General features: G+C 42.9%; 2 protein-coding genes and 1 non-coding gene across 9 annotated transcripts in view; 1 reads left to right on the plus strand and 2 right to left on the minus strand.

Moving 5' to 3' along the window:
• Nucleotides 1-3,130: 3,130 nt before the first annotated feature.
• MORF4L1 (mortality factor 4 like 1) lies at nt 3,131-28,509 on the minus strand. 6 transcript variants are annotated; one of them, XM_075858368.1, is made up of 12 exons: nt 28,352-28,477; nt 18,350-18,396; nt 14,969-15,036; nt 12,702-12,788; nt 12,010-12,090; nt 10,653-10,678; nt 10,475-10,563; nt 9,515-9,616; nt 7,839-7,927; nt 6,281-6,453; nt 5,707-5,791; nt 3,131-4,563 (listed from the first exon to the last, which is right to left on the minus strand). In XM_075858368.1, the coding sequence occupies exons 1-12, from the start codon at nt 28,389-28,391 to the stop codon at nt 4,479-4,481; spliced, it is 972 nt and encodes a 323-aa protein (XP_075714483.1). In that variant the 5' UTR covers nt 28,392-28,477; the 3' UTR covers nt 3,131-4,478. The 6 variants fall into 6 exon arrangements, with proteins under 6 accessions (XP_075714483.1, XP_075714484.1, XP_075714481.1 ...); XM_075858369.1 differs by having other exon boundaries at nt 12,702-12,784; nt 14,968-15,036; XM_075858366.1 differs by lacking the exon at nt 18,350-18,396 and having other exon boundaries at nt 28,352-28,509.
• A 378-nt stretch (nt 28,510-28,887) lies between these two features.
• Nucleotides 28,888-28,960, minus strand: TRNAK-CUU (transfer RNA lysine (anticodon CUU)). Its single transcript has one exon. It is a non-coding gene; the product is annotated as a tRNA-Lys (tRNA).
• A 19,359-nt stretch (nt 28,961-48,319) lies between these two features.
• Nucleotides 48,320-72,089, plus strand: part of ADAMTS7 (ADAM metallopeptidase with thrombospondin type 1 motif 7) — a 79,825-nt gene continuing 56,055 nt past the window's right edge. Inside the window, exons 1-8 of one of the 2 annotated variants that reach the window (XM_075858372.1) lie at nt 48,320-48,702; nt 66,167-66,522; nt 67,201-67,351; nt 67,869-68,074; nt 68,218-68,301; nt 68,595-68,719; nt 69,375-69,524; nt 69,698-69,841. In XM_075858372.1, coding sequence (XP_075714487.1) covers nt 48,612-48,702; nt 66,167-66,522; nt 67,201-67,351; nt 67,869-68,074; nt 68,218-68,301; nt 68,595-68,719; nt 69,375-69,524; nt 69,698-69,841 — 1,307 coding nt within the window. In that variant the 5' untranslated portion in view covers nt 48,320-48,611. Of the gene's footprint in view, nt 48,703-66,166; nt 66,523-67,200; nt 67,352-67,868; nt 68,075-68,217; nt 68,371-68,594; nt 68,720-69,374; nt 69,525-69,697; nt 69,842-72,089 lie in introns of those variants that run through there. The other variant, XM_075858374.1, reaches the window with a different exon arrangement.

The following is a 72,089-nucleotide window of genomic DNA, read 5'->3' on the forward strand; positions in this document are numbered from 1 at the left end:
CCAGTCACCGGCATTGCTTTGGCACCACTAGGCCTCTTCAAACCTGACAGTGCCTAAAATATATTCTAAAAACAGGAGTCCCCAAAATCCACTGGGTGCTCCTTTGCTTCCGAGGCCAGTGTTTCAGTTCGTTCGCAGACTAGGGCCACATGTGGGATATTTCTAAAAACTGCAGAATCTGTGCAATAAATATTGAGTTGCGTTTCTCTGGTAAAACCTTCTGTCTTATGGGAAAAAAAATTACAAATGAATTTCAGCAAAAAAAAAATTCAAACATTTCACCTCTACATTGATTTAATTCCTGTGAAACGCCTAAAGGGTTAAGACTTTGCGAATGCTGTTTTGAATACTTTGAGTGCAGTTTTTAAAATAGGGTGATTTATGGGGACTTTAAGATACAAGGCCCTCAAAGCCACTTCCGAACTGAACTGGTCCATGTAAAAATAGCCTTTCGTAATTTTCTTGAAAATGTGAGGAATTGCTGCCAGAGTTCTGATCGTTGTAACGTCGGGGGGAGGCAGTTGTCTGTTTGACGATGTCCGTTGCTAAAGCAGGATTTAGTGTTAGCCAGTAAAAAGCTGTATCGTACCCGGCTCTTCCAGATACCACTGGTGGCAGCAGGTACCGCTATAATAATGGGAGTTAGCTTTTTTTTTTTTACTGGCTAACATTAAGCCCAGCCTTAGTAATGGATGTCGTCAAACAGACAACTGCCTTTACTAAAGGTGGTAATAAAGGATTAAAAAAAAAAACGCATGCTTCAGTGTGGTATCAGTTTTTTTTATTCATATATATTTTTTTTTACGGATAGCACACTGACCTGTTCATTTCTATGGGGCCATGCACAATTCTTTTATTTGCGGGTGTGTCTTTTGCAGTTTTTTGGGCGAGTAGTTAGGACTTCCTCTGACTCTGGGAACATTTGGCGCATTTTATGCACCAAAGAATTGACCCAACGCTTTTTTACGCAACACTTTAAAAAAAAAAAAAAAACACGTTAAAAAACAAACAACTTAACAGCTCGCTTTCCCATTGATTTAAATGGGAAGCCTAGTCAAGCGTTTGACGCTTTTTTTCACGTGCTTTTTGGCACATAATTAGGACTCCCATTGACTATGGGAACATTTGGCACGTTTTACATGCAAAGGAATTGACTCGACACTTCATTTACACAACGTGGTTTTTCTAAAAACACGTGTGAAGAAAAGCGCATTGTATGTACTAACAGCGCATACCAATTCTGTAAATGAAAAGCGTAATAGTGTTTTTTTTATGTGGTTTTTGGCATGTAAAATGTGCCAAAAAACCACGACAAATACACACCGTGTGAACCTATCAGGGTATGTGCACACACACTAATTACGTCCGTAATTGACGGACGTATTTCGGCCGCAAGTAGTGGACCGAACACAGTGCAGGGAGCCGGGCTCCTAGCATCATACTTATGTACGATGCTAGGAGTCCTTGCCTCTCCGTGGAACTACTGTCCTGTACTGAAAACATGATTACAGTACGGGACAGTTGTCCTGCAGCGAGGCAGGGACTCCTAGCATCGTACGTAAGTATGATGCTAGGAGCCCGGCTCCCTGCACTGTGTTCGGTCCGGTACTTGCGGCCGAAATACGTCCGTCATTTACGGACGTAATTAGTGTGTGTGCACATACCCTCAATTGAAAAGTCATTCATTTCACTTTGATCATTCATAGCCATTTGGTGAGTCCTATAGCTTCTACCAGCTGCATTGTAAAAGTTCTCTGAAAATGGGAGCTGGAAAATGCTTAGCAAATTGAAGACACTTTTTCCTGGCTTGTAGCCAAAAATAAGGAAGGGGGGGGGGGGGTGAGGTTCCATTCCACATTTACAGCAGCTGTGAGTCAGGTTCCCTTTTTCATCTTGCTGTAATTCTGGGAAGTGCTCCCTCTGGTGGCCAACATAGGAAAATTATTTAATTTTTAATACTTCCCACCATGTGGAAAAATAAATAAATACAGCAAGTAAAAAAAAAAAAAACCATAATAAAAATAAGTAACTTGTTTTAATTCGCAACACATTCCCTTAACATTTTGTGCATTTTTCTAAGTCATTCATTTGTAAACTTGCCTGAAGGGGCCGGTGTGCTCTGAAAGCTTGCATATATAATTTTTATGGTTAGCCAATAAAGGTCTCATACTTAAATACTTTTGTGTCAAAGACAAAAATAGAGTAACATTGCAGATGGTCATCCAGGGAAGCCGGACTAGAGAAACAGGGAACTCTGGGTAAGTATTATTTTTTTTCTTACTTGGGATTTTTGTGGCGGAATCACTGCGATTCTGCCGCAAATATGGCAACACACCACTTTGTTGCGGGTTTACGAACCCCATTGAATTCAATAGGAAACCCGCAACAGAAGAGCTGCAAATCCACAGCGTTAATTGACATGCTGCGGTTGAAAAAGCTGCACTGCAGGTCAATTTGTGCGTTTTTTTCGGCTGCATTTTCCGCAATGTGTGGACGAGATTTGTTGAAATCTCACCCACACTGCTACCGTATTACACTTCGGATTTTCGTCAATTAATCCTTTGCAGAAAATGCACAGTGTTTACATGGTGTTCCTACCCTAAAGCCACGTTCCTCACTGCTAAACCAAACCCCTTTTGAGTCAGAATGTTGGCGCATTTTAAAATAGTCAATCTGCCCCATTTTGGTCACCAATACAAGAGGGGAAGATGATTGGACCGATGGGAGGATTTGAAAGGAAATCTTACAGCAGCACATTGCAGGGTATTTTATTATTGACTTACAATAAAGACTTGCTGTGTAGTTAATACGGACATTGTGCAGCATATCTGCTTGTTTTAGTGCCCAATGTTTGAGGACTTTACTATTCCCATCTTAAACCCCCCCATATATCTCATTATTGCAGTAACCTTGTAAGCCAGTGAAATCGGATTAACTGCTACAACGAAAAGTGTTGTGTAGAGTACATTTAATACATGACCGCCACTGAGTATTATAATCAAGTAAAAGCGGGCTATGCCAAAATAATGGATCTAAAGGGGAGTTGGAATTGTGCTCAGCTGTTGTATGCCAGGCTGGCATCTGCAATAGCCTCTGTTGCGTATTTGGAATAAAACAAGAACACACCATATAATAACAGCACCTTTATTTTATAGAACCTCTTTTGTACACATTTTTTAATCAATACATAAAACAATCATGCATAAAAAAATGTGATTATTAACCACTGAACACATCATGCTCAGCAAAAAAGTAAAAACCAAACATCTCTTGCTGGCATGTGTGTTGTTAATGGGGAAAATTAACCTTACCCCATGGAATGATGAGCACACAAGAAAGCAAGAATAAAAGCTTGGCGTGGCCCCTGACAATGGAGGAGCAGCCAGCCATTCTTCAGGACGATAAATTCTCCGACCCATCATCCATTTTTAATAATGAACGTTTAAGCCACAAGAATAGTTAGCACAAACACAGAACCTTAGGTCAGTTTTACTGAACTTCTTAAAGCCATATGTATCAATATAAACGGGGTGATGTCTGCATAAACCGAACACTAGATTTCCACCATTCAATAGGTGAGAAGGCAGCATGCAACCATACGCTGGCAAATTCAACCTAGCCTTAATGTCAGATGCACAAAACTATAGAAACAAAATATTAGAAAGTCCCAACAGCTGATAAAAGCACAAGCATTTGTTCTTCTATGACAAATGATAGCTGTAATGGACTTGTGCAGGATGGCTGGCACCACTCGACATGTCTGCCGGAAAAATTGCTCATTTTGTTTAGAAGCCATTGTCAGCGCTCCACAAATGGAATATGGAACATTTATTATCTGCAGCAAACGTAGAAGGTTACCAAGAACATCAATACTTCTTGAAATTCTTCAATGATATAGACTGCGGTTATACACAAGGATATCAACGTACTGTATTTTTTATCATGTCAAAGTTGATCGCTATAATCTTTATAGGTGGCAAGCAATAAAGACACTAGCAAGGTAAAGGAAGTGAAATGGCAGTCATGAAGCACTATTTTAATATAAAAAATAAAAAGAATTGGGACAGAGGACATTTTCCAATCAAGACGTTTGCTTCATTGCTGGTAAGTCTGGCCAGGAGGAGTCGAGCACATAAAGACAAGACGAACAAGTCAATATCTGAAGAACCACAAGCAGCATTAGGAAACCGGGCCCGTTTCTGTGCAGCCGTATTCTTTAGCCACACATTCCCAAAGAGTCTAGAACGCGAGACAACATTGGTTGAAGTTCAGATGTCTTCAGACGGTCACACAATTATCCCAAGTCTAAAAGCTAGGGGATAAGACCTTGGTATTCTGTCCCCCCTGAAGATCCATAAGATCACCCAAAAGTTCAGGCGTACATTCTCCTCATTCATCAGTCACTTGCACAATGTAACACAAGAATGATCCGGTCAGGAAGCCTTGGACACTTGGAGAGGAATAGGTCAATGTTTAGACTATACAGCCTTTCTGTGGTATTCAGGTGGTGCAACTTCATAGTCGCTGGCACTGAACAGTGTCGAGGAATTTTTTGCCAAATATCTAGAAAGCACAAAAATAAAGCAAAGCAGCATGAATTATTTGAAGCAGAAATACATGCAAAGCTTTTTATACAATAGTAGTCAATAGCCACAATACAACCCTCAAGACCTCCTTGAAGTTGCATTGGCTTCAACAGCAAAGCAATGATGAAATAAGAAACTTTCATCACAGCCATAATACTCCGCTCACTGCTGTAGTCTGTTGGGGGAACCTGCAGTGAAATAAAGAATCACCCTATTCCAGTTGAAATCAAGAGACTATCCAGTTAATGCATAAATGTGTTGTGTCTGACTGATAAATAAGGGTTTGTTCTATTGAAGTCTATGACCCCCTTCATGACCAGGTCCATTTTCACCTTTTAGCCATGTGCCAATTTAAAAGCAAAAATGGTTCTATTTGGTCTGGTTTTTCTCAGAACATATTGGGCTTCCATATTTTTGGATGCGTTTTTGGAGCGTTTTTTCTATTGACACATTGAAAAACGTTTCCATTACAGCTTAAGAAGAAGTGACACGCACCTTTTTACGGGGCGTTTTTTTTTAACAAACTGTTTTTTCAAACAGCCGCGTAAAAAAAACACCCCATCTGAACAAAACACGGTTTTTCCCATTGAAATCAATGGGCGATGTTTGGAGGCGTCCAGCTTCAGTTTTTTTCAAGGCGTTTACACCACAAAAAATACCTGAAAACACTGCATGTGAGCATACCCCAAGAAACATGGGGTTTCAGCAGTCAGACCACTATCAGTACGTTGGGGAATATACTAACCACATGCCATCACTTAAAACCCCTTTAATATTACGACATTTTATTAATGACTAAATGTATTACAGATACACTATATTTTGTCCCATGACATTCTGTATTTCACCTCTTGGCACCGCAGCCATTTTTCATAGCTTAGATTAGGTCGCTATAGACCGCGGCCGTTGCAGTGAGGTACTGGATGTAACATACGAGTGCTCCATAACACCTCCCCTTGGGAGTTGGCTAACTCCTAAACCGTTACTTCACGTCTCCAAATGGTTAAAAAATATATATAAAAATTGAGGTGTTTTTTTTTTTTTTTTTAAAGCTCATATGGCATAGGATTATTTGTATGATTATGTTAAAAACCATTTACAATGTATAAATACTACTTACTTTAGAAAGTCATGTAAATAATTCAGAAGTAAAGCCAGGCTTTTCTCATCCAAAGGAGTGTAGGATAACATGGCGCCAATGCGAACTGAAATACATACAATGATCTATTAACATTAAAGGCAAATAAAGTCCATGTGCTAATTTTGTGTGATTATATTGTCACCTATGCATGATCTACAACTTTATCCGTTTTGAAGTGTTTCCACTTGTACATCCTATACAGACATGTTATGTATGTCAATTGCAAAGCCCAACTGATCAGGACACAGGCTAAAGTAGTTGTTCTAGAAATGGCGCGTTCATCAGAAAGAATGACGCGATATTACATTTCAGTAAACCATTTAAGATACAAAAAAGGATAATCATGTAGTTTCCCACTTTGTTTTAGTGGAATAGGAAGATTTTGCTGTTCTCGCAGAGTCAGCCTTCAATGGGCACTTCAGTAAGGTATAACGGGAGTACCCATCGGCTGATCATTATTTTTTTTAAGGTATTTTGTAGAGGTCTTAATATAAAAAGGCACAAACTATACAGTGTAAAAAACAGCAGATAGATGATACACGTATGAACTTACCAAACAGACGCAGCAAATGAGGTGCACCATACACTTGGGACATGGGGGCATCAGGGTGGTCCGCTAAGATGTCTGCATATTGAGGACGTTCAAACTTGTAAAGAAGCTGTGTGCCCAGCATAACATTGAAGTATTCCTTAATGCCAGCTACCACTTCATTCACTGCATATTCCCTGTAAAATATGTGAATGTCACATAGGAGCACATGCTGAACGTCATGAGTGACGGTGGTATAAACACATCAATATCCATTATCCCTTATCAGTTTTAGGTTAAGTTGTGCTATAAAGGCTAAACACGTTGGAGAGCTCATCCGATCACCAGTTTTGACAGGCTGTATTCCATACAATGCAGCATAGTGGCCTAATATTAAAGGAAGGGTGTCGCAGAATTTTTTTTTTTTTTATATCAATTTGCTTTTAGTGTTTTATTAAAATAAATGTTTTTATTCATTTGTGTTTTTTTTTTTTTTTCTTCTTTCTAACTTTCTTCTCTATGGGGGCTGCCATTTTTTTTCCATCTCTATGTGTCGATTAACGACACATACAGAGATGGCATACGGCACATACATCCCCATAGAGAATGCGAACAGGAGCCGTTCCATTCACTATAGTGTACGCTGTCTGTGTGGGAACGGCGCATGCGCCGCTCCCACACAGTCCAGAAGGAAATTCTTCGGCCATTTTCATGTGGACCGGAAGCCGCGGCCGGATAGAAAGATAACTACTTCCGGACATGTGCTCAGAAGCGAGCGGACGGACCGGAGGGAGTGGCGGCAGGAGCAGGTAAGTTATATTTGTGTATGTTCGTGTTTTAGTGTCATTACCACTGTATCTAAGCCTACTACACTGCGCATTCGCTCAAAAAATGGCGGCACACAGTGTAGGAGGTTTGAACATTCAATCCCCTCCTTTCTCCTGGCACTAGCCAGGATCAAGGAGGGGGATAAATTGAGCACACTAGAGCGTGTCTTCTCAAATTTTGCAGCATAAAGCAATGTGGTTGCTTTACCACATGCAAATGCTGCAATTTTGGAAATTGCTCCCTCTAGTGACTAGCACATGGAAATGTTATAAATTACAATCTAATTTATAATATTTCCTGACTTGTGAAAAAATTAAAATTAGAACAATGTGTAATCATTTATTGACTAACTAACGAAAAAAATATATATATATATTTTCTAGCGACACATTACCTTTAAAAATTATCAGGCACAGAACTTACTTGCATGCCATGAATAAGGACACAGACGTGTCAGAAACGCGTAGGCACATTTGAACAGGGCTTACTGCTATCATTCACCTAACATTCATTCGTGTACTCTGCCACAGAACTACTCCATATAATTCTATTATTTTTATCTTTGTTATACCAATAAAATTGGAACAGGAGTTCCTTTTTAACGCACACCCAGCGCTGGATCTTGGTTCTGTTTTTTCTTTCCTGTTTACCGCTGGCCGCGCGGGAATCCGGGCGCTGTCTGCACTCAGACACAACCAAACGGTGAGCTGGAGGTCTACCTCCCCCATTCATAAATTTTGTGGACAGAACTTACTTATTGTCTGTGTTCCCCCGGGATTTTTTATATGTAGCATATTCTTCCAGGATGGTCTCCACATTCTTTTTGGCAGGAAGGTTAAAAAGCTAGAAAATAAGAGTGGTTTTTAATGTGTGGCATTCATTTCAATTTCAGAGTAAGACTGGCAACGTTAGGACGTTGAACGGTGTTACTAAAACAAACAGAATCCTACTAACAAGGGGTTCTCTAATAAAATCAATTTTAACTTATCCACAGGATAGGTGATAAATATCTAAATTGGTGGGGGTCTGACTGCTGGGAGCCCCAACAATCCAGAGAACGGGCTTACCTGGCCGTTCCGGTGAGCCCCATATGAACGAAGTGGTACTGCGCATGCTCGGCCAACGCTCTATTCATTTCTATGGGGCTGCTGAGCATATACATTTGTATTCCACAGACAAACTGGTTGCACATCGCCTGATGTGACAGATATAGTGCATGGGAAGAGAACACGTGCTTGTAATTTAAAATTCTGTTGCACTGATGTTAAAAGGTCCCTATAGACATTAGATTACGGAGCGCACAGATTGCCCCCAATCAAGTCATAGCTCAGGAGCCACATGTGACTCTCAGGCTGCCTCCATGTGGCTCTCCAACTTTAGCAGCTGCAGATACAATTATGCACTAGTGGCACAAGAATGACTGGAACTTGCCACATGATCAAAACTCTCTCATTGGTAGTTAACACGACGACACCACTTAGACCATATCGCTACGACTACTTAGTGCGGCAGAGCACCATCTGTTGCCTTTAAAAGCGGCGGATTAACTACAAAACGTTTGGGATCTCTGTATTATGGCAAAAGAGCAGGAAAGACCAGGCGTACTGAAGGTGTCGGGGGAAACAGCAGGACATGGAATAAAAAAAAAAAAAAAAAAAACAATCTGACACTAGCCTTTAAGGGGTATTTCTAGCTTCCTTATTAATATGGTATTCTTGGCAGACAAAAAGTAGAAAAATAATTCCAACCTAAAAAACCTGAATTTGTGATTATTATTAATCTACTTTTTGAATCCAGCGTTTCATTAAGGTTTCAATACACTCAGCACCAGCCAGAAGTTCTGTAGCTTTCTCTGCAAGGTCTATGTGTCCATCTCCCCATTCTGCGGTGCTCCCCCTCCCTTCTGTGACAACACATCGTAGTCCATGTGGTATCATGGGGCTGGTTCAATTGCAGCTCAAGTTTCAAGCCAGTCTTCTGAGGGCAGGGTTAACCGTAAGGGTGGGAGGGAGAGGATCAGAGTAGATACGCTGCTGAGGAACAGACTGATAGGAAGGATCCCCGGCTACTGCACATTTCCAGGAGCGGTCCTAGTCATCTGAATGCAAGTTCACAGAGGTATCCAGGCAGAGAGCCACTGCGCGCTCTTCAGAAGCTAGGCCGAAACTATGGAAAAAGAACCGTGTAATCTGCACAAGTGCAGCCGCCACAATAGTGCAGCAGTGATTGCCATATCTTTGAACATTATTATGGAGACAAGACGCCCATAGAGAAAATATGGGTTGTGGAACATTAAATTAAGAAAGTCTGTCAGGCACCTCAGATGCGAGATTAAAGGTTTCCATCTAGAAACCTTGCACCTCTGGAGAGCTTCATCTTTTACCCTACAGATGCAATCAGAAAGAAAGTAAAATAAATGTAGATGCCTACCTGCTTCTGTCTTGTTATGAGATCCCAGTCATCAACAAGCCATGGTTTTAATTCTTCAGGAATCTTTACTTTAACTTCAACTCTGTTCATAAAAGTTTCTTCCTGTGGATAAGTATAAGCAATAAATTGTATATGTATATATATATATATATATATATATATATATATATATATATATATATACACATACACACACACACACACACACACACACACAGGCAGCATTTAACCCGTTAGTGACCGGCCCATTGTGTTTCTACGTCGGTCACTAACGGGCCTTATTCCGATGCCATAGACTTTTTACGTCACGGCATCGGAATAAGTAAACAGAGCAGGGAGCTGTCAAATCTCCCTACTCTCAGCTGCTAGAGGCAGCTGAGGGCTGGGAGCGTCCCTGCTCTGCCGTGTGAGATCGATATTAGTATCGATCTCACACGTTTAAGCCCTCAAATGCAGTGCTCAATAGCGAGCACCGCATCTGAGTGGTTTTGGAGGGAGGGAGCTCCCTCTCTCTCCCACCGACACCCGGCGATACGATCGCCGAGTGTCTGTGTCTCTAATGGCAGCCGGGGGTCTAATAAAGGCCCCCAGGTCTGCCTGGAGTGAATGCCTGCTAGATCTAGCAGATGCCTGTCCGTGTTAAACGGACAGGCAGTAATACACTGCAATACAAAATAGGCTGGTCATTAAGATTCTTACATGAAAACTACGAAATCAAATCGCAGAAAAATATATAGAACTAAGCATAACATTCTGCCCTCAGATAGGGGAGCATTGTAAACCTTAAACAAGGGAATGTGAAATGCTATATTAGCATACTGTAGGGTCACACTTAAAAGTCGGCTAGTTCAGAGATGATTCACAACCTTTTCTTTGGTAGCCATCCTAAAACAGATGTAGAACTGTGTGGCACAGCGGCTTTCCTGCTACATTGCAAATCGGGGAAAGTCCAGCACTTACACTCTCTACCGTTGGATCCACTCGTGCCCGTTTCTTACGTGGTGGTTGAGGTGCATCACTGGTGCTGCTACCCTCACCACTCCCAGGGGCTGTAAAAGAAATCACAATATGTAAATAATCTAATGGTGAGGGGGCAGAACACATTCACAACAGTGTAAATAAAGCAAACAAAATTTACCCTTTTGTTTGTTCTTTTTCGTTTTCCTAAAAGACAAAATAGATAGAATTAGAACATACCTCATCTTTGAAGCAGGTCCACAAGCCAGCATTAAAAATCTAGTATCCGAAAATTATAGATTTAAAAAAAAAAAAAGTTTCATGTTTCTGTATCTATAGATACGGAGAATCTTGAAATGTTGCAGTTTCTGGATTAGCCACTAGAGCATACACAATAAGATAAAACGCCCGGTTTTCGGCAGCTTACTGGTAAACTTTGCTGTGTAGACTCAGACATGGTCAACAGATGGAGTGGGATTTAATGCCCGCTCTAATGTACTGCTGGGTGCCTAGATAAGGCAGGATAGTAACACTACATAACACAGATTTGGCTCTATGCATCTACCCTTAACACTTGCTGTTCTCTGGGTAAGGGGGCTGCACCACATCACTTCATGTAGACTAATAGTCAGAATTTCTGTATCTTTCTGTCAATTAACTTCCATTCTTTGCAGCTGCAATAATACGTAAAGGAGGTTGAAATTGCCACTCAGGTGGTCCAGATCCCAGCAAGTGCTCCTGGTATCGGCATCTAAATGAGCCTTTACACAGGTCAATGTTCGGGCTAACGAGCGTTGCATTGCAAAGCGGGCAACAATCAGCTGATGAACGTGCAAACGCTCGTTCAACAGCTGATCGTATCATTTATGCAGCAGAAACTATTATCGTTGTCGGCAGCGCTTCTGTGTGTAAACAAAGACATGTGCTGCCAACATGATGGTAATGCATGGAGACGAGTGATTGTAGTAACGATCACTCGTCCCCATACAGTACGGATCATAGCTCCTTGTGAAAGTAGCAAAGAAGCCCCAATCAACGAGCTGTCTCGTTGAGCGGTGCTTGCGGTTACGACTAGTGTAAAAGAACCCTTACCTTACCAAACTCCTCCCCTGTGCTCATGAGTGATGACACCATGGGATGGCGATGTCACGGTTCCCTTTACTGAAATCTTGCAGCACCTGGGCGGTAGGACCAAGAGGACGTTACACCACAGCAGGTAGTGTACTGCGCACGTGCAAGACATAATGCGAGTAGCGCAAGTGCTGTGATAGTTCATGACTTCGCCATCGATCATGAGAAAGGGGGAGGAGTTGGTCAGGGTTAGATGCCAGAGTGGAACTTCATTTACACATTGTATGGCTTCCAATCATCTTTTCAGGGATAATCCATTTCATTTCAAACGTACGTGGACACATGTTTTAAAAGGCCTACTAGACGCTGGTATTCGTTTGGTAGGCAAAAATGAACGGATTCTTTTTAGCATGTCATTTTAGAAATGTATTCGGAATTCTAGAGCACAAATGGATACATTTGCTTACACTTCTACATTCTTCTGTTGAAGTGCAGCAGTCTTCTTTCCTGGAGCGGCTGCTCTCATCTTCCCCTCTGCATACTGATCCCTGCAGAAAAGGTCACATATTAGAAACACTTAAAATTTGATTAAAATTTGAACATTTACAAAACACCAGGTCTATAGAGCTTTGTTGGACCCCCCCCCCCCCTCCACCTATCAGTTCATGTGATCAATGTTACTATAAAAACAACTCTTCAGCTTCCACGTTGTTGCAGCGGTCGCATGTGGATGAAACCATGCCCACATGCGGTGGCAAGTGGCTGTGCGATTTTGCCAGTGTTTACTTTTAAAGTAAACTCTGGACACACTGACCTGCACACTATAGGTCCTTAACACAGGAAATAAGACCGATGCATGTAAATTGGCTGTACACACAAACCCCCATTCTCTGACATCACTTACAACTCTGCTGCTATTGGCTGAAGCTGCATCCCAAAGACTTCCAGCCCTTCCCACCCCCTGCATATATAATTATCCCAGCAGAAAAAACTCACTTCCCACCATCAAAGTTCAGCAATTTGGCTCCCAGTGGGAAAAAAATATGTTATGAAGACCTTTCATAAATAGTGTCCTATTAATTGCAATAAAGCTTCCTTACATTCCAAGAAAACAGGAGATTGTTAATAGTGTAAGTGTTTATAGTCAGACTCCACTTACTGATTGGCTTTCTGAAGTTCTTTTTGTTTTTGCAGATTAGTGTCCACGTATTTGAGTACTCTACTCTCTGGTACCCACTCATCCCAGCTGCAGAAAAAGAAAAAATAGAGAAAAAAAAAAAAAAAAAAAAAGAAGAAGAAAGGACCATCACCATTGTGTATTTGTTTCTTGTTTAGCAATAATCCATACAGTGGGCATATTTTCCTCAATGTATCCCAGCATCATTCTGTGGTTTATTAACCAAAGCACATAAGATTCAATATTAAAAAATGTATTTATATCCAATAACCCCAAACAAATGTAGCAATTAACGCCACACGGTGCCGTCCTAGCTAGAGACTATGAAAAATACTATCCAGGACATATCCAGCACTCATCAGGGTATAAAAAATATGTATGTAGCAAATGGATTTATATATTCACCTATTGGAGATGGTTTGTCATTTTTTTTATATATAAATCAATTTGCTACATACATATTTTTTATACCCTTATGAGTGCTGGATAGTATTTGTTTTTTTCACATCAGATTAAACCTTTCACTGCCAGCAATTTCCGGACAATTTTTACACTTAAAACTGGAAATATAAAAGAATAAGGCCTTATTCACACGAACATGTTTGGTCCATGATATACGGTCCGCATGTCCCAAACCTAACACTTCAGGGGGCCGGGCTCATAGCATCATAGTTATATATGACGCTGTGAGTCACTGCCTCAGTATTCCCGTGGGGAGGCATGGACACCTAGCGTCATACATAGCTATGCTGCTAGGAGTCCGGCTCCCTGAACAGTGTTCGGTCTGGGAAATGCGCTTGATACCGGTCCGTATATTACAGACCGAACTCGGTCGTGTGAATAAGGCCTAAAATAAAATCATATTACACCCCCAAGCACATTTTCAGAAATTAGACACCCAGTACATTGTGGAAATACCACCTAGCACTTTACACCCAAGTGCCTACATGCAATTTTGCATCAAAACCGTAAGCATTTTGTAAAAGATTCCTAAAATTCATGTACGTGACTGGAAGACTAATCTGACCATTGCAGAACCTTAGATGCACAACACCTCCTAAAAATAAAAAGTTCAAGATGTACACGACCGAAGAATTCGGCATTTATGGACCCATTCACTTCTATTGCCCACGGACACCTTCCTGTATATTTACGGGAATGTGGCCGTGCCGTAGAGAGGCTACGCAAAAGATAGGACATGTCCTGTTTTTTGCTTTTTACAGGCGGTGCTCCCCTACCTTATATGGGAGCACAGCCCGCAAATGCAGACGGCTGTCGGCGCTCATTCTTTGGAAGTGAACCGGTTCAAGAACCCCTCCCAGAAAGTAACCCCATTCTAAAATTGCTTAAAATATATATCTATTTCTACTTTTTAGGAAAAGTACACATTTATCACGGACACTGGGAGCAAGGCTTAAGTCGGCTCAGACAGACCATTTGTTAATTTTACCACGTTACATATATTTGAAAAACATTTTTAAAACGTGGAATCGTCTGAGATTACTTTAGAAGCGGTCCTTTAAAGAGTCTCTGTCACCACATTATAAGTGCCCTGTCTCCTACAGAATGTGATCGGTGCTGTAATGTAGATTTTTATTTTATTTAGAAAAACGATCTATTTTCACCAAGTTTACCTATTTTAGCTTTATGTTAATGACTTTCTTAATAGACAACTGGGCGTGTTTTACTACTGACAAAGTGGCCGTTGTACAGAGAAGTGTATGACACTGACCAATCAGCGTCATACACTTCTCTCCATTCATTTACTCTGCACAGAGGGATCCTGCATGGTTTGCTATGTGCAGTCACATACACACAACGTTACTGAAGTGCCTTGACCGTAAATAGACATCGCGTCCAACCAGGACGGGATGTCTATTCACAATCCCGACACTTCGGTAACGTTTGTGTGTGATTTACAGCGCAGCAAGCGTAATCCCGCTGTAAATGACAGCACAGCGTGATTTCGATGTGCTGTGTGAGTAAGTCACACACAAACATTAACGAAGTGTCGGGATTGTGAATAGACATCGTGTCCTAGTTGGACGCGATGTCTATTTACTGTCAAGACACTTCAGTAACGTTAATATACGAGTATGTGGCTGCACATAGTGATTAACGCAGGATCACTATGTGCAAAGTAAATGAATGAAGACAAGTGTATAACGCCGATTGGTCACTGATTAAGAATAGCTTCTGTACAAAGAGAAAAAAACCAAAAACATAATTTTTCTTCAATATCAACTTACTTCTTATTCCACCCGCTGTAGTGAATGAAGTACTTCACCTGCTTCTCCTTAATTGAAACTTTCACACACTGCAGAAACAAGCCAAGGATTAAATTCAAGAGTCAAAAAACACAACATTTCAGTAATAAAAAAAAAGGACACAACTGCTATTCATTTTACCCGGACATTAATGTGGCGATTTTACACATCATATACCAAGTAATATTTATATTGGGTAGAAATAATCAACAGACTTAAGATAAATAGGAAAATTCTTCAAAAGTATAACACTCTTGCTTTCCAGAACTGGTAGCCAAATTCAAACTTAAAGGGGTATTCAGACAAAAAACACATTTATTGCACATCCTTAGGATATGGCACATCCACAGCATATGCCATAAATGTTTGATCAGTGGGCCCCGTGCAGGGGGCCCCCCACAGATCACAAGATAGGGGTACAGTGTCCCCCATTGCTCGGCACACTTGCTCAGCTGTTTCAGTTATTGCTCATATACTATAATAAAAAGGTTGCTGCTCTGCGGACCACCAGCTTATCTGCCCATTTTTCTCTGCATTAAACCAGCAACATGGCACAGTGGAACTAAATTGTCATTATCTGTAGATACCCCAGTAGTCAGCCCAACGCCCCTCCCCCCCACAACCAGACATGTAACGGCATATCTTATGGTTACGCCAAAAACTTATTTAGTGGAAATACCCCTTTAAACTGCAGCCCATTTTACAGCAGGTTTGGTAAAGTCCTGGGATCAGGGTAGCGAACCTTTCAGAGCATATTATTTATGAACTCATGAATTTTCAAAGGGGGACTGAAAACAAAATTAACACTTAAATCATTTAAGAGACAACTATTCATACCTGTGAAAGATAAATGGGTAGTAAATACTGACTTAAATCGGTTCTGCTATCTCAACTTTTGCTGACTGGGGCCTTCTATGATTATCTCTGAAAGGAGCCAGTACCGAGCTGCATATACCAAGAGCAAAGAAAAAAAAAAAAAAATCTATGAAGACAAGACATCACTAACAATATCCAGTTTACAAAGTTTGTGCAAACACAGAAAGCAGGAATCTATATATTATAGCAATGGGACAGTGTCCCATTGGGCAGCAAGTATATAGACCCCAAGTCATTTAATTGCAAAAATTGCAGCTACTTAACTTAGATGATAGTCACCTGACCCACTAAAGTGGAATATGTAATACAGAATTATTAAACACATGCTATGATCACACTAGTCATTGTCTTAGGGCAGCAATTATCCTGACCGCTCAGACAAACACTTCTTGGGGCAGATTTACTACTCAAATGGAGCCAGAAATCTGGCGCACATGTTAGACACTTTGTGCCTCACTCGAAAAGGGGACATGACAGAGGAAAAGGGGCATGGCTTTTAGCCAATCGTGCTTGAAGTTGTGCCAAATTCAAACAGCATGAGCCACTGATCAATTTTAAGCATCTAGTCTATTTCTAAGGTGTCTAAATTTAAGATTGTATTAAATCTGCCCCACAATGTTTAGCAACTGCAGTTTAACAAAATGACCATTTTACAAGTAAATAAGAGAAGGTAGAAGGCGACGTCCTCTGTCAACATCAGAAGACATGTGATGAGGGAGCTGTATTAAATTGCTCGTAAGCAAAAAAAAGTAAAAAAAACCTGCTGGCCTTCTGCAAGTTAGCCACCCGATCTGATTTCTAGACCTCACACTTTACCTAGATCTAGCCCAAATGGACTTGTAAAATGTATTGGGGGCATGAGAACTGGAAACCGTAACATACATTTAAAGTTGATCTGTCTCTATTGACGTAGGTCAGTTTGTAACACTCAACCCTTTTCACATGGAAGTCCGTGCAGCAATCCAGCTCCTGAAGCTCACGGCATACAGCTAACTTTGCTGGGGGAAGCCACGGCTAGCCAGACAAACTAGTATTAGATGCCATATATTCAGATGAATAGCCGTCCATATAATACCAGAATGGCTCAAGGCCATCACAGACGGGGGGGGGGGGGGGGGGGGAATGGTAACAGGGCATATGGACATAATAAATGCTTAACAGGACATATGAACACAATTAGTCTTCATGAGATGACCCCCTTTAATTCAGATCTAACCTTAGTTCCTCGTTGCACTGTTTTCAGTAAGTTATATCAGCGGATGAGTCTAAGGGGTTTGCCCATCACTGAATGAGATTTGTCTATGAGGTGGAGCTTGATAGGCTTTCACCAATCACATTCACTTGGAGTAGTAAATGAGAATTCACTAGAAAGACCAGTTAGCTGTTCACATGCAGAAGCAGATAAATTGACAATGGTCTTGACAGAGGCCTAACCACTACATTCATGAGCAGCCTACTCTGATTAAAGGTTTTTTTTTAGGCCATCAAAATCAGATAGGTGGGAAACCAACTCCTGGCACCCCTGATCAATTAAGTAAAGGGGCACGCTGTGCTCTGGTCATCGATGCATCTCCATTATTGTTTACCAGGCAGAGCGTTGCACATTTTGTAGCGGCTGTGTCTGGTGCTGATCTGCAATACCAGACACAGGCACTACCAAACGTATGGCTGTGCCTGGTAAACAAGGAAGGGGGCGCAACACTTGTTCGAGTAACGCAGCCCTTCAGTCAGCTGATTGGTAGGGGTACCGAGAGAGACCCCCACAGATATGATATTGGTGGGCTATACTCTAGGCCATCAATATCTAAGTACAAAACACAAATGAAGCGGAGGAGAATCAAGCAAGTAAAATTATATGAAATGGAATAACCGCCACATAGCCCAAAGTAGTTACTTCATCATAAAAGGATATCGGTAAACAAATAAAGGGCATTCTGATTATAAACGCATTGTAAGACTCAAGGAGAGAAGGGCTCTTATGGCACATAAATTTATTAGAACTTCAGATACAATCCCTTGACCTTCACATGGCTCCCAGAAATGTACGTGTCCCTCCTTAACTCTCCGTGTTGTAGCAGAAGGTCTGTCCAGTGTTTCACATTATCCCTCCACCTCTGTCTCAGCATTAGACCTTGTAACGCTGTGGATAATTGAGGAAGGAATGCATGCAATGCCTCACACACAACTGCTCATCCTTCCTTATAGCAACCATACAATCACTTTATTATTTTTATTGATTTTTTATATTAAAAATAATCGGATTGGTTGATATGTAAAACAAACAGTCTTTATGTTGGAGGGCAATATATTCTAAAGAAGCAAAAATGAAAAAAACATTTGTCTTCACTGTAGAAATGCAACAAAAAAAAAAATACATACAAGACTGGCTATAACCTTTTAGAACTGAGGAGCACTGCATTCTTTCAATATTTCCAAAACTTAACCAAGAACCACCATAAGAAAAAAGAGGCAACACAAGTGACATACCTTAGCTTCATAAAGGAGAGGCCCATGAAAACACAAGACACGCTCACCTGTAACATGAACATGAGCATAGTCAGGAACAAAAGAAACCTCAGACATGTGGAACAGCAGGTTAAACACAAAATAAAAAAATCAGACTAAAACAACAAGTCTAGAACCCCAATTCTGAAAGGTTTGGTAGAAAGACAAATTCTACTTCTGGCATATACTAGTACTTCACTACAGATTGCATTGTTATAAGAGAATCTATTATTTACAATGACAGGCATATAGGTTGTGGGCTTTGAGAAAAGTTCAAGTCTGCGCAGAACCTGGACCATTCCATACTTCTATAGTGTTACCCATAATAACCAAACAATGGAAACATGGAAAAATAACTGGAACCAGGGCAACACTAACGTTTCACACAGTAAGGCTACATTCAGACGAGCGTGTCCAAATTGCACCTGCAAATAACGCATCATTTTTCCTACATCACTTGTCCATGTGCGTTGCGGATTGGCTTCAGTGTGCTTTGTGTGGCATGCGTTTTTTAAGTCCGTGCCAGCACTTAATTTTTTAAAAAAAATGTATTTCTCTGCTTTTCAATGTATTTGATGCATGAAACACGGACAACAAACGGATGTCGTCCTTGTGCTGTCCGTGGTTTTCACGCATCCATAGACTTCAATGTGCAACTAGGTGCGTGAAAACCACCAATACAGAACATGCAGTGACTTTCATGCAACAGACACGCTGCGTGAAAAACAACGCATGTGTGAATAGCCCCATTGATTTGCATGGGTCAGCGTGCGGTGAGTTATTTAGAGGCACAGCACACGGACGAGTATTACGCTAGTCTGAATGAGCCCTAAAACTTCAGTCTCCCAGGGTAACTGCAAGAAATGAAGTAGTCAAATAATCTAGAACATGCAAAAGGTCTTGGAGAAGAAGCACCCACTTAAATGTTTGTTTTTTTATTGAAGACAACCCCAGTCCATTTACCCCAAGGTCCACTCAGGACTCCCCTCTGAGCCAATACAGAGAGCCACTCAGAGCTGCTTGCATTCTGTCGGACTTGAGAGTCCATGCATTACATAGACAGCCATTCGTCTGAATCGCCACCATTTAAAGTGTAGCTAAACGTTTGACAACCTTCTGACATGTCATAGTGACATGTCAGAAGTTTGGATTGGCGGGGGCACCGAGCACTGAGACCCCCACCAATCGCTAGAACGAAGCAATGTGAGCGCTCAGCCGCTTAGTGTCTGTTCAGCCTTTTCCGTAAATAAATGTATCGGTGTACAAACTCTATAGGAAGTCTATGAGCCCGTACTCCGATACATCGGCTTTCCCGAAAAAGCCGAACAGACACGAAGCGGTTGAGACCTCACAGGAGCTCTTCAGCTGCTTCGTTCTAGCGATTAGTGGGGGTCTCAGTGCTCGGACCCCCACCAATCCAAACTTCTGACATGTCACTATGACATGTCAGAAGTTTGTCAAACGTTTAGCTACACTTTAATACTACATTTCCCCTGAAATGGCCAAATCGTGCACAAATAGTAGATCAGATGTCAGGCCACCAGGTGGGTTCCTTGCAGTTTCAACACATTAGGGGGACTGCTGTCTCCTCAGAGGTTGGTGTTTCAGTGTGGCTGCCATCACCCATTTCTAGTGAAATTCTCATCCTTGATTTACATAGGGATTTCTGAGTCTTATACAGTGCTATTAGCTGTGCGGGTCCCAAAACACACACACTAGTGCAGAGCAGGCTAAAATGGTGGAGTAGCATGGTCATGTATGAAGAAGGCATGGCTGTGGAGCAAGCAACTAACTGAAGGCGATCACTATTATGGGGGCACTGGAGCAAAAAAATGATTGCAGCTGCATCCTCTTTTCACCACTGCAGATCTAGCTGTACGTAACGTGGAGAGAATTATAATGGTACTTCATTCATTCACACAACTACTATGGGACAAGCAAGCCGTATGCACATTTGTCAGTAACAACCTGGGATAAAAACTAATTTAACCAGATTCACTTATTTTTTGCATGCAGTTTGCTTAGGGGAGAAGTTGGAATTAACCCCTTAAGGACACGGCCAATTTGGGCCTTGAGTACAGAATAATTTTTTTATTTTTCCCTCTTTGCATCCAGACGCTCATAACTCTTTTTTGTACCACATAGTTGTATGAGACTTTTTTGCGGGACGAGTTGTACTTTATGTAGATACCATTTTTTGGTACAAATACATTATTGTTTATTTTGTATACATTTTTATTTTGGCGAAAAAGCAGGAACAAAAAAAAAAAAAAAAAACAGTTCCGCAGTAGTTTTAATTTATTTATTTTTTTTACACCACACAGCGATCATAAATAATGTTATACAGGTTGTTACGGTCGTGGCGATACCAAATATGTCCATTATTTCATGTTTTGGGACTTATATTTTAAAAAGTTTATGTATTATAAAAAAGTGTGTCTTTTTTTACTTTTTATTTAATTTATCATAAAAAAAATTCACATTCATTAAACTTTTTTTTTAATCCCATAAAGGGATTTAGCATTTTGATTTTGTAACTAATGTACTGGCATAGATCTATATGCCAGTACATTAGCCTGTGTACGGATAGTACACAGGCAGTTGTTAGGACATACCTCAGTTTGTCCTAATAGGAAATATGTTCAGACAGCCCTGGGGACCTTCAATGGACCCTGGGCTGTCTGGCAATACAAGTTGTGGGCTTTGATCGGGTCACTGTTATCTTCTATGACGCGATCAAAGTGCAGTCCCCTCTCCTTGAACGTCGCAATCCGCTTTCATCGTGGCATTCAAAGGGTTAACGGCAGAGAGATGTTTCTCTCCTCTCCGCTGTCAGAGCGGGGCCGTGGCTGTGTATTACAGCCATTTCCCCGCTCTCAATGGCGCGAACAGACGCCCGTCATACAGGAAAAGAATGCTCGTCCTAATGCGCCAAGTACTTGCCGCTCAGGACGAGCATTCTCGTCCTGTGTCGGCAACCAGTTAAAGGGAATGTCTGCCTCTAAACACTGCTCAACAGTTTATTTTTAGATATAATCTACATAAAAAATATTGAATCACTCTTAAAGGGGTTGTCTGGTTTTTGTTTTATTTATTTATAGAAGAAGAGGAAATCAAAGTTTTCTAATATAAATATATTAGAAACAGCCCACATAATACTGATGAGCATAAAGTATTTCAACCTACAGCAACATTTCAGGTTTGTCAGTGTCTATGTAGGAGCAGCTTTTTTTTTTTAAATTCTGTACATAAAAGAAACAAGTTGACAACCCTCTTACAATCCCGAGTTAAAGCCAGTATTATAGACAAAAGCTGCATTCACAAGTAGTTATTGGAAAAGGCACAGCTTAGTTGAGCTCCTGTCGAACGTACATTTGTACTACATCAGTTACTGTACAGCGCCTGATGTAAAGGCTACATTTAGAAGGCAAAATCAACACAAGAGCCGAGAAATTATGGGAAATTTCAGCTCTGAAGCCTGCAGAATTGTGAATGCAGCTCTGGAATATACAATAGATAGAGGTTGTAATTCAGGATTAGTTCCAGAGAAGCAGTAACATTTTTAATGAAGTGCTCACACTAGGTGTACCCTGGGTAAGATTTACTATGTCTAAAAGGGCAGTGTAGCAAGTGCCCAACATGGCACATACCTGTACCTGGAGTGGATCATTGCATTTTACGCTAAAGAAAATTAGAAAAAAAATTAGACTAAACAGTTAGGCCTCATTCACACATTACAGATTTGTTCAGTATTTTGCATCAGTGTTGAAGCCAAAACCAGGATAGGTTCCTAAGCAAATGGGAAATACAAAGGAAAAATTTACACTTTTATTTGCATGCACTCCTAATTTCAGCTTCAAAATACACTTGCAAAATACTGACCAAATCTGAAATGTGTGAATGAGGTCTTATGGCACATTAAATAAACGCAGCAACACGGCATGTATACACAGGCATCTTTCTGCAGTGGCTATAGCACAATTGTGGTTTTCTTTAACCAAGTCCATGACAAAACTATGCGTATTCACATGCGTTTCTGCTGCAGCATTGCCACCTAATGAACATACCCTCAAATACACCCACACACAGCTGTAGAAATAGAGGGCATAAAACATTGCAACTGTCAAAAAGGAAAAGCGGCCTTTTCAGCATTCAGTTTGAAATGGGAAAATCAAATATGAACCGTGATCGGTTGCTATGGGCACCAAGGTCAATTGTTCCCTGACAGTTTTGATACAAGGCCCAAAGGAGAGCACAGAACGTGCTGGCACTAAGCAAACACTAGAGTTCCTGTAGCTGCAGTCCCCGAGATCAGAGCTCGGTGACCGATTTGCAGCATAGTGTATATTACAATGCATCTATCCATTGACAAGGAATGCATACACAAGTATACGTGTAAACATTCCTTGCCCTAGACATTATGTACATAAACAGCATTGCTGCAGCAGGGTAGAGCTGGGGGTCCAAACAGCAGTAAATAACGTTGCCAAGTGTGAACATGTCCTGTATTCTATTTCATAATTTAAATAGTCCGAGTATCAGACTTTCCTATTTTTTCTCCACTTTGCTGTATTTTGTCTTGTTTTTATGACACTTGAGCCAAGAAATAAGCGATATAATTATTTGCAAGTGGCAGCGATCATAACACTGTAGGTCTGTGTGGAATTAAGGCTGTATTCACACATGCTGTTTTTGTCCACCACATGTGAATGCAGCTCTAAGGCTTCGTTCATACCTGCGTTAGGGTCCTGTTCTGACATTCCGTCGGAGGTTTCCGTAAGAACAGGACCCTGAGCAGACAAACCGACACCGACGGAAACCAGAGGTTTCCGTTTCCATCACTATTGGTGACGGAGCCGGTGCCCATGGTTTCCCTTTGTCTCTTGTGCACCGGACCCATCGTTTTGCCGGAAGCAATAGCGTAGTCGACTACGTTATTGCTTCCAGCAAAACGACGGATCCGGTGCACAAAAGAGACAAAGGGAAACACAGGCACCGGCTCAGTGACCATTGAAGTCAATGGTGATGGAAACGGTAACCTCTGGTTTCCGTCGGTGTCGGTTTGTCTGCTCAGGGTCCCGTTGACGGAAACCTCCGACAGAATGTCAGAACAGGACTCCAACACAGATGTGAACAGAGCCTAAAGTGTATGTACCACCGCAACCATATTTATTTTTTGCTTTACTGTTCAAATGCATCTATAATAAAATATGAAGAAAATGGTTTTAAACATTTCCAATCAATTGGTGTCTACAGCTTCTACACAGGCCTATGTTTTCATGGTAGAAGACAACAAACAAGTCCTGTGAAGCCATAGCACCATCAACCCCCTAAATCGATTACCTACCAAAAGGTATGTCAGTAAGAATTAGGGGACCAATGACTGCAGGATCCGACTACACAGTGTCTTTTTTGCTGTCTGTTACCATAAGTCAAAAATAGGTGGGGGGGATGGGTGTATTAAAATATAACTATTATTGTGAACAGATTTTATAAGTAGCAAAATTTGCTACTTTTACAAACTATTTACAATAAAAGTTAGATTTTAATACACACCCCCACCCTCTGATATAAAAAAAAATAAGATGTTGTGCACCTATTGACTTTAATGGGTTCCGTCTGGTTTTTGTTGGGGTGTCCGTGATCTTACTGGAAACATACACTGGTATTTCCGGACGGGTCTACGACGGAGCCTCCAACGCTGATGTGAAAGAGGCCTTAAAGGGGTTGCCCACCTTTGAAAAACAATTGTGCAATACATTATACATATGTAATGAAGTATCTTCGTAATATAATTACCGTTTCAAATGGTGTAGGTTTTCTACTACGGAGTTGTGTCACGTGATTGCCAGAATCGTAAATTTTCTCTTCCGCTGTCTGTTCCTCATTCTTTACTTCCGGACGAGCTTCTCTTCTGCTCGAACGATGCGTAATTCGTGACGTCGTGGGCTCTTCCGATCACCGCCTTCGTGAACTTGCGCCTTTTAATTTTATGAATCACGCATGCGCAGTAAAAATAAAAATGTAATGCGCATTCAAAGCAATAAATCAACTTGAAATGAGCAGGCGCATACATTTTATTTTCATGATCAGGATTCATTAAAAAAAAAAAAATTAAACGCGCAGGCACAAGTTCATTAGGACGTCAATCGGAAGAGCCCACGACGGACGTCACGAATGAAGCATCATTCGAGGTGAAAACCGGAAGAGAAGCTCGTCCGGAAGTACAGAATGAAGAAGAACAGACAGCGGAAGAGAAGATTTACGCTGCAGGTAGAGTCACGTGACAACTCCGTAGTAGAAGGCCTCTACACCTTTGAAATGTAAAGTACATTACAAAGATACGTCATTACATACATATAATGTATTGCACAACTGTTTTTCAAAGGTGGGCGGCCCCTTTAACAGTGTGTATTTGACAGTTTTCCATGTAAACCTCTAAGCCTGTATAGCAGCTGTAGAGATAAAACCACAGGAAACTTAGAGGCTCTGTCACCAGATTCTGAAATCCCTATCTCCTATTGCATGTGATCGGCGCTGCAATGTAGATAACTAACGTTTTGTTTTTTAAAAACGTTCATTTTTGGCCAAGTTATGAGATATATAGATATATATATATATATATATGCAAATGAGGTTTGAAATGGACAACTGGGCGTTTTTTTTTCCGTTATGTCCAACTGGGCGTGTATTGTGTTTTTAACTGGGCGTGTTTATGTGTATGACGCGGACCAATCAGTGACCAGTCAGCGTCATACACTCATCTCCATTGATTTACACAGCAGCGATGTGCAGCCACATAAACAGAGATTAACATTACTACAGTGTCCTGATAATGAATACACATGATCATCCAGCCTGGACGTCATGTGTATTCAGAATCCTGACACTTCTGACTCTTTTCTGTGAGATTTCCAGCAAGGGAAACGAAATCTCGTTTACCTCCGTAATCTCGCGAGATTTCGTTTCCCTTGCTAGAAATCTCAAAGAGAAAAAAAAAAAAAAAAAAAAAAAAAAAAAAAAAGAGTCAGAAGTGTCAGGATTCTGAATACACATGACGTCCAGGCTGGATGATCATGTGTATTCATTATCAGGACACTTGATTAACGTTAATCTCTGTGTATGTGGCTGCACATCGCTGCTGTGTAAATCAATGGAGATGAGTGTATGACGCTGACTGGTCACCGATTGGTCAGCATCATACACGTAAACACGCCCAGTTGGACATAACGAAAAAAAAACGCCCAGTTGTCCATTTCAAACCTCATTTGCATATATATATATATATAAAATAGCTCATAACTTAGCTAAAAATGAACGTTTTAAAAAAAACAAAAAAAACGTTACTGTTATCTACATTGCAGCGCCGATCACATGCAATAGGAGATAGGGATTTGAGAATCTGGTGACAGAACCTCTTTAAAGAAAATATGCCTTTTCATTTTAGATGGAAATGGTTGCAGGGGGGGACATGGCCTTTAAGGCTGCACCTATATTTTTCTGACACTGCGTACTATTGTACCTTTCCCACTTGCAAATGGAGCAATTCCAATCATATATTTTGGAATTGCTAATAATGCAAATCTCTAATGTATTTAAAGTAGTCCAAGCTACCAAAGTTATCCTTTACAAAATGCAAGATTTTCAAAAGCTGCATTATGCAGGTACTTTGTAACCCTTTTCATACATGACCCCGATAGTCAAATATTAAGCAGTTGTCCTGCTTTAAATACCTTCTTGGTGATTGAGTTTCCATCATACCTATTCTCCCTTCTTTTCCAAGATGCACATAATAGAATCCACAAGTTGCTCCAGGCGCTTTTATGCTGTAGATGTGGCTGTCCAACAGTCCTCGCAGCTACTGACATGCCAGGTTTTCAGGTCAAAACATACCTAAACATATTACTAAATTATACACACAGCATTATTCATTGGTAAACACAGTAATAGCATACAACTTAAAACGCTGGCAAGCCATTTGCCCTGGGGGACTGATGTGGACAGCCCATGCACTTGTATCAGTGTCATATACATAAATTACACAAGACACAGCGCCTGAAGTCAAGGAGTGGACGGATTTCCTGCCTGGTTACAAATTACCACAATGAAAGACATCACAGATAAACGCAACCTGCTTTTTACATGTACAGATATTTCATATTTCCAAAAAAAGAATTGCCAAGCAATGGAACAAATATCCATTGGTTGCAAATGAGATTTCTCCATTTATTGAGGCCCTGATCACACTGGCATCACTTCCATTTTTCCAGGAGCCATGACAGATCAGTTATAATCCAATTTGCAACAATACCAATTGCCATGACTTGGCTCCGTTCATACTTGCGTTCATTATTTTACGATGGATAGATTAGTGTAGAGTGCCGCGGGGTTCTATCAAGAAAAACGGAAACCTGATGGACCCAATAAGTCAGTAAGGGTTAAAGAAAGATGGCTCCTGTAAAAATAGGAGGTGTCCATTTGACTAGATAGAGTAGTGAATGCTATATCCAGGGTCAGAAAATGTGGGACCCGATTTAAAATACTTCTCTAATATGAGGAGGATTTGCGTAAAAAATAAAGCTGGTGCAAGGAAATACTGTCCATATACCATGATGAAAAATGTGCTCATATGCCTCTTTCCTCTCGAACCCCTCTCACACACGATCTTTGTGCCACTCAGGCAGTTTTTAGCGGCATTCGAGTGGCACCCGATAGTCTTCACGGACCCATTCACTTTAGCAGGTGAATCGGGTCCATGAAAACTGACCCGATTCTCCGATCCATGAAAAGATAGAACATGTCCTATCTTTCCTTGCATCACTGACCGGACTCGGGCGGCACACACTGTCGTGTGCATTAGGCATAGGGGTATCCAAACACCCCGCAGATTTTCCGCACGTGTTATGTACAGATTTCAATCATTCCACATTGAAATGTACTGTAAGTTTCGGGTGTAAACGTTCAGCAACATGTAGATGAGAATTTTTTATTTTTTTTTAAATCTCCCCTCGTCTGGAATAGTCTTTCCGCTGGAGATAATCCACCCACAAATACGGAGGGAAAATCTGCAACATGTGCAGGAAGTCTAAACAGAAGACCACTCGTCATACTGGGAGGGATCGGGAGACAAAAATAGCCCGTGATACAATCGGGATTTCAATTTTGAAAAGGGAGAAAAATTGGTCTTGTTGCCAATAGCAGAGCTGATCGTAAACTGCCTTGAAAAAATTAACGCGGCATTGTGATTGGTTGCTATGAACAAGGCCATTTTTTTTCTCCCATCAGGCTAGGACTATATCCCGACTTTGGCGGCAAGGCAAGCCGGACATCCAAAAACCGCTGTGTCGCACTGCCTGCGTCGCAGGTCATGAAAGTCAACGGAAACGCTTTGCGACCCTAAAGTTGCCGCGACACCACAGTCTCAAGGAGCCAAGCAGGTTTGGATTTCTTGGAACTACATGGACTTTCATGGCCTGCAATACAGGCAGGCAGCAGATGTGATAAATGAAGGAGAACATTCCCTCCAATGTCTTTGCTGATCTTCACAGGTCAGAAACAAGTTTTGTTTTTATATACTATAGACAAAAAGTTTTCAACCTGAATAGTGAGGATTATGAAGTATAGGATCAGACTAGCGTTGCTATATTCAAGGCCTCTTCCTGCATTCATAAAATCACCTCAGTATGGTTGCACATCCCCCATTTATAGCCGCCATAGGATACAGATGGTTCTTACCCACATAGTAACAATAGAGAAACCCTGCTCACCATTACTGCATGCCACTCACCGGGCAGCACCACACGGCCCTGCGCACGTCGTCCCAACCTAGACAGGCAGCCCGCGACCTCAAATGCCCCTTTACAACGCGCGCTTGTGTAGCCGTACAGTGATGCTGCCCCTTGATCACCATTGAGCTGTGGCGCCACCACTTCTACTTAGTGAACGTGACGGCTTTTTGCACCTTCGTCACGAACAGTCGCTTACCCTCTTGGAATTTAGGCCTTGGGTCCTGCTTCGGCGCCATTTATAACGTCCGCGGCTCCCGGGAACGGATCCGCCGCATCTACACACCGCGCGGGCCCGCACGTCACGGCACCCGACGCGCATGCGCAAAGCACAATCGTTCGGCACCGCCGCCTTTCTGCGCTTGCTCAGTTGCTCATAGCTACCTCTAAGGATAATGGGAATTGTAGTTCTGAAGTATTCCCGCCATCTCAGTCTCCACCCTGCTCTCCTGTATTTACTAGATAACCCTCGCTGAGTGTTTCTTGGCGTTATGTTGTGTAAAATAAATGTGTTTTTCGACCAACTCGATTTCATATTGCAGTCATAATAGGCGTTTGGTCTAGATACGCACTACTGTTCTGACCGTGCTTATGAGTAGTATGCTTTAGTCGGTCCTGCATACGTTGTTGAGATAAAACAAAGAATTCAAACACGGAAAAAGGATTGTGCACTTGTGAAATATATTTATTGAATAAAAAAAAAAATCACACTAAAAATAAGGGCAAAAACATTAACGCCCAACGTGGGGCTCGAACCCACGACCCTGAGATTAAGAGTCTCATGCTCTACCGACTGAGCTAGCCGGGCGCTGGTGGCAAATGTGGATTGTGTGTTTTACCAGGGTAAAGTAAATAAAGCACGGCTTTTATGACTATGAGGGCCTGTTCACATCACCGTTCACTTTCCGTCCCGGGGTTCCGTCGGAGGTTTCCGTTGGGTGAACCCCGCAACGGAATCTGAAAGTGAACAGGCCCTTAGCGATGTTTCCGTCACCATTGAGATCAATGGTGACTGAAACGGAAGCTGTGCTTTCACTTTCCATTGTGGTGTATTTATATTTATATTCTTGTAAATTTTTCCCTTATATTTATAATTATACCTGTAACTATATGCTCTTTGTATTGCACTTTTTATATTGCTTTCCTTTTTTATGCACCCTTCTCACTGCACTCATCAGTATATTAATTGTACTGTCATCACTATCACTATTATCTCTTTTTGTGATTATGTACCATTTATTGGAGCGCCCCCCCTCCCCCCGCTCCCCATTTTTCCTCATTAAATTTTCACATTTTTTATGTCCGAGTGCATTGGCCTCGGTCTTAATAAATTTATTATCCTCTCACTATTTTCATTTATTACTGATTTCATTATTGATTTCATGTCACCTTTTTACACATATCCTTTGTATATATTTATTATTAGTATTACCCACTTTCTTTATTAAATTTATGTTTACTGTTTTATGATTAATTTTGTAACATCTGGGGCAGGTACTACTGTTCGTATATAAACTTTAACCAGAATGTTCCGTTCGAACTGTCCCATGTTTCTGAAGCATCACCCAGTAATAGATACATCTATGTGACATAATACGGACCTCATCTTGGGGTTGCGCATGAGCAGAGATGTCAGGCACTTATCTCGGTCCCCTCTCCTCATTACGCCGGCTGTGCGCTTGCGCGATCTCCATGGAGACGCGTCTTTGGAGAAGCGCGTGCGCAGCTGTGGCGTGACGACAGGTGACTGAGGTCTCGTGGCCTTTGACCTAATCTCGCGCATGCGCTGTGGACCACTGATGAGGGCTCACACCCGGAACTTCTCCTCTCTCGTTGTTATACGTGACGGGGGACACTATAAAAGATGGACAGGATACAGCCTAGATCATACCCCCTGAGGAAGCTGATACAGCGAAACGCGCGTTGGGGTGGCTATCTTGCTTTCACGTGGATCACAAATTTACCTCTTTAACCATGGGTGAGTGCATTTTCTCTGGCTCTCTCTGGTGATCCCAGATGAGCAGCTGTGTATACCCTGCATACCTATTGGATTTATATTTGGATTGGATGGTTCTCTGTTTCTTTGGGACAGTTGTACGGTACATTCATTTGATACTAGATTTAGATCTCTTGGAGGTTTTCCCTCTGAGCAGTATGAGATGCTGTCTGAATATGTAGGATATACATTGGATAAAGGGGTTACCTTCCTGGACTCTTTGGATTGATATAGATACACCAGAGTGATATTGATATCTGATAGACAGTAGTTTGGTGTAACTACTTACTATTACACTGTATATTTGTATACCTTTCTACCTTCTATATCCAACCATGTCCATGCCCTAATTTCCATATTATCCCTATGGTTGTATACTATTTTTGAGTGATCCATATGCAATTCTCCTTTTTTAGAAACCTCGCCATGTTTTTATCAATTTGTTAGATGTGTATATTATATGTAATAAAATTTATTTGTTCTACTTTATATGTAGCTCAAGGACTCTTTTTTTCTCAATATATGCTAAAAAATTAAATTTGTAAATTTCACCTCTAGTTTGGTTTAATTCCTGTGAAACGTCTAAAGGGTTAAGAAACTTTCTAAATGCTGTTTTGAATACTTTGAGGTGTGGTGTTTTTAAAATGGGGTGACTTTTTGGAGGTTTCTAATATATAAGGCCCTAAAAGCCACTTCACAACTGAACTGGCCCCTGTAAAAATAGCCTTTTGAAATTTTCTTGAAAATGTGAGAAATTGCTGCTAAAGTTCTATGCCTTGTGATGTCATAGAAAAATAAAAGGATGTTCAAAAAACGATGCCAATCTACAGTAGACATGTGGGGATGTTAATTAGAGACTATTATGTGTGGTATAACTGCCTGTCTTACAAGCAGATACATTTAAATTTAGAAAAATGCTAATTTTTGCAATTTTTTGCTAAATTTTGGTGTTTTTCACATTTAAATACTTAATGTATCGAGCAAATTTTGCCAGTAACATAAAGTCCAATGTGTCACGAGAAAACAATTTCAGAATCGCTTGGATAGGTGAAAGCATTCCGAAGTTATTACCACATAAAGTGACACATGTCAGATTTGAAAAATGAGGCTGTCAGGAAGGTCAAAAGTGGCTAGGGGTATGTTCACACGGCCTATTTACGGACGTAATTCGGGCGTTTTTGCCCTGAATTACGTCTGAAAATAGCGCCTCAATAGTGCTGACAAACATCTGCCCATTGAAAGCAATGGGCAGACGTTTGTCTGTTCACACGAGGCGTATATTTACGCGCCGCTGTCAAATGACGGCGCGTAAATAGACGCCCGCGTCAAAGAAGTGACCTGTCACTTCTTTGGCCGTAATTGGAGCCGTTATTCATTGACTCCAATGAATAGCAGCGCCAATTACGTCCGTAATTGACGCGGCGTTCAAGCGCCTGCACATGCCGTTACGGCTGAAATTACGGGGATGTTTTCAGGCTGAAACATCCCCGTGATTTCAGCCGTAACGGACGCCCTCGTGTGAACATACCCTAAAGAGGGAAGGGGTTAAACCTAGGGGATCAGCTGTTATAGCTGGTGAAAGCTGGAGCCTGCCACACAGTGGCCACTACAAGAGAAATTTAGTATTACATGCCTCCCATGTCACTATGAATGGACAGCATGTAATACATGGCCGGGCCAAGTCAGCCAGAGCTGGAGCTGCTATTTTTAGTCGATCTCTGCTCTGAATAATTGAGGATAGTGGAGGACCGCTGAATAGAATTTTCTTTTTGAGAGAACTATTTTTTTTCTGCAAAATGTTTTCTCCATATGGAAACATTAAGGTTTTATCCAGAAGTTACGATAGTCTAACATTTTCCACTGTGGATCTGTGGCAACTTGGAAACTACATTGTGTTGCTGGATTTATCATTCTATTTACACGTATCTGTGACCCTCACAAACTCTGGCTGCCATTGTAGGGAGCAGGGGTAAACCATCCATGGGACAAGGACAGATAAGAACATTGCCTCTGCAGCACCATTCCTTGGCGGCTGAGTGGCAGCAATTTAGCAAATATACAGTTCATCCCTCTATTCACCATCTTCAGTTTAGGCAAGGAGGGGGCTCCATTTTACTTTCACCTCGGGAAGTTAAACGGCTAGATACACCTAGGGGTGTAACTAGGAAACACTGGGCCCTATAGCAAACTTTTGACTGGGCCCCCCTCCCCTGAGTGCCACACACAGCCCGCCCTTGTAGATAGTGCCCCCTGTAAATAGTGCCATACAGCCCCCTCCTGTAAGCAGTGCTTATACAGGCCCCCTGTAGACAGTGCTATACAGCCTCCCTGTAGACAGTGCTATACTTTCAAGTATCACAAAGAGGGACAATCGATGTGGCGTGCAGTGGCAATTTTTTCCCACGCCTCTAATCCCACCCAATCCCCGCCCATACACACCCATTTCAGCGCACACAGTATCATGCTCCCATACTGCCCCCGCACATTATAATGCCCCCATAGCTGCCACCATACAGTATAATGCCCCCATACAGTATAATGCCCACTCAGATGCCCCATATAGTACAATAAAAATTGGTCCGCTCACCACTCATTTGAAGTAAGGACGCTGCATTCCATGATTGATCGGTGCATGGGCAAGAGAGCTACGTCGGGAGTAGGTAGAAATCCAAGAAACAAAGTTAGAGGTCCAGCACACGATATGATATGCAAAAATACAAAACTGTTTATTTGAGTCAAAATTAAAACAAGAAATTAAAAAATCCCGGGGAGAGAATGCCTAAGTGTTTCGAAATTTTCAGTTCTTAATCGTTTTTTAATTTCTTTTTTTAATTTTGACTCAAATAAACAGTTTCGTATTTTTGCATATCATAACGTGTGCTGGACCTCTAACTACAGTGAAGGAAATAAGTATTTGATCCCTTGCTGATTTTGTAAGTTTGCCCACTGTCAAAGACATGAACAGTCTAGAATTTTTAGGCTAGGTTAATTTTACCTGTGAGAGACAGATTATATTTAAAAAAAAAAAAACAGAAAATCACATTGTCAAAATTATATATATTTATTTGCATTGTGCACAGAGAAATAAGTATTTGATCCCTTTGGCAAACAAGACTAATACTTGGTGGCAAAACCCTTGTTGGCAAGCACAGCAGTCAGACATTTTTTTGTAGTTGATGATGAGGTTTGCACACATGTTAGATGGAATTTTGGCCCACTCCTCTTTGCAGATCATCTGTAAATCATTAAGATTTCGAGGCTGTCGCTTGGCAACTCGGATCTTCAGCTCCCTCCATAAATTTTCGATGGGATTAAGGTCTGGAGGCTGGCTAGGCCACTCCATGACCTTAATGTGCTTCTTTTTGAGCCACTCCTTTGTTGCCTTGGCTGTATTTTTCGGGTCATTGTCGTGCTGAAAGACCCAGCCACGAGCCATTTTTAATGTCCTGGTGAAGGGAAGGAGGTTGTCACTCAGGATTTGGCGGTATATGGCTCCATCCATTCTCCCATTGATGCGGTGAAGTAGTCCTGTGCCCTTAGCAGAGAAACACCCCCAAAACATAATGTTTCCACCTCCATGCTTGACAGTGGGGACGGTGTTCTTTGGGTCATAGGCAGCATTTCTCTTCCTCCAAACACGGCGAGTTGAGTTAATGCCAAAGAGCTCAATTTTAGTCTCATCTGACCACAGCACCTTCTCCCAATCACTCTCAGAATCATCCAGATATTCATTTGCAAACTTCAGACGGGCCTGTACATGTGCCTTCTTGAGCAGGGGGACCTTGCGGGCACTGCAGGATTTTAATCCATTACAGCGTAATGTGTTACCAATGGTTTTCTTGGTGACTGTGGTCCCAGCTGCCTTGAGATCATTAACAAGTTCCCCCCGTGTAGCTTTCGGCTGAGCTCTCACCTTCCTCAGGATCAAGGATACCCCACGAGGTGAGATTTTGCATGGAGCCCCAGATCGATGTCGATTGACTGTCATTTTGTATGTCTTCCATTTTCTTACTATTGCACCAACAGTTGTCTCCTTCTCACCCAGCGTCTTACTTATGGTTTTGTAGCCCATTCCAGCCTTGTGCAGGTCTATGATCTTGTCCCTGACATCCTTAGAAAGCTCTTTGGTCTTGCCCATGTTGTAGAGGTTAGAGTCAGACTGATTAATTGAGTCTGTGGACAGGAGTCTTTTATACAGGTGACCATGTAAGACAGCTGTCTTTATTGCAGGCACCAAGTTGATTTGGAGCGTGTAACTGGTCTGGAGGAGGCTGAACTCTTAATGGTTGGTAGGGGATCAAATACTTATTTCTCTGTGCACAATGCAAATAAATATATATAATTTTGACAATGTGATTTTCTGTTTTTTGTTTTTTTTAATATAATCTTTCTCTCACTGGTAAAATTAACCTAGCCTCAAAATTCTAGACTGTTCATGACTTTGACAGTGGGCAAACTTACAAAATCAGCAAGGGATCAAATACTTATTTCCTTCACTGTAAGGGCAGATACAGACGGACGTTGCGTTTTTGCGCGCGCAAACAACGCAGCGTTTTGCGCGCGCAAAAACCATTTGACAGCTGCGTGTGTAATCCGTGTATGATGCGCGGCTGCGTGATTTTCGCGCAGCCGCCATCATAGAGATGAGGCTAGTCGACGCCCGTCACTGTCCAAGGTGCTGAAAGAGCTAACTCTTTCAGCACCCTCGACAGTGAATGCCAAACACAATATCGAAAAACCTGTTGAAAAAAAAGAAAAAGTTCGTACTTACCGAGAACTTCCCGGCCGTTGCCTTGGTGACGCGTCCTTGGTGACGCGTCCTTGGTGACGCGCCTCTCTACATCGGGCCCCACCTCCCTGGATGACGCGCCAGTCCATGTGACCGCTGCAGCCTGTGCTTGGCCTGTGATTGGCTGGAGCTGTCACTTGGACTGAATTGTCATCCCGGGAGGTCAGACTGGAGGAAGAAGCCGGGAGTTATCGGTAAGTCAGAACTTCGTTTTTTTTTCTACAGGTTCATGTATATTGGGATCGGAAGTCACTGTCCATGGGGCTGAAAGAGTTTAACTCTTTCAGCACCATGGAGAGTGACTATCTCCTGACGTCGCGTACCGATAATTTTTTTGCCGGGTTCGGGCAAAACGAGTTCGGCCGAACCTGGTGAAGTTCGGTTCGCTTGTCCGGCTTCGCTCATCGCAAAGACACTCCGTTCGGATGTTCGGAAACAGAAAAGCACGTGGTGCTTTTCTGTTTACATTCATCCTTTTGACAGCTGGTGCGCTGTTTCAGTCGGTTCGCACGGAAGTGCTTCCGTGCAACCTGCGTGGTTTTCACGCACCCATTGACTTCAATACGTGCGTGATGCGCGAAATACAAAGAGTTATTGAACTTGTCACGCTTTTTGCGCAGCAGACAAACGCTGCGCAAAAAGCACGGACTGTCTGTACTGCCCCATAGACTTGTATTGGTCCATGCGTGCCGCGTGAAAACCACGCGGCCCGCACGGACCGAATACACGCTCGTGTGAATCCCCCCTAAGTTCCATACAGTACAATGCCCAAACAAATTCCCCCATACAGCATAATACCCCATAGCTGCCCGCAGAGTATAATGCCCCCCAAAGCTGCCCCACACAGTATAATGCTCTCCATAGCTGCCCCACACAGCATTATGCCCTCCATAGCTGCACCCACACAGTATAATGCTCCCATAGCTGCCCCCCCAGTATAATACCTCCCATAGCAGCCCCCACAGTATAATGCCCCACACAGTATAATGCCCCCCCATAGCTGCCAACACAGTATAATACCTCTCATAGCAGCCCCCACAGTATAATGCCCCACACAGTATAATGCCCCCCCATAGCTTTCCCCACAGTATAATGCCCCCCATAGCTGGCCCCACAGTATAATGCCCCAACAGTATAATGCCCGCATAGCTGCCCCCACACAGTATAATGACCCCCATAGCTTCCCCCACTGGCGTAGCTATAGGGGTCGCAGCGGTCGCAATTGCGACCGGGCCCCGAAGCCAGGGGCACCACATCAATAAAAAGTTACTATAGTAACTCGGGCCGCGGGCCCCTGTTACTATAGTAACATACTTTACTTACCTTCCTGGTTCCGGATGGCAGCGGAGGTCCTGACGTCAAGCGCTGTGCGCAGCGCATGACATCACAGCGCTATGCGCTGCGCACAGCATCGAGACGACAGAACTCCCGCCGCGGCCGAAGAGGAAGGTAAGGTTAGCCCTGACTGGCGGGGTCCGACTCCCGGGACTCGCCAATCAGCTGTTTTGAAGGGGCCGCAGCACTCGTACGAGAGCTGCTCCCCTTAATTCCTGTCACTTCATTCCGGTCACACTGAGAATCCGTGTCGGCGATTCACAGTGTGAGCGAGTAGTGAAATGAAGGGGCCACAGCTCTCGTACGAGTGCTACGGCCCCTTCAAAACAGCTGATTTGCGGGTCCCGAGAGACACATCAGCTATTGATGGCCTATCCTGAGGATAGGCCATCAATGTTTAGGGACTGTACAACCCCTAAGCCTACGATGTAGCAGCCTTAGGGGGCCCATGAGACAGGATCACAGATTGTGTGATCCTGTCTGCTGGGCCCTATATCTAAGCCAATCATATGGTAGGCTTAGATACATGGCCCATGCGTGATCCTGTCTGCTGGACCCTGTATCTAAGCCAATCACATGGTAGGCTTAGATACATGGCCCATGCGTGATCCTGTCTGCTGGGCCCTGTATCTAAGCCAATCACATGGTAGGCTTAGATACATGGCCCATGCGTGATCCTGTCTGCTGGACCCTGTATCTAAGCCAATCACATGGTAGGCTTAGATACATGGCCCATGCGTGATCCTGTCTGCTGGACCCTATATCTAAGCCAATCACATGGTAGGCTTAGATACATGGCCCATGCGTGATCCTGTCTGCTGGACCCTGTATCTAAGCCAATCACATAGTAGGCTTAGATACATGGCCCATGCGTGATCCTGTCTGCTGGGCCCTGTATCTAAGCCAATCACATGGTAGGCTTAGATACATGGCCCATGCGTGATCCTGTCTGCTGGATCCTGTATCTAAGCCAATCACATGGTAGGCTTAGATACATGGCCCATGCGTGATCCTGTCTGCTGGATCCTGTATCTAAGCCAATCACATGGTAGGCTTAGATACATGGCCCATGCGTGATCCTGTCTGCTGGGCCCTGTATCTAAGCCAATCACATGGTAGGCTTAGATACATGGCCCATGCGTGATCCTGTCTGCTGGGCCCTGTATCTAAGCCAATCACATGGTAGGCTTAGATACATGGCCCATGTGTGATCCTGTCTGCTGGGCCCTGTATATAAGCCTACCACACTGTAGGTTTAATTACAGGGCCCCAGCACACAGTAATCTTATACTGTATAAGATTACTGTCTGCTGGACCCTGTATCTAAGCCTACGTTGTGGTAGGCTTAGATACAGGGTCCCACAGACAGTATCACATATGGGCCCTGTATCTAAGCCTAACACGTGTTACTAATCATTTTTTGTGTGTTTTCTTACAGGTTCGGTCGTTGGACTACGTCGGATTCCAGGACTTCGATGCCGTTTTTTTAATTATCAATATAATGGATAATGAGGGTTGTGTGTTTTTTTTTTTATTTCAATAAAATATTTTTTCTATGTCTTTGTGTTTTTTTTTAAACTATATTACTACCGCCTTAGTAATGGCCGCCGGCTGATTGACAGCATCCATTGCTAAGGCGGGGCTTAGTGTTAGCGGATGCAGAGGCGAACACTAACCCTCTTTATTACCCCGGTACCCACCGCCACCAGGGGTGCTGGGAAGAGCCGGGTACGATCCAGTACCTGACCATCTGTAGTGATGGTCGGCCACTGGGGTGGCCGCAGGCTGGTATTATGAGGCTGGGAAGGGCCAAAAACAGTGGCCCTTCCTACCTTGGTGATGCTAGGCTGCTGCTGCTTTATTGTATCTGGCTGGTTATGAAAAATGGGGGGGACCCCACGTCATTTAAAAAAAATAAAAAAAAAATTGGAAAGAACGATGTGGGGTCCCCCCCCAATTTTCATAACCAGCCACATACAACACAGCAGCAGCAGGCAGCATTACAAGGGTGGGAAGGGCCACTGTTTTTGGCCTTCCCCAGCCTAATACTACCAGCCTGCGGCCACCCCGGTGCCTGCCCGTCACTACAGATGGTCGGGTACTGGTTCGTACCCGGCTCTTCCCAGTACTCCTGGTGGCGGTGGGTACCGGGGTAATAATGGGGGTTAGTGTGGCCTCTGCACCTGCTAACATTAAGCCCCGCCTTAGTAATGGAGGTTGTCAATCAGCCGGCGGCCATTACTAAGGTGGTGATAATAAAGTTTAAAAAGATACAAGATCATATAAAAAATATCATATTGAAATAAAAAAACAACCCTCATTAACCATTTTATTGAGAATAAAAAAAACGCCGTCATTGAAGTCCTCGAATCCGAAGTCCAACAACCGAACCTGTAAAAAAACACAAACACACAAAAATAATCAGTAACACATAAAGAAGCAAAATTATTATTCTTACCTGTCCTGGGTCCAACGCTGGAGCCGCAATTTCAGCGAGCTGGGCCCTGTATCTAATCCAATCATGTGTGATACTGTCTGCTGAGCTGTGTATCTAATCCAATCATGTGTGATACTGTCTGCTGAGCTGTGTATCTAATCCAATCATGTGTGATACTGTCTGCTGAGCTGTGTATCTAATCCAATCATGTGTGATACTGTCTGCTGGGCCCTGTATCTAATCCTATCATGTGTGATACTGTCTGCTGAGCTGTATCTAATCCAATCATGTGTGATACTGTCTGCTGGGCCCTATATCTGATCCAATCATGTGTGATACTGTCTGCTGAGCTGTGTATCTAATCCTATCATGTGTGATACTGTCTGCTGGGCCCTGTATCTAATCGTATCTTGTGTGATACTGTCTGCTGGGCGCTATATCTAATCCGATCATGTGTGATACTGTCTGCTGAGCCACTGTATCTAATCCGATCATGTGTGATACTGTCTGCTGAGCCACTGTATCTAATCCTATCATGTGTGATACTGTCTGCTGAGCCACTGTATCTAATCCTATCATGTGTGATACTGTCTGCTGAGCCACTGTATCTAATCCTATCATGTGTGATACTGTCTGCTGAGCCACTGTATCTAATCCTATCATGTGTGATACGGTCTGCTCAGCCACTGTATCTAATCCTATCATGTGTGATACTGTCTGCTGAGCCACTGTATCTAATCCTATCATGTGTGATACTGTCTGCTGGACCACTGTATCTAATCCTATCATGTGTGATACTGCCTTCTGAGCCACTGTATCTAATCCTATCATGTGTGATACTGTCTGCTGGGCCCTATATCTAATCCTATCATGTGTGATACTGTCTGCTGAGCCACTGTATCTAATCCTATCATGTGTGATACTGTCTGCTGAGCCACTGTATCTAATCCTATCCATAGTTTATAGGGTCGTAGTGCTATAGATATGCTATGCTCTCTCCTATACACACATTTTTTTGGGCGGACACATATGTATTGGGGCTATTTCCCCTGACATTTTAAGCCCTGAGGGTATGATCACACGGCAGCGTCCGTTACGGCTGATATTACGGTGCTGTTTTCAGGAGAAAACAGCACCGTAATTTCAGCCGTAATGGCATGTGCAGGCGTCTTTTGCTGCGTCTATTACGGACGTAATTAGAGCTGTTTTTCTATGGAGTCCATGGAAAACGGTTCCATTTACGTCTGAAGAAGTGACAGGCACTTCTTTGACGCGGGCCGTCTTTTTTACGCGCCGCCTTTTGACAGCGGCACGTAAAAAAAAATGACCGTCGGCACAGAACATCGTGAGGGTATGTTCAGGGTATGTTCACACGGCCTATTTACGGACGTAAATCGGGCGTTTTTGCCCCGAATTACGCCCGAAAATAGCGCCTCAATAGCGCTGACAAACATCTGCCCATTGAAAGCAATGGGCAGACGTTTGTCTGTTCACACGAGGCGTATATTTACGCGCCGCTGTCAAATGACGGCGCGCAAATAGACGCCCGCGTCAAAGAAGTGACCTGTCACTTCTTTGGCCGTAATTGGAGCCGCTATTCATTGACTCCAATGAATAGCAGCGCTAATTACGGCCGTAATTGACGCGGCGTTCAAGCGCCTGCACATGCCGGTACGGCTGAAATTACGGGGATGTTTTCAGGCTGAAACATCCCCGTAATTTCAGCCGTTACGGACCCCCGCCGTGTGAACATACCCTAAGACCCATTCAAATGAATGGGCAGATGTTTGCCGACGCTTTTGAGCCGCATTTTCGGACGTAATTCAATGCTAAAACGCCCGAATTACGTCCGTAAATAGGATGTGTGAACCCAGCCTTAGTGACGCCCCCGGCTGCTAGTGCTGCATTGTTGGGTCACTTAGGAGACCCAGTGATGCAGCTGAAAGTGGACCGTCGGCCTTGAGAAGTTTGCGGGGGGGGGGGGGGGGGGCCCAGTAAGAATTTTTCCATCGGGGCCCATGAGCCTTTAGCTACGCCCCTGGCTGCCCCACAATATAATGCTCCCCATAGCTTCCGCCACAATATTATGCCCCCACAGCTGCCCCCACAGTATAATGCCCCCATAGCTGCCCCCACAGTATAATGCCCCCACAGTATAATGGCGCCCATACAGTATAATGCCCCTTATATAGTAAAATGCTCCTATAGCTGCCACCATATCAGCCCCCCTTCCGTACCCAGTATAATGCCCCATAGTGCCTAATAGAAAAATAATAACATAATTACTTACCTATTCCTGTTCCCACGACGGGTGGAGGATCCTTTTCCTCTGGTCTGTGCTGTGAGTGACTCGGAGCAGACAGGTGCGGTGATGTCACACCATTGCGCCTGCCTGCGCCAAGCCGCTCACGGCAGTGTGAATGCTGGAGAAAGGAGCTGTTGCTCCAGCATTCAGGAAGCGGGACCCTTGCAGTTAGCGCTGTGTGGCTACGGGGGACTATAGACTTAGGGGCCCGGTCACAATTGCGGCCGTAATGACCCCTAGAGCTACGCCACTGTTACAGTAGCCTATGGCAGAGCAGGGAGATACCTCCCTGCTCTGTCATAGTGTTCAATAGCATCTGCGTCCGATGGACGCAGACACTATTAAATGTGGCGTCGCTACCACTGTAGCAGCCATAGCGGCTGCTAGCAGAGCCTCCGGGCATGGGGGGACCGAGTCGGCTGGCGGCACGGACCCTCTCATGTTGCGGTCACCATAGCAGCCGCTATGGCTGCTACAGCGGTAGTTACGCCACTGGATACACCTCTGTTACGAAGAAGGCTTGCTAGCAATGTTTATAGCAGTACTTTGTCTGACAGTGTTTGTAGGGCAATGGCTGGCACTCTTTAAAGGGTATACCCATACCCATACTTAGCAGAGATTATCCGGCACAAAATTGTATTACATATGGATTTTATAGCGGATTTCGACGCAGATTTCAGCCTTTGCATTGCAAAGGGTTAAAGGGGTTATCTGGGTTGATAATTTTTTTTACAAATGGCTGCAAATGTCCTAAGTTTAAAAAACAATCAGACTCACCTATTCTTTCCCCCAGCGATCCTGCGCTGGCACTCTGGTGGTCCTCCCAGTGTTTGTTTACATGCGGGCAGCATGTGACGGCTGCAGCCAATCGAAGGTCTCAGTGATCATATGTTGTATTACTGGCATGAACGCTCAGCGATGGGTGCCATAATATCAGGAATTCTACACATCACCACTGAGCCCTCTGATTGGCTGCAGCGGTCACATGCTGGCAGGTTTAATGCAGGCCTACATATACCACATCTGATTTCCCAGTAAATATGAGTAAATTGGTGCAAAGAAGCCACTTATGAATGTGGACTTAGGCAGCTCTTCAGTGCTGATTATCTGTGCAATATCTGTGCAATATCTGTGCAATATCTGTACCAGAGACATGATCCATATAAAACGATGCCAATTATGCATTCCTGTTCACACAGTGCGTTAGTGCGCTTTATTTCTTCTTCATCCATGCGCCGTTTTATGACCAGTCAATGCTAAACATAATATGCAGTGTGTGTATTTTACACAGCTGTAGCACAAAAAAAAACAAAACACTTTTGCACCAAAATGTGTGGTTATAAAGTTGATTTTCACCTGCACCCAACCTCCCTGTATTAATACAGCTTTAGGCCAGGTTCACATAGCGCAGTTTTATGTATGATTTTATAATCCAAAATAAGGAGTTGAAAAGTATTAAATCAACACTCTCCTTTTTGTATCCAATCCCGGTTATGCACCAAATGTGGCCTATGGAAAAATAAAAACAGCAATTCTTCAAGGGTTCAGATACCTCAGTAGGACATGACCATGCAGATATCTGATAATCCAGGACATATAACTATGGCTATCCTCGGTGTAGTGACCACATAGCGGACATACAGTACATGCAGGGTCCTACGTTTCACAACAGGCACATTGTTTGTGATGCTGATAGTTTCACATACCACAATCACCAAGGAAAACGATATGTCCACATAGAAATCCCAGTGATCCTACCCAGCCATGCAGAAACCGTGGTTACAGCGCATGTACCACATGGCTCCCCGGAGAGATAGTAATCCTAAATAGACAAAGAGCGAGGGAAGAAAGAATTTACAAATTGCCGCTGTGTCCCATCAGTCTGCACCGGCTTTTCTTATTTTCTAACCTGGACTCTGGTTAGAAATGAATCACCTAGATTACTGCTATGGTAGTATTAATTTAAAGGGCTTGTCCAGTTTCATTTTTTTGTATAATTAAATGTCATATAATTTTCCAAGATATTTTCTGTATTAATTCCTTAGGCTGGGTTCACACGAGCATGTTACGTCCGTAATGGACGGAACGTATTTCGGCCGCAAGTCCCGGACCGAACACAGTGCAGGAATCCGGGCTCCTAGCATCATAGTTATGTATGATACTAGGAGTCCCTGCCTCTCTGTGGAATTACTGTCCCGTACTGAAAACATGATTACAGTACGGGACAGTTGTCCTGCAGCGAGGCAGGGACTCCTAGCATCGTACATAACTGTGATGCTAGGATCCCGGCTCCCTGCAGTGTGTTTGGTCCGGGACTTCCGGCCGAAATACATTCCGTCCATTACGGACGTAACATGCTCGTGTGAACCCAGCCTTACGGTTTTCAAGAATTCTGCTTGTTATTATTCAGTAGGAACATTCATTGTTTACTTCCAGTGTATACTATTCTGTCCATGGTCATGTGATGGACACACAGCTGCTGGTATTGTGAGGCCCTGTTCACACAGAGTTCTTTGACGCGGAAACCGCGTCAGAAACCGCGCCAAAAAAATGGCCAAAAATGCCTCCCATTGATTACAATGGGAGGCAGAGGTGATTTTTTCCCGCGACCGAAAAAACTGTCTCGCGGGAAAAAGAAGCGACATGCCCTATCTTCGGGCGTTTACTCCTCTGACCTCCCATTGACATCAATTTTGAGGCAGAGAAAGCGTATTTCGCTGCGTTTTTGCCTGCGGGCAAAAAACGCAGTGAAAAACGTGGCAAACGGCGTGTAGGCAGATTAAATTCTGCCTCAAAATTCCAGATGGAATTTTGATGCAGAATTTTCTGCCTGCACAAAACTCTGTGTGAACAGGGCCTTAGAAGTCACAGCTCTGATACACATACTATAACTGTAACGAGCCATGCACCTGTGTGTCCATTACATGACCAGGACAGTTTTTTATCCATTGGAAGTAAACAATCTATGTTCCTACTGAATGACAACAAGCAGAGATCTTGTAAACCATGAGGAATTAATACAGAAAGTATATTGGAAAATGTTATAATTTTTAATTATACAAAAAATAACATTAAACCCTCAAGGACACGGACAAGTTTCGTTTTTTCATTTTCATTTTTTCCTCCCCGCCTTACAAAAGCCATAACTTTTTTATGTTTTTGTCGACATAGCCATCTGAGGGCTTGTTTTTTGTGGGACAAGTTGTAGTTTTTCATGGCATCATTTAATGCCATAGAATGTACTGGGAAACTGAAAAAAAAAATATTTGTGGTGTGAAATGGGCAAAAAACTGTGATTGCGTAATTTTTTGGGGGGGTTTATTTTTTTTTCGTTCATTCTGGGGTAAAAACTACATGTTCACTTTATTCTACGGGTTAATACGATTACGACGATATTGAATGGATGTTTTTGTTTTATGTTTCATCACTTTTATAAATAAAGAACTATTTGTTAAAAAAAAAAATAGTTTTGTGTCACTACATTCCGAGAGACATAACTGTTTTATTTTTCCGTCGATTGAGCTGTGTGAGGGTTTATTTTTGCCGAGCGAGCTGTAGTTTTTATTGGTACCATTTTGGGGTACATATAACTTTCGAAATCACTTTTTATTAAATTTTTGGGGAGCTAGAGTGACCAAAAAAAAGTTTGAATATTTTTTTTGTGGCGGTCACCGAGAAGGTTAAATAACATTATATTGTAATAGTTTGAACTTTTACGGACATGGCGATACCAGTTCTGTTAATTTTATTTTTTTTTCAAACATTTCTTTAGGGAAAAAAACATTTGTTTTTTTTTACTTTTAATATTTCTTTTTTTTTTATACACTACTGAAAACTTTATTTCATTCTTTTTTTTACATCTTTTTCATTAGTCCCCTCAAGGGATTTGAACCAGCGATCGTCAGATGGCTTGTTCAATAATACTGCAATACTAATGTATCGCAGTGCAGTGTCACTTTTACAGGCGTCTGTTAAGTGCTGCCAGAGGCACAGCTTAACAGGGATTACAGCTTAACAGAGGCAGAGTGAAGGCAGACCTGGAGGCATTTATTAGACCCCCGGGCTGCCATGACAACCATCGGCACCCGTGATCGCGTAGCTGGGGGACAATGGGCTGTCGGAGGAGGCTGCACTCCTCTTTCTAATGGCTTAGACACTGCGGTCACTATTAACCCTGGCATCCAAGTGGTTAAACGACCAGTAACAGCACGATTGCTGTTTCTGGCCGTTAGTGCAGGGTGTCAGCTGTAATACACAGCAGACACCCGCACGTAAACCCGCTCCATACCTCACCCCCCATACCAGAACGTACCAGCACGTCCTGGTGCATTACGGTGTTAATTTGCTAACACCAGACAACCATTTTAATGGGGGTTACACTTTTATTAAACTATGATCAACATAGTTCCTCCATTGGCTACAGGGAAATACTAAATATATATGCTAAAGCTGTATAATACATAGTCCGAATTTTCAACTCAATGGAAATCATGCTTTGCATTGGAAGATATTGAGATATTGGCCGATATTTACTAAAACTGATACATCTTATGCTAGTTTAAGGCCGGGTTCCCACTGATCGGATACGCTGAGTAAAAATGACGCAGCGTATCCGACCTGGAACGCACAGCACATTCCATCCGAAAAACTGTTCCATATCGTGGTTCGATTTTTCAGCCAGAAATTTCTGCTGTGGAAAGCAGCAGTAGAAAAATAAAACAACTTTCATACTTACCGCGGGCGTTGTCATGGTGACGCGCCCCTCCTTTACTGTCTGGTCTGGCCTCCCTGACTGCAGCTGTCACATGGGATGAAACGTCATCCCAGGAGGCCGGACTGGAGGAAGAACCAGGGACTTCTGGGTAAGTATGATTTCTTATTTTTTTCTGAGTTCCGATTTTTGCGGCAAAATCGCTGCGATTCTGCCACAAAAGTCGCAACACTTGGCTATCTGTAAATTCCGCACCGCAGGTCAATTTATTAACGTTTTCACTGCGTTTTCTTCTGCAGCGTGTGCATAAGATTTTTTACATTTCATTGACTTTGCTGCTACTGTAAATGCTGCGGAACCCGGCCTAAGTAAAGGAGATAATTGGAGTGATTTGGTACCAAATTTATTAAAAGTAGCACGCCTTTTAATAAATTTGACAGGAAGAGAATTGTGAAGAAAATCTAATTTCTTAAAGTTGTTGAGTGATGAGAAAAGCAATGATCGACTTTTTTTTGGCGTAGTTTACCTCTTCATCTGTATAATACAAGGTCCGAATGTGGTCCATGGTTTGTATCTGTGTGTAAATGAGATATCTACCGTCATATGATCTACTTCAGAGATTGTATGTAGCACTTACCTACAGCAGTAATCTATCAAGCTAAAGGTAAAGGGGCGACTTGCAGTTCCATCCATGTAGGGTGACTCTTGTGTGATGGTATTTAACATGGCAACTGTAGGGTATGGCAACACTGCAAGTTTTATATATGTAATGAGCTTTGGGAATAGGCATAGTGTGATCTTGTAACCAAGTAAAATACATTTACATTCTGCATAAATTAAGGCAGTGATCTATAGCTGGTATACCTAATGCCAGGTTGCTGCAATACTCATGAGAGAAGCCTTTGGGCCCCCTCAGGCACCAGGACCTGGACGTGACTACAAACTCTGTATCGGAAAAGGAAGGCAATGCGTAACACAAGGTGTGTGAACCAACGTGCCTACAACTCAACAGCCGCTAAATATTGCAGTTGCAATTTTTAGGCAGCCCTATAGTGTTCTGTGACTGTCCAATAGAAATCAAATGTGACTGTAACATTCACACGACTATTGGATCATTTACATTGCGTTGTACTGACATGGGACTGGAAAAGGAACGGGTAGTCTGGGTCTTACTGTCCCAATGAATTAAAAAATGAAACAAGGAAAAGGTGTTTCAATGGTAGAAGTTATGATCTACAAGATGCTATTACATGCCATCATCATCTCCCGCCTAGACTACTGTGGTCTCCCATTTTACACTCTTGTACCCCTCCAATCTACCCTTAACTCTGCTGCCAGATTAATCTAGCCCTCCTCTTGTTTCACCTCTGCCAATCCCTTCCCTGGCTTCCCATTGCCCAGTGAGTTGAGTTCAAAATATTAGCAATGACATACTAGGCTGTCCACAATGTGTCCCCTCCATACATCTCTGCCCTAATCCCCCGATACCTCCCCACACGTAATCTCCGGTCCTCACAAGACCATATTCTTTGCTCTCCCCTTATCTGCTCCTTATATCATCATCTCCAAGATTCTCCAATGCATGCCCCATACTCTGGAATGCTCTACCCCAACACATCAGACTCTTCTACCACCCAAACCTTCAAAAGCAACATGAAAACCCTGCTGCCGCTACTCTACCGGTTGACCAGCTTCTACCCTCAACTACTGTCTCCTTCCCTTGTAGATTGTGAGCCCTCGTGGGCAGGGTCCAGGCCTGGCACTGTATTTTTTTCAGGACAATTTAGCCAACAATCGCAGACAGCCAACAATTTTTACGGACAAATTGGAAAACCTTGATAAATAATACAGATTATAAGTTAAAAAAAATATATAGAACTTAGAATACTCATATGAAAACATTATCAGCATGTACTGTGACCTCTAAAATAATGTTAATTACAATCCAAAAAATCTGCACAAGCTGCACGGATGCATCAATGTTTTTTTTTTATGGACACCGGAAAAAAAGTCCGCTATTTTTATAGACTGTTCATGAATTCCAGGGTTGGAAACCCTGGCAGGATCCTCTCTCCTTCTGTACCAGTCTGTCTTTCAATAACCTGATGTTTACTGCACTGTAATTGTTTTTATTGTCTAATGTGTACAGTGCTCTGGAATTAATGGCGCTTAAAAAGAAATAATAATAATTATATTAAAGCAGATTATAAAGATTTTTTTTAGTAGGAATCACCAGATGGCAGCAGAGCGCAATCCTGTCGAATCTGGATCCTCTGGATAGACGGACCTTTCCAAAAAGTAGGAAATTAGGAAGATGAACTGTTAACTTGATATTCATATTACTGAATTGGGGATATTTGCACTTAGGATAACAGATTAAGAAAAATAGTAATGCGTAAACATAAAATGGTATAGAAAAGTGCTAGTAGTCACAGAGGGATCGCTTGATGAAAAGGGGGCGGTGGAGACATAGATGAAAGACAAGGGGAGTGTGGGAAGGACAAGGGATAGGAGGCAGTGCAAGAGGAGGGGAGATTGGGGTGCAGGAGGAGGGTCTGTGAACTTGAGAGCCCTAGACAAGAAACAGATGACAAGAGACAAAAGAGTTGGAGAATCTCCTGGATGTTGGATACATTGTGTCACCAGAGGACAGAGCAGATACCCAGATGTATTGCTCCAAGAGACAGGGACATAGCAAGAAATGATCCCTTCATTGTCCCCTACAAACATCACCCTAACAAAGAGCACAAGTACAAATAGAAGATCACAAAGGACAATAAACATTCCAGCACAGACACATAAGTCCACACATTCATTGTATTACACACATAGATGAGAACACTGCCTCCTGGACCTCTACAGTAGTATGCTGCCCCAAAGACTCCAATGATAAAATCACCAACCTCCAATCTAAAGATGGGGCTCCTGCTGATTCTCCTCTGCTCTGCCCTTCAAGAGGTCACCCCACTGATTTCAGGTCAGTATTCTCTCACTTTGGTAAAACCTATATTGACTGCTCCGGCAGAAAGTGTTTTTTCACAGTTTAGAGTGTCAGCTCTTCTGACAAGAATGATCAGGTATGGCATATCAATACTAACAGAAGCAAGAAACATGTTGTCAGGTCTAATGGAGTAGTGAGGAGTAAAAACAGATTATTATAAGAGTTATTGTAAGAGTAAGTGTTCAATAAAGGGTTAAGCATTAGCAGGGTCTCCTTGTACATAATAGCACTGCCCACACACTGCTAGGGACTGTGCTCACTTAACCCTATCAGCTATCGCCGCCTGCAGAAAACCACTGTTTGGTCTTGTTTGACAGTCCAATTGCTAAACTGTATGTAACAATAACAATTCTGTCCAGCAAAACGACAGGTCTGGCAATTACATTGTGTTATTCATTTGTGGTTGATGTTCTCTTATAAGTTATATGACCATCTAAAAAATAAATAAATATCAACATGAGACAAGATGTCTAATTTTTGTACAAAAATAGTTCCGACCATTGTAAAAGATCTGTATATGTGTAAACATAGTTCATCTGATGTGGTGCACATTGTGTGTAAACCCAGCTATGGACTATATGCCATTTACCAAGCGTATAAAGCGTTCCCAGCATTGATGTAACTACATGTTCTAGCCATGAACAAGGAAAACACTTCAGTCATTTCATACATTTGCTGTTACTCCTGTGAATTAATGGTCGATATAGAATACTGGGAGTTATACTTCCATAGTAGTCATAGAACTATAAATTGTTTCATGCATTTGCTGTTACTCCTGTGAACTAATGGTCGGTATAGTATGCTGGGAGTTATACTTCAACAGAAGTTGTCATCTTGTCATATTATATATACACTATATACTGTATACTGTTCTGCAGTTGTTGCATGAGTTTATGACACCTTGCTAGTCGTAATTCTGACTGAGTGTAAGGATAATGTCTTTGTGGTCCATGGTCTGCGTTGCATCATTTTGTTTGTGCAGAAAACCTGTAAATGTTATTATAAATGCCATAAATGTGTATACTGAAATACAATTTTATAGTGTTCCAGCTGACACGACTTCCCTTCTGCAGAAATTCTGCTAATGTATCATCTAAGGTTATGTATCCACATGCAGTGATATGTAGTTTAGTAGTCAGATGGTAGCAGCCTAATATCTGCTTATAAGGGGGAACCCCCCCCCCCCCGTTATTGACTGAAGCCAAAGCTTACATCCTTGCCATTGGACGACTACAGGTATGCTTCATGCAAACAATATATGGCATAGGCATCCATTGGTAACAGTGCCGGCACTCCTACTATACTATTCCCTGCAGGGGTGGATTAAGGGTACCATGGGCCCCCGCGCAGTTCACAAAGTGTGGCAACCCCCCCCCCCTCGAACTCTGAAGACGCTGTACTGTATATATTTGCAGATTTCAGTGGGATGTCTATTCACAATCCCGACACTTCGGTAACATTTCTGTGGTACTTACAGCAGAGCAATCGTAATCTCGCGAGATCACGCTGTAAATGACAGGTTACAGCGAGATAACGCTTTGATCTGCTGTAAGTACCACAGAAACGTTAGCGAAGTGTCGGGATTGTCAATAGACATCCCGTCCTGGCTGGAAGAAATGTCTATTCACTGTCTAAACACTTCAGTAACGTTAATGTGTCAGTATAAGACAGCACATACTGATCTAGCAGGATCCTTATGCACTGACTAAATGAATGGAAAGGTGTATGACGCTGATTGGTCATTGATTGGTCAGCGCCATACACTTCTCTGTACAACGCCCACTTGGTCTAAAGTAAAAACACGCCCAGTTGGGCATTAAGAAAGTAATTAGCATAAAGCTAAAAGCGCTAATAACGTGGTAAAAATAGATTGTTTTTCTAAATAAAAAGCACTGCTGTCACCTACATTATAGCGCCCATCTCCTTATGTAGGAGATAGGGCACTTATAATGTGGTGACAGAGCTTCTTTAAGGTAAAAGTAGATTTAACATCTAATTTTACCTTAAGATAAGGTAAATATATACAGCCCCAGAACCAAGCTCAGTACAAATATACAGTGCCAGAACCAAGCTCAGTACATAAATATACAGCCCCAGAATCAAGCTCAGTACATATATACAGCACCAGAACAAAGCTCAGTACACATATACAGCACCAGAACCAAGCTCAGTACATATATACGGCACCAGAACAAATCTCAGCACATATATACAGCCCCAGAACCAAGCTCATTACATATATACAATGCCAGAACCAAGCTCAGTACAAAATACAGCACCAGAACCAAGCTCAGTACATATATACAACACCAGCACAAATACAGCACAGTACAGAGATCATTTACAAATTCTGTTTAACCCCTGCATGAGTTTGTACGACATAAAACTACAGCTCCCAGTATAGCCTGAACAATGGTTAGGATATGCTGGGAGATGCTGTTTCACAAAAAAAGAATGCTACCATTCGTCATCTCGCTGCAGGTCATACAGTGACTACAGTACTGATCAGTCACAGGGAGAATAAACATTTACATTGAGTGACTCACAGGTGACGTCTCAGATTATTTTTTTGTTCTTTTTCTCCTTTCTTCTCCATCCGGTCCAGACCTCTATGATGACTTCTCCCGGCCACAGCCCATTTCTGCAGAGTTTGCTGCTCATCTGTCTTTGGCTCCTCAATTTTCCAACATTTCCGCACCAATAAACGAAGATAAAATTCTCATGGTGCCACGCACTACGCCCCTAAGTATAATAGTATCACACACTGCGCTCCTGAATACAATAGTACTATACACTGTGCCCCTGAATATAATAGCACCATACTCTGTCCCCATGAATTTAATTGTGTCAAACACTGTAAAGTAAAACACCACACACACACACACACACACACACACACACACACACACACACACTCACTCACTCACTCACAATGCCCCCTGTATTTAGCGCCGGTCACAATGCCCCCTGTAGATAGCATCAATCCCAATGCCCCCTGTAGATAATGACCCCTGTAGATAGCGCCAGTCACAATGCATTCTGTAGATAGCGCCAGTCACACTGACCGCTGTAGATAGCGCCAGTCACACTGGTCCTGGTAGATAGCAGCAGTTACAATTCCCCCTGTAGATAGCGCCAGTCACAATGTACTCTGTAGATAGCACCAGTCACAATGCCCCCTGTAGATAGCACCAGTCACAATGCCCCCTCTAGATAGCGGCAGTTACAATTCCCCCTGTAGATAACGCTAGACACAATGCCTCCTGTAGATAGCGCCAGTCACAATGCCCCCTGTAGATAGCACCAGTCACAATGCCCTCTGTAGATAATGCACCCTGTATGTAGCACCAGTCACAATGCCCCCTGTAGATAGAGCCAGTCACAATGCCCCCTGTTGATGGTGCCAGTCAGATTCGCCTTGTCATGGCAGGTGGGCTCACACAATTTCATCAAAATGTGCGCTAAGAACCTCACTATTGTAACCTTAGTAATGCATATTTTTTTGTGTATTAATTAGTCTTGGCGTTCGTAGAGTGCTTTTGAAATGTTTTTTTCTTCTTTACAAGTCACAATGCCCCCTAGAGAAAACGCCAGTCACAATGCCCTCTGTAGATAATGCCCCCTGTAGATAGCACCAGTCACAATGCCACCTGTAGATAGTGCCAGTCACAATGCCCCCTGTAGATAGCGCCAGTCACAATGCCCTCTGTAGATAATGCCCCCTGTCGATAGGGCTGTCACAATGCCCCCTGTAGATAGCGCCAGTCGCAATGCCCCCTGTAGATAGCGCCAGTCACAATGCCCTCTGTAGATAATGCCCCCTGTAGATAGCACCAGTCACAATGCCCCCTGTACATATTGCCCAGTGTAGATAGCGCCCCCTGTAGATATTGCCCCCTGTAGATATTGCACCCTGTAGATAGCGCCCCCTGTAGATATTGCCCCCAACGCTGCCCACTAAACAAAAAAAAAATTCTTACCTGTCCCCGTTCCCACGCCGTTCTCCAGCGCTGAAGGACTGGTCAGAGTCTAGGCGGCGTCATCCAGCGTAACAGCGCAGTCGGCGTGATGACGTAATCACACCGACTGCGTTATTAGTAAAGCGCCGAATGGGAGGGAAGGAACGGATAGTTCCCTGTCTCGCCAACACTAAAGTAACGAATTGTATCCGCGTCTTAAGGAATTTTCCAAGTCCTGGTGCAACTTTCAAGTTTTACTTTTTGAGATACAGCTGCTTTGTATTCTCTATACAGAGCAGCTGTATCTTTCACTAAGACCTGAATCCGTCAGGTCCGCAGGATTGACGGGTTCAGTGTCAACGGGTCCTGCGTGTCTCTGACACGCAGGATACACCTGTAATCTATCACATCTAAGTTATGAACGTAGATATGATGGATAACAGGTGGATCCTGCATGTCAGAGACACGCAGGACCCACTTTCACTGAACCCTTTAGTCCCGTGGACCTGACGGGTACAGGATTCAGCATACGATACAGCTGCTCTGTATACAGGATACAAAGCAGCTGTATCTCAAAAAGTAGAAATAATTTTTAATAAAAACGAACTTGAAGGTTGAACAATACACAATGACTGACCTTTTTATGTTGGTTTAAAAAAAAAAAAAAAATCACTTTCAAAGGTATGGTTTACATAGCAGTGTCCAAAACATGCAGAACGAAATTTCAGACAATAAATTCTTTAGACTAATAGAGTGGGCTTATTAGAAAAAAAGATGTTCATTTTGAGTCTCAGAACAGTACATGTCAGATCTTTTAGTGATCATAAAACTATAGGTTCTAATAAAATAACACATGACTATTACCAAACGCGTTCCAATACATAGAAAATGATCTGCGAATATAAGACCAGTTGTCCTCTTCTATCAAATTGGTAAAATGTCTACGTTTCTGGGTTACCCGGGTTGGTTTTTAACCTGGCTAACAATCAATATAAGTAATCTAGCCAATGTCCCAGTTACTCCAGAATTGTGACGTTCAAGCAGCTTGTTTTGCACTATGCCTGAAGAATGAAGCAGTGCAGAGTTATGCAGCTTTCAGATGACCATAAGGCTACGTTCAGACATGGCTGAATTGCTGTTGAATACTGCTGTGGACAGTCCGCAGTGGAATTCTGCAGCAGCCGTTTTTGACATTTGTTTCTATACATTTTTAGGAAACTTAGTTTAGACGTTGCAGAAAATAACTGTGCGGAATTTAGGCTGCGGTGCAGAATTTTCCCTCCGCAGCATGCACTGTCTGTTGCGGAGAAGAAGCAGAATTTCACTGCAGATTTTAGCCTTTGCAATGCAAAAACTGAAATCTGTGGCAAGTCCGCTGTGATATATGCAACGTCTGAATTACCTGTCAAATATGCAAATGTTGGTGCAGATTAGTTGTGTAATTGCCCCGAATCTGCACCAACATTTGCAGCGGAAAAATTCTGCCACGTGTGAACGTGGACTAATGTGGGTGCGTATTACCATCTGAATTACTGCTGCAACACCTAGACCAGGGATGATGGGGTCTGTTCAGTAAAGATTACATGGTGCTCATTGAAATTAATTATAATGCTAAAAATGTATATAAAAAGGAAATTTTTTGTTTTTTATAGACCCATGTTTGTGCAAGTTTTTGCCTTTGTGTCATTTTGCACTATAAAAGCTCACAATTGCTAATTAACTTAAAGGGGCTTTCCAGTCATAAGAAATTGATGGCCTATCCTGAGGATAGACCATTAATATCTGATCGGTGGGGGTTCGACTCCCGGCACCCCCTGTCCTGTCACTGCTCATACTGTGAATTGCTGAAACACTTGTAGAGGCGGTTTACAGTATTACAGCCTTCTCCCATTCACTTGAATGGGAGCAGGATGTAATACTATGAACTGCCTACAAGTGTGTTAGTGATTCACAGTACCAGTAGATAAGGAAGGAGGGGGAAACAGCATTAGTATGATCGCCGAGGCCTCTTCAAAACAGATGATCGGCGGGGGTGACGGGAGTCGGACCCCGACTGATCAAATATTGATGGCCTATCCTCAGAAATATAGGAAAATTAGGAGCATAAATATCACACAGTGACGGGACATCTGTGTTTATGCACAGATGGCAGCAGTACTCTAGGGCAAAAAAGCTTATTTTTGCAGCAACTCTCTGCTCTGACTAAGGCCTCATTTACACGAACGTATTATACGCGCGTGCGACGCGCGTGCTTTGCACGCATGTCGTACGCACCTATATTAGTCAATGGGGCTGTTTAGACGATGCGTGAATTGCGCTCATTGCGTGTGCGCAGAAAAAAACTCACGACATGTTCTATAATCGTGCGTTTTTCGCGCACTCACGCACCCATTGAAGTCAATGGGTGCGTGAAAACCACGCATGCCGCACGGAAGCACTTCCGTGCGAACTGCGTGATTCGCGCAAGAGCTGTCAAACTCCTGAATGTAAACAGAAAAGCACCACGTGCTTTTCTGTTTACAAACATCCAAACGGAGTGTCAAATTCGAGATGAGCGCCCCGAACTTCACCGGGTTCGGCCAAACTCGTTTTGACCGAAACCGGTAAAAAATGTTCGGGTACGCGACGTCAGGAGACAGTCACTGTCCACGGTGCTGAAAGCGTTAAACTGGTTCAGCACCATGGACAGTGACTTCCGCTCCGAAAATCCATGAACCTGTAAAAAAAAAAAGACGTTCTGACTTACCGATAACTCCGGTCCGACCTCCCGGGATGACAGTTCAGTCAAAGTGACAGCTGCAGCCAATCACAGGCCAAGCACAGGCTGCAGCCAATCACAGGCTGCAGCGGTCTCATGGACTGCGGCGTCATCCTGGGAGGTGGGGCCGGATGACAAGAGAGGGACGCGTCACCAAGGCAACGGCCGGGAGCCCGGACTGGGGGAAGCAGGAAGTTCTTGGTAAGTATGAAAGTCTTTTTTTATTCACAGGTTGGTGTATATTGTGTTCGGCATTCACTGTCGAGGGTGCTGAAATAGTTACTGCCGATCAGTTAACTCTTTCAGCACCTTGGACAGTGACCGGCGTCGACTAGCCTCATCAATATGATGGCGGCTGCGCGAAAATCACGCAGCCGCGCATCATACACGGATGACACACGGAGCTGCCAAGTGCCTTTTGCGCGCGCAAAACGCAGCGTTTTTTGCGCGCGCAAAACGCACACGCTCGTGTAAATGAGGCCTAATAGATTCTAATCAATTATATAATATCTTTGGCAGGCAGCACACATGTTTTCGTCAAATCATTATTATCAACATTATTGTTTTATGTCCACATGACATATTTTTCGATTTTTGTCCTTCCATGTTATATTCAGTAGTACATTGCCATTTGAAATACTCTCTAGAATATCTCTCTTATTAAAATGTTTCTATAGTTTCAGTTTTAGCATTAAAACTGAAGAAACATATAATATAATATAATGTATAATATAATATAATGTATTTGCAAATATGGTCCCTAAATCAAGATCTCAGCTAGAAGCACCAAATTTGCGAATACCATATTTATAAATTGCAATGGCAATACAGTGTCAACTAGCACTGCCAAGAACATTAGACATACTGCTGTTCATGCTGTTAACAGATCTTATAATTGTAATATGATGTTCCCAGTAGAAGTAAATTTTAGGCCATCTGATAATACATTTTCATTTTAAAATTATGGAAGCTGCAAGTACATAGTGACATCAAATAGAGTTTACTATTATTTGTACATATATAATATCTTTCTAAAACTGGGCTCCTTGTTTTCCCATCTACTAACCTCCCTAAATCTGATGTCTCCATCTCAGTGTGTGGCACTACCATAACTCCTAGGCAGCACGTGCATTGTCTTGGGGTTATTTTTGACTCAGATCTTTTCTATACTTCACACATCCAATCACTTACACGCTCCTGTCACTTTCACCTCAGAAACATCTCCAGAATCTACCCTTTTCTTACTGTGGAAACAGATAAAACTCTCATTGTCGCTCTAATTCATTCTCTTCTTGACTACTGTAACTCATTACTAATTGGTCTTCCCCTCTCTAAACTCTCCCCTCTCCAATCTATCCTGAATGCGGCAGCCAGGCACATCTTTCTGATCAACAGCTACACCAACGCCTCTACCCTGTGCCAGTCACTGCACTGGTTGCCCATCCCCTTCAGAATTTAATTCAAACTTATTACGCTCACCAACAAAGCTCTCCACAGTGCTGCACCTCCTTACATCTCCTCCCTCATCTCTGTCTACCACCCTACTCGGGCTCTACGTTCTGCCAACAACCTTAGATTAACATCCACCATAATCTGAACCTCCCACTCCCGTCTCCAAGCTATTTCTCTGCTGCACCAGTCATCTAGAATGCGCTACCCCAGACAATAAGATTAATTCCCAACATTCACAGTGCTGAAAACACATCTCTTTAGACAGGCCTATAACATTCCCTAATCTGACTACTTTCCCTGGGCCCCTTTACATTAGACATGAGGACTTGACCCCTTCGTTCAGCAGTCTCCCCCACACTCCTTGCACCCTAATGCACTTCATGTCTGTCATATACAGACACTGGCTGGTGACCGGCTCATGCAGCTTTATGTACTACCCCATATGTATAAAAGATTGCTGGACTCCTTATTTCCTCATAGATTGTAAGCTCTTGCGAGCAGGGTCTTCACTCTTCTTGTTTGAATTGTAAATTAGTTTTGTCAGTATGTAATGTCTGATATTGTCTGTACAATGTACCCCCTGAATTATAAAGTGCTGCGGAATATGTTGGCGCTATATAAATAAAAATTATTATTATCTAATAAAAAGATCCCTTATGTATGAAGGATCCATAATACCTAAGACTAGTCAAGGGCAAGTTAGACATGCACAGCAGTTATGTGTAATCCATTTCCCTTGTTTGTTATTGCTTTTTCTTAATAGTCCACACGTGGGTCATAGATGTATACCGTCAGCTGGTTCTCCTCCGTCCAGCTGTGAGGCAGCTGTACATGGGACTTGGACTGTTGCGGACACTGGAGTGCTTATTAGTGCTAGAGGGGGAAGGGACGACTGAACATCGCAGTCCGGCAGGTTCCCAGAGATGGGAATACAGACTACAAAGGGCTGCAGACGACTTTTTGTTTTTTTACAGAGCTCTTGGGAAAAATGGTAAAAAAAACTAGCATGGTATTTATTACGGAAAAACGGTGTAGTTAATAATATGTGAATAACAGCGGCTGTGAATCCTAGCCTAGATCACTACAGACACAGGACGGACATTACATAAAGTGAGGAAGCCCTAGTAATCTCCTCCTGTCATGAGTCATAGAAAATAGTTTTCGGCAATCCCGGTGAAAACACAGAAACAACTTCTTATTGCCAAGATTAATAAATAGTGCCTTCTGAAGTTACTACTCTATGCAAGTAGAGACCAGGCATAAGTTAACACAGTGCCCTGCGGAGGGTAGACTGGGGTAGCAGTGCGACTATTGTTTCTTGAGGACTTTATATTTTGAAGGTGAGATAATCACTAATAAGATGGCAAAACATTTATTGGTAAAATGAAGCAGACTTGGAAGAAAAAAGATGCTCCTCTATACGGGCGCTCAGGTGTGATATAGGATGGTAATTCCACAAAATCGTCAGAGTTTAAAACAACGATTTTATTCGATAAACTGTTTAAAACAATAAATAGACAGTGCTGCAACGCGTTTTGACCACGCACTGTGGTCTTCGTCAGGCATATCATAAAATGATTGGTAAAATGAGAAACTGTATAAATATGGTGGAAGTGGGATTTTTGGGTTTACCGTAGTTACACCTGTATTTTCATCTTGTTGAGTAGAGTAAAGGTCCATTTACATGGGTAGATTTCTTCCCATAATGAGCGCCGAACGCCAAACAAGTCCCTTTTACATAGGCTGATGCAAACTGTATGGTGACAAATAATCGTTATTATGATTGTTCAGTTCCCAGACAGTTTGCATATTGTCGGCAAATCCCCTATTTACACCGGGAAATGTGCTGCAACAATGATATTTTAGGCTGCATAACAGATGCGATCAGCCAACAAATATCATAGGCAGGGCAACTGATTTTATGCACAGATGCCAGCGGTACTCTAGGGAAAGAGCCTCTCTTTGCAGCAACTCTCTGCTCTGACTAATAGAGGGTTCTAATCAGGGTTAGCACTTTCTCGTTAGTCGGCTGATCCTTCTTACGAATGCTTGTTTAATGGGCCTTAAAGGGTAACTAAACTTTCAAAAAACTTTTGACATGACATACTAACTTGTCAGACGTTTTGATCGGAGGGGGTCCAAGCACTGATACCCCCCAATCCCTAAAATGTAGCTGCAGAAGTGCTCGATTGAGCGCTGTGCCGCTTCGTTTCTGTTCGGCTTTCCTCGGAAAGCCGTGCAAGCGGTGTATGGTCTCATAGACTTTCTATTGAGCTCGTACACCACTTGCTCGGCTTTCCGAGGAAAGCCGATCAGAAACAAAGTGGTTCAGCGCTCACCCGAGCCCTTCTACTGCTTCATTTTAGCGATCGGTGGGAGTCTCAGTGCTCGGACCTCCCACCAATCAAAACTTTTGACTTGTCATTATGGCATGTAAATTTTTTTTTAAACTTTAGTTACCCTTTAAGGCAGGGGCATAGCTAAAGGCTCAGACATAGTCTATCAGCAGGATGCTGCACCTCCATATTTCCATTTGGATGTTCACCGATACCTCTACTGGAACGTTGGATTGGCCGCGCCAGAAACAACGATTCACCAATGTTGCGCTGACCTCCACTAACACCATGCAACTTCTTTCTGTGGGGCTAAGGAGTGTATCTGTGCGCCCCCAGCCAGAGACAACGCATCACTGAAACAGTGGTGTCCATATCTGAGGATATGCTGGCACGCCTCTGGACAGAACTGGACTACCGCCTATACATCTGCCGTGTCACCATTGAAAATCACCTTGAACATTTGTAGTGTATAGATAAAACTTCCAGAGATAGTGTGTCCTTTCATGTTAATAAATTTGTGTTATGTTCTCTCGGTTATGAATACCGAGGCTATAATTTTCTCCATACTTTTTCAATCACCCTGTGTATATATATTGTGAGACAGTGACAGGTAAAGTCATTGAGGGAAGGTACATTTCCCCTAGAATCCTGTCATATGTATCCTAGGCTCCAGGGAATGAGTATTTTTTGCAATAGAAAGCTTTATCTTTCCAATCTCGGCTTAAGAAAAAGCCGGAAAAAGGGCCTGGAGTTGGATTGGGGAAGAGCAGGGCGGGTTCCCCAATCCCTAGTCCATCTCTGTTTGTAGGACAAGGCTGCTGCTCAATTAGCTGCACCTGCAGCCTGTGTATAAAAAGGTGCAGACACAGTGTGTGTCAGTCTCACCCCTGACTCAGACCGGAGACTACTAAGTCTGGAGTAGCCTGTATTCTATGTGAGTAAAGTCCTGTGTTACTTTGTGTCCAGTGCCTGGTAGGAAGGCACTTGGTATAGTTAGATAATATCTTGTTTAGTTAGTGCTCAGACGAGCAGGATTTATTTTGTATTTTGCCTTGTACAAGAGGCTGTTTCTTTGACAAGAATAAAACACAGGCAAAGCCCTGTTATGAACTTTAATGCACGGTGTCCCTGTCTCTGGCTACTAAGAAACTGCTGTACCAACCTCTCCTGATGCTAAACCCTCACATATGGTGGCCGATGCGGGCACGGTCTTAAAGAGACATACACCTATTTAAAAGGACTTTTGCTGCTCCAAGCGGAAAATCGTTGCTAGGGGCAACAACACAATTTTTTTTTCTCCCCGAGAGTGCTTGGAAGTGTTTGTCTTGGGTGAAGGCGGCAACAGGGCTAGAAAAAGAGACTGTTAAAATGGATGAAATACTTAAACAGCTGATTCAGGCTAATATCAACCAGGGGAAGATAAGCACAGGTTTGCAAGAAGCCAGCGCGACTCAGCGAATGGTGCATGAGGAAGCCATGCGTGCACAGGCTGAAACCAATACTCTGCTGGGTGAAGCCCACAGACTGGCCTTAAAAGAACAGCAGCAAATTAATCGCCATTTGCAAGACCAAATTCAGGCCTCAGTGGAGAGGTCAGCGGGGCCTCATGGTTTGCGCCAAACCACTCGTGCAGCGGTATAGACATCTCTGCAGAAGATGACACCCACCGATGACGTTGAGGCCTATCTCATGGTGTTTGAGCGAGTGGCAGAACGAGAGAAGTTATCTTCAGATCAGTGGGCAGCAGTGGTGGCACCTTTCCTAACCGGAGAGCCGCAAAAGGCGTACTTTGATCTCAATGAGCAGGATGCCAAGGATTACTCCAAGCTGAAGGGTGAGATCCTTGCCCGTCTGGGTGTTAATATGAATGTGCGTGCTCGACGGGTGCACAACTGGACTTTCGTGGAACACCTACCTGCGCGATCACAAATGTATGATCTTGTCCATCTTGCAAGGAAATGGCTACAGCCAGAGTAATCAACCCCTGCGCAGATCGTGGAGAGAGTGGTGCTTGACAAATACATCCGCTCCTTACCACCGAAGGTTCAGCGTTGGGTCGGTCAAGGAGATCCTACAGATGCGGAACAGCTGGTGGACCTGATTGAAAGGTACAGAGCTACTCAGGATCTACTCCAAGAAGTACCGCCTGGATGTTCTAACCCCAGGAACAGCAAATCGTGCGGAGCACCCGGTAAGACTGTTCCATTTACTAGAGGGGTGAGAAATGTCTTTAAGGGAGGTGGCTCAGAAGGGGAGCAGACGGAGGGAAGAAATCCCAGAGAGACACTGAAGGCCAGACCAGAGTCTCAAGTTGGGGACCGGGGCCGCATACAGTGCTGGCGGTGTTATGGACCTGGGCATATTGCTGCCAATTGTCCCCTGACTACTGAGCCAATGGAGTGTGATGCAGCAAGGCGAATATCCTTATTTGCACGTCCTGTTTGTTCTGCTGAGACGGTTTACGAGACTGAACAACAAATGTGTGTCGTAAAAGTGGAAGGGTGTACTGTGAGTGCCTTGCTGGATTCTGGGAGTCTGGTTACCCTGGTGCATGCCAGCCTGATAGACCCTGGAACATTCTGCGGACATAGTATAGGGGTCCTGTGCATTCATGGGGACACTAAAGAATACCCCACCGCTTTGGTCACTCTAGAGACTTCCTGTGGAACCGCTTGCCATGAAGTGGGTGTGGTCAAGTCCCTGATGCACAGTGTGATCCTGGGGAGAGACTTCCCAGTGTTCTGGGACTTGTGGAGGAAGAAAGATGTAACCTCCACTGTAAATGTTAATGATGGTATTAATGTGTGCGCTGTGATTAGCCCAGAACCCTTTAACGAGGATGCTGAGATGCCAGCAGTAGGGGTGACCACTGAGCCTGATAAATTTCCTCTGGCTGTTTTTGCTGGTGAAACAGATGAGCAGGAGAAAATTTCTGAGATACCAGAGTTAAATGTATCACGTAACAATTTTGGGACCGCTCAACTTAGCGATCCCACATGGTAAAAGCCAGGGAAAATACTAAGGTATTAAATGGAGTGCCGCAACATCCAGGGGCTGATAAGGTGTTTCCACACATGGCGGTTAACCAGGATTTGCTGTATCGGATAGATAACGTACGTGGGGAGGTTTTTGAACAGCTGGTGATACCCCAACCGTATCGTAGAACGGTGTTGGACCTGGCTCATAAACACGTGCTGGGTGGACATTTAGGTTGCGAAAAGATCAGAGAGCGTATCTTACAACGATTCTTCTGGCCGGGGGTATATACGGAAGTTCAGAGGTATTGCGAGTCCTGCCCGGAGTGTCAGATAACGGCTCCTATGCCACATTTTAGGAGTCCGCTGGTGCCTTTGCCTATCATTGGGATCCCTTTTGAAAGAATTGCCATGGATCTGGTCGGCCCTTTAGTCAAATCCTCTAGAGGACATCAATATATCCTAGTGGTGTTGGACTATGCCACACGCTACCCTGAGGCAGTCCCTTTGCGAAATTCCTCTTCAAAAGCCATTGCAAGAGAGTTGTTTTACATGTTTTCCCGTACTGGTTTACCTAAGGAAATCCTTACCGATCAGCGAACTCCCTTTATGTCCAAAATCACCAAGGAATTATGTAAACTGCTGAAAATTAAACACCTGCGTACCTCTATATATCACCCTCAAACTGATAGTCTTGTCGAAAGATTCAATAAGACATTAAAAGGCATGTTGAGGAAGGTGGTTAGTAAGGATGGGAAGGATTGGGACTGTCTTCTGCCCTATTTGATGTTCGCTGTACGTGAAGTTCCTCAATCATCCACAGGGTTTTCTCCTTTTGAACTTGTATACGGCAGACAACCCCGTGGTCTCCTGGACATAGCCAAGGAAACCTGGGAGCAAGAGTCCACACCTTATAGGAGTGTAATTGAGCATGTCACGTTGATGCAAGACCGAATCGCTGCGGTCATGCCGATAGTTAAGGAACACTTGGAGCAAGCTCAGGATGCTCAGAGCAGGGTGTATAACCGAACTGCTAAAGTTAGAAATTTTAACTCTGGTGATCGAGTGTTGGTCTTAGTTCCAACCGTAGAAAGCAAATTTCTTGCTAGATGGCAAGGGCCGTATGAGATAATTGAAAAGGTGGGGGATGTAAATTATAAAGTTTACCAACCAGGTAAAAGGAAGACAGTGCAGTTATACCATGTAAACTTAATTAAGCCATGGAAAGAAAGAGAGACCCTCGTGGCAGTAAGTACCCCCTATAGTCTTAACCCAGATGTGTATGTGTCAGAATCCCTCGCAAAGCCACAGAAACAGGAGACAAAAGAGTTTGTGCAGAGAACACAGACGTGTTTTCAGAACTGCCAGGACAGACTAGTATAATAAAACATGACATTGTGACCGAGCCTCAGGTTCGGGTCCACTTGAAACCCTACAGAGTCCCTGAAGCTCGTAGACAAGCCATATCTGAGGAGGTCAAGAAAATGCTAGACCTTGGGATTATTGAAGAGTCAAAAAGTGAATGGTCAAGTCCCATAGTATTGATTCCGAAACCAGATGGGTCATTACGTTTCTGTAACGACTTCCGCAAGTTAAATGAGATGTCAAAGTTTGACGCATACCCAATGCCAAGAGTTGACGAGTTAATAGAGAGACTGGGCCATTCAAGGTATTTTTCAACACTTGATTTAACCAAAGGCTATTGGCAAGTACCCCTCACGGAGGGTGCCAAAGAGAAAACTGCGTTCATCACCCCGGATGGTCTGTTTCAATATATTTGTTTACCATTTGGGCTACATGGGGCTCCAGCGACCTTTCAAAGGTTAATGGACATAGTCCTCAAACCCCATCGTCGGTATGCTTCGGCATATCTGGACGACATTATAATCTTTAGTGATGACTGGGAAAGCCACTTACCAAAAGTACAAGCAGTACTAAACTCCCTCAGAGCCGCGGGGTTAACAGCAAAACCAAAGAAATGTTCCTTAGGCTTGGAGGAAGCACGGTATCTGGGGTACATAATTGGGAGAGGGGTGATAAAGCCACAGGTCAACAAAGTTGAGGCTATCCAAAACTGGCCCCAGCCCCCAACCAAAAAGCAGGTCAGAGCTTTTCTAGGAATTGTAGGTTATTACCGCAGGTTCATTTCAAACTTTGCCAGAACAGCAGCGCCCCTGACGGATCTTACCAAGGGAAGTAAGTCTGCCATGGTCAAGTGGGACACGAAGGCTGAAAGCACCTTTCAAGAGTTGAAACTGGCCCTGTGTAACCAACCAGTCTTAGTCACTCCTGACTTCAAAAAGGAGTTTGTTGTCCAAACTGATGCTTCTGATGTGGGGCTCGGAGCAGTTCTGTCACAAGAGGTGGGTGGTGAGGGGAACATCCTGTGACCTATTTGAGCAGAAAACTTACCCCGGCTGAGAAAAACTATAGCATAGTTGAACGGGAGTGCTTGGCAATTAAGTGGGCACTTGAGTCCCTGAGATATTATTTATTGGGTCGTCGGTTTAGGTTGGTTACAGACCACTCTCCTCTTACGTGGATGTGTCAAGCTAAAGAGAGAAATTCAAGTGTTACACGGTGGTTTCTTACTTTGCAGAACTTCAAATATACTGTGGAACACAGAGCAGGAAAACTGCAGGGCAATGCTGACGCTTTGTCTAGGACACACTGCCTTGTAGCTAAATGTGTCCGATCCCACGGGCTCGAACAGAGGAAGAGAGTATGTGAGACAGTGACAGGTAAAGTCATTGAGGGAAAGTACATTTCCCCTAGAATCCTGTCATATGTATCCTAGGCTCCAGGGAATGAGTATTTTTTGCAATAGAAAGCTCTAGCTTTCCAATCTCGGCTTAAGAAAAAGCCAGAAAAAGGGCCTGGAGTTGGATTGGGGAAGAGCAGGGCGGGTTCCCCAATCCCTAGTCCATCTCTGTTTGTAGAACAAGGCTGCTGCTCAATTAGCTGCACCTGCAGCCTGTGTGTAAAAAGGTGCAGACACAGTGTGTGTCAGTCTCACCCCTGACTCAGACCGGAGACTACTAAGTCTGGAGTAGCCTGTGTTCTATGTGAGTAAAGTCCTGTGTTACTTTGTGTCCAGTGCCTGGTAGGAAGGCACTTGGTATAGTTAGATAATATCTTGTTTAGTTAGTGCTCAGACGAGCAGCATTTATTTTGTATTTTGGCTTGTTGTACAAGAGGCTGTTTCTTTGACAAGAATAAAACACAGGCAAAGCCCTGTTATGAACTTTAATGCACGGTGTCCCTGTCTCTGGCTACTAAGAAACCGCTGTACCAACCTCTCCTGATGCTAAACCCTCACAATATATATATATATATATATATATATATATATATATATATATATATATATATATGTATATGTATATTTATATATACAAGAAAATGTATATATATATAATAAATATGTATTACTGCTGAATCTACTATACAGCCGACATGCTCAACTTATGGAGAAGGCCCACCTGTGAGCCTGCTCCATGCTTCCCTCCCTGGCCTGTAATTATACGCCAGATGTCGGGAAGGGGTTAAACGATTCTCATGCACTCAACCGAGAGACGACTACTCACCCTTATTTTGCTTGGCTAATGGCTAATCCTTCAGAGTTTCCTGTCTTTTACTTCTTGGAATATTTATCAATAGCTGAAAAACAAGGGATAATATAGCATTATTTTCCGGGTGTCTACAGTGAGAGCCAAATGGTATTGATAGCATTAAAAGCATGATTTATAGAAAGTACATGCAAAGTCATTACAAAACAAATCGATACATTGACCACCTATGGTAATAAAGATAATCTGGCTTACAGTGAAAATATATAGCAACTCAATACTTTCCTCTACCCATGTCACACGGTCTTCTCATAACACAAAGGGCAAGAGACATTACATAGAAATTGGTTATTAGTATAATGACCAACTTATTATTATTTTGTCTTCTCAGATATTCCTCTCAGCTTTTCTCTGGATGCAGATATTGTGCATCCTTTCCGAATAGATGAACATGGTAGTTTCCTAACCTATGATCTAACTCCCCGCAATCTACAGAAGAGGGGACTTTCTTCAAGCACTGGTTCCTCTACCTACTATGAGATTAAGTACAAGGGAGTTGAGTTGACCTTCAACCTTAGTCAGAACCACCAGCTGCTGGCCCCTGGCTTTCTGAGTGAGTGGCGTAATGGAGGCATCCGGGAGTCAAGAATTGTCAGTCGTCCATCTAGCTCGTGCTATATGCAGGGTGAGGTACAGACCCACCACCATCATGTTGGAAATGCCGCTATCAGTATCTGCAGTGGACTGGTAAGTGGAGAACCATTGCATTCATTTCTATATGATGTCACTGAGGCATTTTTTCTTTTTCCACAAAAAATTTGTATATATTAGCAGAATGTAAAGTTGTGGTAACAGTGTTATCGGCTGGGTTACATAGATACTTAGTTGCATAGTTAGTATGATTGAAAAAAGACATTTGTCCATCAGGTTCACAACGTTCATTTCGGTTGCGTTTTTAATGTGTTTATTTTTTGTTTTCGTTAATGAGCTCCAATTGAGAAACATGGGAGTTTATCTACCAAAACAAAAAAAAATAAGCTAAAAACGTACTTTAAAAAATGCACAGTGTGAATCCTGCCTTATATAGCATCTCATTGTTAATTATATTCCATAGTAATCGGATTTGGTGTGTCTGATGGGGGTTGCCCAGGTGTGCAGAGTCTGACGTGTAAGGGATGTCTGATCCCAGGTGTGCAAGGTCAGACAAAGTGTTTGAGGGCTGTCTAATATGCCAGGTGTTCTCGGCCTGACACATTTAAACATCTGTTTGTGTTGTCTCATCACTGATCAGAGGTAGAAATCCATATGTGCCCCCCAGGTTAGAGATGTTTACTTATATTACCTTTAAATACCACAATGACCAGAAAAATATTTCATCTGTCACTTATCCATATGTTTTTTTTAAATCTTATAATTTTCCATAAGAGAGGTGTCTTCCAGCTGGAACAGGAGGATTTTCTGATAGAACCAGTAGCAACAGAAGAGCCCTCTTTGGAACAAGGAATGCCTCATCGGATCTACCGGCGTCATTTGGTTGATGGACAGGAGTCGGGGTACAGCAGCTGCGGTGTTAGGGGTAAGATTACTTTCAATCTCGTCACTTTTGGTCCAAACTGTTCATGTACAATTAATATACATAGTTACATAGGAAAAAGGGATGCAGTGCGAGATCCATCAAATGACATATATCATCAATGGCATGGTGGTACATGTTTCTGGTAAAACCACCGACACCCGGATGGAAAGTCGACAGAACCATAAAAGAACCCATTAAAGTATATGGTTCTGTTGAGTGCCAATGGTGTTCTTTGAACAACGGAACCAGCGCTTCCAGTATTTTCATTGTTCTGTTCCTCTGACGGAGTAGAACAATGGAAACACCAACATAGTTTTGAACTGGGCCTAGATCTGTCTGGTTCAGTCGTGGCGTCTGTCACTTTGACGGGAACAATAGTGCTGCATGCATCATAATCTGTGACAAAGGCTCCGCTACAAATGTGAACTTAGCCTAACCTATACTTCACATTGGTATTTTTGAGGTTTTTGCTGTTTGGAAAATGTTGACTACAGATGTAAAATCTATGTTGTCATAGAACATCCAGACTCCCATGATAAGTGGGAGAGGAGAAGGGAGCGATGGGAACAGTCAAAAGCACAAGAGAGAAGAGAGCGCCTTATATCACGACGATCCATTAGCAAGGAAAAGTGGGTGGAAACTCTGGTTGTGGCTGACCCCAAGATGGTGGAATATCATGGAAAAAACAATATAGAGAACTACGTACTGACTATTATGAATATGGTGAGGATAAATGGATATAAGTTAAGATTTTGTACAATATTTCCCAATCACCGCCTTGACAAACCATCTTCTAAATATTTCATCATTGCTCTCATTCCATACTCCTCGCTTTCCCTATATCTTACATGTATATTCCTTAATAGGTAGCTGGGCTTTTCCATGATGCCAGTATTGGGAACAGGATAAACATCGTTGTTGTACGTCTGATCCTACTGGAAAGTGATGAGGTAACAAGGAGAGACAACCTATTGACATTCAACCACCTTTGGGGCTGTGGAACAAGAGAATAAAGGGAGGTAAACATCAGAGAGTTTAGAGTAGTCGAGTCGCTGAGAGAATGTGTAGGATGGAAGGGTAAAAAGTTGTATGACTGAGGGAATGAAATGAAGGACGATTGTACTGTACCTACTGAAAGTACCTGGAGAAACATCTAGAATGAATAAGGGTGGACTGGAACAATTGAGGGAGAGGTTGGTTAGTCTTTTTGTTCTTAATATGTTGTGGTCTTCTCATCTCTAAGGAGGAGCTGAAGGTATCACATCATGCTGACAACTCTCTGCGCAGCTTTTGCAAGTGGCAGAAGACCATGAACATGAAAAGTGAAGAACATCCTTTACACCATGATGTTGCTGTTCTACTTACCAGGTCACTGGATAAAAAGTCCATCAAGACCACATTACTCTACTTTCCAAAGTTCCTTATTCACAAAGAACAATGACCCTCAGGATGAAGCATCTATCACATCCAGTACATTACCTAACACAACACAAACACATTCCTAGAAACACAAATTATCTACCCAATGTCAAATTCAAGGTTACAAAAGTTCATGTTTAGTCCCATTTACCCCATATATAAGAATGGCACAAAAAAGATCGCGGCACTCCAATGGGCATAATGTAAAAATGAAAATGTATTCACCCATAGTGCAAAGGTGACGTTTCGACCCCACCATAGAGTCATTTTCAGGCCAAACTTGACTACCAGACTCTATGGTTGGGTCAAACGTCACCTTTGCACTATGGGTGAATACATTTTCATTTTTACATTATGCCCATGGGAGTGCCGCTCTCTTTTTCGTGCCATTATTCTCTACAAGTCCAGGTTTGGAGGTCAGCCTGGTGAGGGGAGCACCCACAATTTTGATCTAGAATCCTGTTCACAGTGCCGCCCCATTGAATAAGTTGGATATATATATATATATATATATATATATATATATATATATATATATAACGCAGGCATACATGTATTCATACATACTTATGCATTACCATATTAATTATTGCTTCTATTGCAGAAGAGACATCTGTGCTTCCATGAATCGTCCATGTGAAACTCTCGGCCTTTCGCACGTGTCTGGAATGTGCCAACCACACCGCAGTTGTAACATAAATGAAGACACAGGTCTGCCAACAGCCTTTACTGTCACTCATGAATTAGGACACAGGTAATGAGCTCCCAGATTCCTGATAGCTAAGCTTTTTTTTTTTGCTATTGTTTGACAGGACATATTTGTAGCTAGTAGGGGCATAGAGGGTATAGTTATGAAATGTAGAAACTGTACCGTTTACTCTGTTAGCTCAGCTACATTGAACAGCTTTTTCTTCCCCTGTGACCTAGTTTCGGGGTACAACATGATGGCGTTGGGAATGACTGTGAACCCAGAGGAAAGAGACCTCACATCATGTCACCACAACTCTTGTATGACACATCTCCACTTACCTGGTCACGCTGCAGCAGAGACTACATCACTCGCTTCCTGGAGTACGTTTTAGAAACCTTATTCTTTATTGAATGTTACTCTGTATTTTCATTTTAAGTATATAATAACAGTTTCCCTTCATTCTGTCTTTTTTTTAAAGTTGTATGCATTTGTTCTCTCTCTAAGGCCCTATTCAGACATACGTGTCCGTTTTGCGTCCACAAAAAAAAAACGGAGGGTATTTCATGCATTTCAGTTCGGTGTGGCATCAGTGCGCGTTCCGCGTGGCATCGGTTTTTCACGTCCGTGTTCCTCCTCTGCAAGCACTTCCTGTTTTTTTTAATCTCTCTCATCATTAATTTAGCAAAGGATGCCTGAAAAATGGACAGCACACGGATGTTGCCCGTATGCTGTCCGTGTTTTCACGCACCAATAGACTTCAGTGACGTGGTCCGCGACAACGGACCAAAATAAGACATGTGGTGAGTTTCATGCAATGGACACATGCTGCGTGAAAAAACACACATATGTGAATGATTTGGATGGGTCAGTCTGCCGTCCGTTATTTCAACGGACAGCACACGGACGTAAAAAACGTTTGTCTGAATAAGTCCTAATCTGCCTATTCATTTAAAGGGATATTCCCATCTTCAGCTTTTATGGCATATCTGCAGGATGATCCCCATTCAAGAATTCTTGGCAGTTGAGTTCAATGCTCTTTCCATCAGAAATCAGCAAACGAGGGTGACTGGACCCTCGTTCTCCAGATTGTTCACATGGGGGAATTTGAGGCAGAGAAAATATGCTTAAAAATTCCTCCAGGAAGTTTGAGGCAGATTTTGACATACCTGCACTTACTTGCCGCAGTCTTCGCTGCGTTTTTCAACCGCGGCCCTTGAGCGTCACGGGCAAAAAAAGCAGCAAAAAACACTTTCTCTGCCTCCCATTGATTTCAATAGAAGGTCAGAGGCAGAACCGCGGCAAGAAAGAACATTCTGCTTTTTTTCCCGCAAGCTGCTAAAAGCTTACACAGGAATAAAATGCCTCCGTCTCCCATTGAAATCAATGGGAGGCGGTGTCAGACAATTTTTGGCGCTGACTCCGACGCAGTTTCCAAGTCAAAATCAGCGCCAAAAAACTCCATGTGAACTGGCCCTAACAGAGCCATACCTGTACGTGAGTTGTATCTGGTCTTGCAGCTCAGCTCCATTGAAGTGAAAAGGGTTGAACTGCAGTACCACATATAACCTGTGGGCAGGTGTAGCACTGTTTTTGGTTGAAAACAGACATGTTTTTTTTTTGTAAGGCTACATTCACACGAGCGTATTACGAAAAACCTGTGTGAATCTCGTCCGTGTGCATTACGTTATGCATCAGTGTGCTTTGCGAGTGGCATGTGTTTTTCACGCACTCGCAAAGCACATCTTTTTCTTTTCCAATGGAATTGATGCGCAAATCACGCACAGCACACGGATGTGCATCCGTGTGCTGTGCGTGATTTTCACGCACCGATTGACTTCTATGGGCGCGTAGGTGCGTGAAAAACACAGCAATATACGACATGCAATGAGTTTCACGCAACGGACACACGCTGTGTGAAAACTCCTGCATGTGTGAACGGCCCCATTGAAATCAATGGGCCCGTGTGCTGTGCGTGATTTTTACGCACAGCACACGGACGAGTTTTACGCTCGTCTGAATGAGCCCTAATCCTGTACAATACCTTTAAGCATCAAAATATTTAGAAAATGACATCATGTCAGATATTTTTCCTTGATCCGGAGGCATTGACTGTCACACGAGGCCGGTTTTACTTACACAAAGGTAGAACATAGTTTTGCTGTACCTGCCAACATGAAGGTCTATAGTATGAAGGTTAATGATTTCTCGTACTACTTGCTTCTATGGCTTCACACATCAACGCTTAGCATTCTGAATGTTATGTAGGTCATGTGGTTCATTAGTTACATGAAGTGGTCTTCAATATGTGTAATATTTAACTAACTTCTGTATAACAGCGCTGAGGCCAGAAAGAGAATACATTAAAAAGTAATATTTATCAATTGTTTATATGTCATACTGAGTATTATACAAGACTTTTATCCATCCAGTGTTTTTGACTATATAATCTGTACAAATTACTACTAGAGATACAATAATGTAATGAATAAAACACTTTTACATATATTTATATTAACATAACGGCTAAAAATACAGGGGCTGGACGCCTCCAAACATCTGCCTATTGATTTCAGTGGGAAAAACGGCATTTCGTTCACACGTGGCGGTTTTTTTACGGGCTGTTTTTGC

Source organism: Rhinoderma darwinii, chromosome 3 (assembly GCF_050947455.1).
Source record: "Rhinoderma darwinii isolate aRhiDar2 chromosome 3, aRhiDar2.hap1, whole genome shotgun sequence".
NCBI lineage: Eukaryota > Metazoa > Chordata > Amphibia > Anura > Rhinodermatidae > Rhinoderma > Rhinoderma darwinii.

Bases quoted from the DNA above. Each gene is read 5' to 3' on its own strand.
- MORF4L1 (XM_075858366.1), bottom strand. From the start codon at position 28,474: ATGCGCGTCGGGTGCCGTGACGTGCGGGCCCGCGCGGTGTGTAGATGC. The intron at 10,679-12,009 runs GTAAGCAAATGT...TTTGTCTTTTAG, and splicing joins CAACAGAAGAATGTAGAAGT to GAAAACGAAAAAGAACAAAC. The intron at 4,564-5,706 runs GTAAGTAGTATT...TGTGCTTTCTAG, and splicing joins TATTTACATGACTTTCTAAA to ATATTTGGCAAAAAATTCCT.